At 32.8% G+C, this 72,089-nt stretch overlaps 5 protein-coding genes and 1 non-coding gene across 6 annotated transcripts; 2 read left to right on the top strand and 4 right to left on the bottom strand.

Annotated features, from left to right (window-relative positions):
• Positions 1–5,931: 5,931 nt before the first annotated feature.
• On the bottom strand, positions 5,932–7,406 carry LOC124896098 (transcription factor CYCLOIDEA-like). Its single transcript, XM_047407426.1, has 2 exons — positions 6,340–7,406; positions 5,932–6,265 (listed from the first exon to the last, which is right to left on the bottom strand). Exons 1-2 carry the CDS (start codon positions 7,145–7,147, stop codon positions 6,225–6,227), a joined length of 849 nt encoding a protein of 282 aa, XP_047263382.1. The 5' UTR covers positions 7,148–7,406; the 3' UTR covers positions 5,932–6,224.
• Positions 7,407–24,535: 17,129 nt separating this feature from the next.
• On the bottom strand, positions 24,536–25,147 carry LOC107855480 (small polypeptide DEVIL 4-like). Its single transcript, XM_016700496.2, has one exon. It carries the CDS (start codon positions 24,967–24,969, stop codon positions 24,817–24,819), a length of 153 nt encoding a protein of 50 aa, XP_016555982.1. The 5' UTR covers positions 24,970–25,147; the 3' UTR covers positions 24,536–24,816.
• Positions 25,148–27,211: 2,064 nt separating this feature from the next.
• On the bottom strand, positions 27,212–27,283 carry TRNAD-GUC. Its single transcript has one exon. It is a non-coding gene; the product is annotated as a tRNA-Asp (tRNA).
• Positions 27,284–43,199: 15,916 nt separating this feature from the next.
• LOC107855467 (calcium uniporter protein 2, mitochondrial) lies at positions 43,200–45,715 on the top strand. The gene is made up of 2 exons (XM_016700487.2): positions 43,200–43,884; positions 44,904–45,715. The coding sequence occupies exons 1-2, from the start codon at positions 43,321–43,323 to the stop codon at positions 45,390–45,392; spliced, it is 1,053 nt and encodes a 350-aa protein (XP_016555973.2). The 5' UTR covers positions 43,200–43,320; the 3' UTR covers positions 45,393–45,715.
• Positions 45,716–65,262: 19,547 nt separating this feature from the next.
• On the bottom strand, positions 65,263–66,807 carry LOC107855503 (elongation of fatty acids protein 3-like). The gene has a single exon (XM_016700524.2). The coding sequence runs from the start codon at positions 66,373–66,375 to the stop codon at positions 65,512–65,514; it is 864 nt and encodes a 287-aa protein (XP_016556010.1). The 5' UTR covers positions 66,376–66,807; the 3' UTR covers positions 65,263–65,511.
• Positions 66,808–67,505: 698 nt separating this feature from the next.
• On the top strand, positions 67,506–70,429 carry LOC124896309. The gene is made up of 6 exons (XM_047407866.1): positions 67,506–68,031; positions 68,312–68,677; positions 68,728–68,900; positions 68,997–69,063; positions 69,496–70,008; positions 70,092–70,429. The coding sequence occupies exons 1-6, from the start codon at positions 67,506–67,508 to the stop codon at positions 70,427–70,429; spliced, it is 1,983 nt and encodes a 660-aa protein (XP_047263822.1).
• The last annotated feature ends 1,660 nt before the right edge of the window (positions 70,430–72,089 follow it).

The following is a 72,089-nucleotide window of genomic DNA, read 5'->3' as shown; positions in this document are numbered from 1 at the left end:
AAAATGAAAAAACAAAAATAAAAGATTTTTGAAATAGACTGAGTCAAAATAGATTAAACAATAGATCATAGACTAATTTTTACTTTTATTTTTTCTTTGTTTATTAATAATATTTTAAATATATCTAATAAAACTTGTTTTCGTGATAGCTGTTGGTGTATTTTAATATTGAATTAAAATATTAAAGTGCATACTTTTATCATTTTCTATTTGTGTTGAGTATCTACATTTATGGCGACATTATGCATCATTATTCACATTTCTTTGAGGTAGAATAATTCTTTGATTGTTGGATGAATTTGGTCATCTACATTGTTCTAACTTAAATGACTCACTTATTATTCAATCTCTTTATGTCATGCAACTTATGTAACATCTAAGGATTCATCTTATTCATTTAATATCCATTGCTCCCTCATTTACTAAAGGTCAACTCATTGACAACCTCCTAAACTTGGCACCATCTTTCACTTTAGCACCTCAAGTGGACGTTGTTTACTTTTGACACCTCAAGTAGTTTTTGATACCTTTTGCTGATTCAGCAAAGAAAGTGTATCACACTCACTTTTGAGCGCGTGACAAGAGTATTTTTGTAATTTTTTCATCTTTCTTCTTCACTCTTTCAACCCATTAATTTTTCACCATTTTTTTCCTTTTCTTAACACATGTCTATGTTAATTTTTCCTTGATTGATTGAATTAACAAAGAAAAAAAATGGTTAAACCAAGAAGGAACTTCTTTAACCTCCATTAATGAGCCTTTTTAAGTGACAAATTTGCAGCTATGGTAGTCGTTGGAATTCTTTGGTGTCACCAAAATTTTCGTTTTCTTGAGCTTTATTGACATATTTAAGCCTTAATTTTTTAAAAAACTAGAAAAAAATAATTAACAAAAAAAACATGGATATTGTTGAGATTTTTTAGCCATGGAATGTCCGAAGACAAGTTGTAATGAGTACTTAAGAATTGTTGGTTGTTGTAACGGCCTTATTTGTTTGTCTAATGATTATGATAAGTATAGGGATACTATTGTGTTGTGGAAGCCTATTATCCGTTCACATGTGAAATTGCCACGACCAAATTTGGAGATTTTAACCTCCATTAATGGAGGTTAAGAAGGTTGGGTGGGGAAGGCATTGTTGGAGACTTTTTTGTAATTATTTGATCAAAAAAACATGTGTCATTAATTTATTGGAGATTTTAACCGCCATGTGTTTTAGTTTTTTTTTTTCGAAAAAAAAATAATTATAGGTGCATATAGTAATGTGGCAATTTAAATGAGTTGGCACAAATCAATTGACCGTTTTATCCACGTTGGCAGCGAGTGAGATACACGCACCAGTGCTGATGTCGAAAGCTGTCAAAATGACACATTTTATGGTTACTTGAGGTGTCAAAAGTGAACAATGTCCGCTTGAGGTGTCAAAGTGAAAGATGGTGCCAAGTTTAGGGGGCTGTCAATGGGTTTGACTTTTACTAAATAAAAGAAATACTATACATATATAAAATGTGTTTTCTTCCTCATGTTATGTAGATGAGTTGTAGTATATTTTGAGATATGAGAAAAAAGATAAGTGTGGGAATATTGTAATGTGTAGTAATGAAAGAGAGAGTTGAGACAAAAGAAAATATTTTAAGTATACAACTATATCAATGCAAAGAGCGTAATTATATCAATGGAAGAGAGAATTAAGATAAAAAAAATATTCTAAGTCTCCAACTAAATTCACTATACAAAAAAGAGCAGTTATATTAATAAAAGAGATAATTGAGACAAAAAAAAAATAAATTTTAAGTCTCCAACTATATTCAATATACAAAAAGAGAGTTTTAATATGTTGAAGGAAGGTGTTCTTATGGTAGAGTTTTGGATTCTTCAACTAATTCAGAGTTGTTTGAGTTGTACATCATGTTGAGCTATTGTATTCTGGAGGGGACAAGTCAAGAGCTATACTGTTGGATCGGTGCAGGTTATGCTACAGTAGAGTTGAATCTCCTTAAAGAGAGCGATATATTCGTGACTCAGCCTGAAGAATATTTATTTATTTATTCATTTTTGTTATTTTGTATTTTCAGCTGTAATTTAGTTATTGTGGTATATTAAACCATCCATAACTATATGCTTATAACATCTTGAGAAAAACGAAAATTATTACAAAGTTTTTCATGAGCAATTTTAAATATATGTCTACCCAACTTTTAGATAAAATGAAGTTAAACGAGTCAAAAACAAATTAAGGATAATGTTTTAGGGTGTATTCAGTATGAAGGATAATGTTTTTTGAAAATTTTCTCTTAGAAAATATTTTTTAGAATAATAAGTGTATTTCTTATTTATTTTTTTGTGTTTAAGAAAGCAAATTATATTAAGTATCCTAAAAACTTTTGTTCATAATTTAGACAAATTATGTGGGGGTGGGGGTAAGGGGTAGGCGTGTTGGTGGTGATAACGCAATTGATGTAAAATGCTACTTGTTGATCATGTTTTTACTATTTTTGGAGAGAAGTCATTAACCTTATTTTTAAAGAACTTATTTTTCAAGAGTAAGTATTCTTTATTGAATTTGACCAATCGGATATAAGAAAAGTTAGAAATACAATAATGCAAAGAGCATCTACATCCAATATAGTTTAGCTAGTTTAAACATGTTAGATGGTATCATCTTTATCAAACAAGTGCAAAAATAATCCAAGTCAAAATTGGGTGCACATAGTTATCTGCTAGTCAAAGAAACAACACCATACTTTATGGGAGCCAAATGGTTTGTATTAAAAGCTTGATGTTTATTGGTTATCTGGGAGAGGGTCAATCTTTGTCATCAAAAAGGTTTGCTGGAGTTTCAGTGAAACTGCATAGGATTTTGACACACTTGAGTTAAAAACAGTATTGTTGACTGAGACAACAATAGTAGCTCAATAAGGAGGTATCCCTGAATATGTATGGGTAATAGCATTGTTGTGTGTCTGTAACACCCTAACTTATGATCAGGAGTCTCACATCGACAAAACATAGGAGAGATACTGAGTATATAAGTAAACAGACCTTTCACTTTATATAATGACGCATTTTAAAGTCTTCTGCGCTAGGTTCAGAGTGGACAATATCACTAGTGCCGGGCTGTTATAGTGTCCTCCACTGTGTATATTTTTGGGAGCCTATTTAGACCGATAGGAGTTATGCCAACACCCTCATCATCCTGGTGGAGAGGGGGTTGTAGAAAATTCAACCCATCCATAAGGGGTGCTATAAGGCTCATTAGAATAATTAAGTTTAATATTGTAATTTTTATAAGGTTGATATAGGGGTTGCTCCTACATATCGTGACTACTGACAACCACCATCAACTAGTGATTCCAACCGCGGTTCAATTTCATTGATTAGTTTAGGTTAACATGGTATGTAAACCTTCATTACATATATACCTTTGGGTGAATATATGGTTTTTAATTTATTTTTTTTAAAAGAAAAATAGAATGGTTTTGTAGAAATTCTACTTTTAACACAATTACTCCTATAAGTTATATCAACAGTTAAAATCAAAATGGAGTTTATACAATTATAATTTTTTGAAACTTAACTAAATATGTAATTATAAGCCATTTTCTATAATATGTGTGGTAATTGGTAATCTAGATAAAAGGATTTATATTACAAAATCCATGGAAAATGTAAATGAAATTTTATATAAATAGTGCATGCAATTTAACCTACAGTCACAGATTATTTGTCTTACATTTTAGGTTAATAATTTCAGTAATTCTAGAGTAGCTCTTATTTTTATTTACCCATTAAGGTTACCTGTAGGTTCAAATTTTCAGTTATGTGATCATTGTTAAATCATAAGTATATGCATATCGAAGAGTACTTTTTGATTATAGTTAGTACTATTAAAGAAAGAAAAATCGGTGTACTAAAGCTTCCGATTTTAGAGGGTCCGGAGAAGGGTCGGACCACATAGATCTTTTGTACGTATTACTCCCTATACCCTTTATTTAATTGATCCATGTTGACTACACTTTCTTGAGAAACATTTATTAATGGTGAATTATATTGTAAAGATCTAAATTTGACTATTAATAATTTATCTAATTTTATAAATTAAATAAGTGAATTGAAACAACTATTTTCTATAAGCGGATCAAGTAAATGAATCGGAGGAAGCAGCATTATAAGATAAATGGAGAAAGTTTTTCTTTTCAGAAAAGGAAACAAATTTGGGACACATATCAACACAGAAAGAAGAGTTAACTTGTAAGGGTGTTGGGATAAATCTTGTCAATACTCACTTTCTGATTCTGGCCAGGTGCAGAGTTCCAGATCTAATGCAACATAAACATTGAAAATTGTATATAAGAATTTTAAGATCACAAACTTGTGCAGTATTATTGATTATAAAGATAACTCAGCTCTTATTATTATCCTTTTAGTATTATACATTGTTTGCTTGGAGATTCATAATTACTGACTACTGCCCCTTTAAGCCTTTCTTTTCTCTAACTTTTCTTTTGGAATAATACTCTTCTTCTTTTTTTACTTTTTATCTTAAGTTCGATACACAACTATGTGACTTGGTCCTTGCAAAAGTATGTGATCATCTAGTTTATAATTTTACGCTATTAGAGATAGTACACTTTTATTAAGTACATGATATATATTATATTATAGCACACTCCCTTCATGTATGCACCCCAAGCACACAAAAGTTCTTTTTGACAATAAATAGAGCTGCGAAACTTGAACCTATGACCTCAGCCTGCATGCTTTGGTACCATGCCAAAAGGATGTGAGCTCCAATTCAAAATGTTAGAACAATATTAGTGGTTTTATTAATCATCCAAAGGGGTTTATGATAGTCATGATTGGGCTACTTCAATCATTGTTTTAAGGTTGTCGTTGGATGCTCACACCTTCTGAGCACTCTCAGTGTGTCCTACATGCATCAGCACATAATGTATCTATGTATTGGAATATCAACAAGAACAACCTATCTATACTCATCTAAAGCAGGGACGAAAAAGAGCATCAGAAAAAGGTCAAATTAAAGAAAAATAAAGGAATAAAAATTTGTGCAACTTAACAATGTTTGTTAACCAATTATAAGCCCTGTAACTTGATCAATCATCACAACACAGCAGAATATCTACTAACAATTTTCTTATGACAAAGTGTGCCTTTGAGCAGACAGCTGATATGCTTACTAGGTTAGATGTATATAGCAATACTAATTATTGGAGGCCCCATTTATGTGTCATCGCTTAACTTCGCACAAAATTTAAGAAAGAAAGAAAGACTTTTGAAATTTGCATCTTAAAACACCCCTGCACCGGCCACTTGGAGGTATAAATCATTTCATTAAGGATAAAAGATAGTAAATTTTAAAGTTAAATTATTTTCAATTATAGAAAATTGGCATTCTTTTTGTACGGACTAAAAAGAAAATGTGTACATAAATTGTTTCAAAATTATAAATTCAGTAGCTAGGGTTACTATGCTGTAAGCAATTATAGAACAACACACGAGAGATTGCAGATTTTTTATGGATTCAGAACTCCCCCATCTATACTTATCTCTCAAAAAGTTTCAGTAGAATTAGTATGCAATCACCTTGACCTCTTTTCATGGGTGATAAATGCAAGGTTTACACCTGTAGGAGGAGAGAACACTGACTGAATGACTACAGCCAGTTCTCGCAGGGGTTAATTTTCCTTAATGTGAAGGGTAATTGTTCATGGACGTGAAGAACTCCAGGTGTTTCTCTGATTATTATACACTTAATTTTGATGTGTTACTATATTTCATTGTCAAGTGGAAAAATTACTAGTCCTCCAGCTTAATTAATTTCTACTGATCTAAAGCTGGACCCAATTTTGCCCCATTTTTGGAATACATAAAACTAACAAGTGATGGGTAGAGCTGGGGAAACTCAATTCAGTATATATAGGAGAAAATGAGACTTGGACTTGATTTCAGATCAACTGATGAGCTTTTCATTTACTTCTGATACATTACTTCACAAAAAATTCCAAAACTTATAGTGCATCAGTTGATACATATAGTACACTTACAAGCATAGAAATTAATTAATGTTGAGCAAATATCCATTACCTATTAATTAATCTGAGAGGGATGGATTGCAAAAAAAAAACAAAAAGGGAAGGCAACCATTACAGTAGTACAAATTAAACCGATCGAAAGGAAAGTTTGCTTAGCTTACACTGTCCCCTTTAGAGTGTGTTGCCGTGATATGTATCCCATGCTTTCTGAACTGTAAATTAAGATGAAATAAGTGCTACTGAGTTGACTAAAACTGTTGTACTTTTGTTAGAAGTTTAATTTTACCTTGCGAAGATGAGGTACAACAAATGGTAGCTGCAGCCATGGAGCTCATAATTGTTGGATTAACGTTGTCATGATCCCAATTTCGTGTGCAATTGTTGTAACGAGAAGTTGCAGCCTCTCTATTCGGACCGCTGAGGTTCATTATTTGTTCCATCTTTGTTTGTTCCTTTACTAGTACTGATTTGGCTTCAATTTGGGTCCAGATTTTCTTCATAGTTCTTTCCCTAGCTCTTGCTCTAGCCTTGGCCCTTGACTCTCTCTCTAGCTTTGCTCTTTTCGTTAATTCATCAGCTGGAGCTGCCGGAACAACAACAATGTCCTCATCACATTCTGAATTATTAGTAGGTGAAGGGGTTGCGCTTTTCTTCGCATCAATGAGCTCTTCCATGGCTAATTTGGACTTTGTGAACAGCCAATCAAGGGTTTTACTTGGTTTGTCGAAACCAAGCATGTCTTGCAAATCAAAGAACTTACGAGCAACCCCTATCGACAACCTCACCCTTCGATCCCTATGCCCTTGTGATGTCAAAATCTTACTGTGCCTGTCCTTTTTCACTGCTTTTTTGTTCTTATTTGACTTGTTGCTGCTGATGACATTGTTTGTTGCAAACATCACCGGGCTGTTGTTGTCGATTAAGTGACCGTTTGAGGGTAAGTAAGGGAGATGATGATCTAGGTCGTGTTGATGAAAGAGCATTTGGTTTCCATTGAGGCCAAAAATGGAAGAATTTGAGCTGTGAAATGATGATGGTGGTACTGAACTGTGGAGAGTAGGGTTCCCATTACTACTGTTTCCAAAAGGGAACATTTTCTGTTTTTCTTGAAAAACTTATAAAGTATACTAGATGAAAGATAAGCAGCTAAATACTAGTAGCACATCATTATATTGGCCTTTGGCAAACTTGGTGGGAGCTTTCTAAAATACTGTTAGAGAAATAGTGTTAGAGAAAGCGAGGGAATTAGGATTTAATTGGCTCTGGGACTATGTACTCTACCCTTTTTGTGTTTCTACTTTTCCATGTTTTACTCATAAAGAAAAATCCCCCATTTTAAGAACCTGACTTTTCCATTCATATATCAACATCTAGTAATAATAATCCTTAGACAGTGTATAGTACTGGAAACAAATTAAACGTAGCTCTCATCCACTTTAAGATATGGAAAGTGATTGAGATCCTAAAAACAATTATTGCTAGTGGCTATTGATGAACAGTCAAGGCAAAAACAATATTTATGGACAAACGCAATATAATAATTTTTGATGGAATAACTCAACAAAAGCTTGGTGATTGAAGATATGCATATACTGTTCCTTCGTATAGAGATATAATGTCTAGGGGGGGTCGAGCTTGGAACCTTCAAGTGAATTTTGAATTTCCTCAACCGTAAAATCAACCTCTAATTTTATTGTCAAGCTATTCAAAATTTATATATATACATTTAAAAACACCTTATATATACAATATAGAGTAATTTTTTGTTGTTGGGGTTCGGGCCTGGCAAACCCCTTATATCTGCCCCTAAAGAAATGGTTTTCAACTCCTTCATGAACTTGTTTTAGTTTTATTTTCTTTTTAAAAGAGATCTTTATTTTTATACATAAATGCTAAGAGATCTAAAAAGACCGTTTATCTTCTCTCCATATTGTCGAACTAAAGAGATCTCATATTCTCCTTTTAACTTTCCGGTCTGTACCAAAACAAATAAATTAATTTAAATTGTTTTCTTTTCTTTTCTTTTTTTATTTTATTTTAACAAAAAGATTTATAACCATATAATTCACGTCAAAGTGTAGAGCTGTCAATATGGGTTGACCCAGTCAATTGGGGCTAGCCCACATGAGCTTTGAGTTTGACGGATTAGGCCGGTCTAGCCCATCAAAATGATGGGCCAAAAAACACCAAGCCCGCACCATTACTTTGTAGGCTGCGGGCCTCATGGGTCAGCTCACTTTTTGAAAAATAATATTTTATAATTTAATTTTAAAATGTTAATAAACATAAATAATACCACACAATATTACATAGTGTTAATACTTGTTAATCAAGTCTCCAACACCTCAGAAAAATTATTCCTAATAGAGAAATTAAATAACTTTTGACATGATATCCTTCGAACCAAATAAAAATACTAATAAATAATCTAAATAGTTGCATGTATTTAACTTATGGGCCGGCTCACGAGTTAGCCCAACCCATATTGCTCAAATCCCACGGGCCACGAGATTATCCGGGCAGAGCTAAAAAGTCTTGTTCTTAAATGAGCTGCAATATCATTGAACAAATTTGAAGAAGTCGAATCGAATTTTGAATACGTTTTGTTGGAGCTAGAATGTGGAACTGGCGGTGATATCTAGCCTAGATGAAAACCGTATAAATAGTTCACTTCTTTGGCTAGCTATAGCAACGTGTTATACATTTTATTCAAGGTAGATGTATGTTTATACATGATTATACAACTTTTATTTAAGGTAGATATATTTTTATACAATCTTTTACAAGGCAACTACATTATTTATGTAGATATATAAATATTGTGTCTCTGTGTGTCCGTGTGTGTGTTATTCTATTTTCAATCATTTATATGTAGTATATGTAGCATATCGTATGTAGTTTTCGCCTGCAATTATTTTATAATATACTAGTTTAGGTGTACGCGCCTTGCGCGTGTACCTCACTTTAATGAGTTTAGAAACTACATTAAATAGGATATTTGTTTAAATAATAAAGATGAATATAATAATTAAATTTAATATCTTTTGAGTATGTAAAGATGAAGAATTTATTTATTAAACCTAATTTTTACCAAAAATATTTTTAAAAGTCGATTGACATTCATTTACCATCTGTAAATTGCAACAAAACAATACAATGATAGAGACATCAAAATAATACAATTAAACCCAACATTTACACAAGAAATTCTTCAAAGTCAACCGACATTCATCTACGACATGTAAACTATAAAAAAATATATATATAATAGTGATCACAAACCTTCGATTTTGATCCAACTAATTCTTGTCCGAGCAAAAATTTTGACCCTAAAGAATGATTTTGAATGCATGATAACAAAGAAGATATATATATACACACATGTTGAATTCTATTATGCTAACTAAAACAGTAAAGAAGTTGAGGGTTAGAAAGTCAAGCATACACCATCTAGACATACAATTGAATTAAGTTAGATGAGCATCAATCATATTCTCCGAATAGGCAAATCGGTTTGTTCTGTAGTTTAACGTACATCTCAATATATATAGAAGTATTTTCTTAAAGTCCTATTTTAGAAGTATTTTTCTAATTGAACAGTAGAAAGGAAAATATTAATTAATTTTCCTACCATATATTTTAGGAGTCACATAATTTTTGGAAGTCTAGTAGAAAGGAAAATATTAATTAATTCAGCTACCATATATTTTAGGAGTTTCATATATTTTAGGAAGTCTAGTTAATATAATAAAAAATAATTAAATAATAAATTTAAAAAATAGTAAAAAGACAATTTTCTCCAGAAAATTTAGGATTACCTAATAGTTTAAGGAAAAGTTTGATTACCAAAATTTAGTTGATTTGTCTTCTGTAATAATAAAATAACTTAAAATATAATTATAATTTTATTTAATAGTTATATAACTTTGCTAACGTGACTTTATTTTCTTAGAATTATAACGTGACTTTGCTGTTTTGAAATTTTATTAAATAGTTAATTAATTACAATTTTAAGTTAAAGGAAATTCTAACGTGATGTTGCTATCTTTTTTCCTTATAAATATGATATATTATGTAGTTTTATGGTATATAATTCAAACAAGGAAAGGTTTAAGGACTAAATTTGAATGAATTCAAATAATAAAAGTTTTATGATAAATATATTTAATTAATTTTCAGCTCTTAATTATTAAAAAATTAGTAAAAAGATGATTTTGTCTAAAGTAGAGTCTTTTAATGAAGAATAAAAAGTCCAATTCACTTTTCTAAGGGTTTTTACACTTTTTATATATTATATATAGATATATAGATTATAAATTATAGATTATAGTTATAGATATAAATTATATCTTATTAATCAAAACAAAAAGACACTAATAATAGCAAATATTTCGATATTAATTAATGCTTTCAATTTTTATTTTTTTTTATTTTTTAAAAAAGTATATCATGGTAAGATATTCCAATCAAAAATTTATTTGTTTGAACTTGAACAAAAAAAAAAAGAGAGGTTAGAAGATGTAAATCAGTAATACCATGTCAACTTATCTCATTGAAGAAATGACTGGATTAGAACTGGTGTCCTATCTACTTTAGAAAGCAATGATGAAGAATGTTGAAATCTTTTCCAAGTTCTTTTATTTTGATCAGGGAAAAAACATCGTTTTCATCCCAAATTATATTCGAAAAGTTGAAGCCACACTTAAACTATACTAATGACCTATTACACACCTAAACTATAAAAAAGTGAAACTATTTACACTCTGTCAGGCTACCGCCACTTGCATGTGGTGTAGTGTTTTACACGCGCTGCCACGTCAGCACCACATCAGTAAAAAGTATCTTTTTTTTATAGTTAAGGTGTGTAATAGGTCACTTATATAGTTTATGTGTGGATTCGACTTTTCGACTATAGTTTGGGGTGGAAATGATGTCTTTTCCCTTAATGTTTTTAGCTGTTTACTTTTGTTATTTAATAGGCTGGGTTGCGGGGAGATAATAATATCACTTTTATATAGTTAAAATGTGTAATAGGTCGCTTATATATGACTTAAACTTTTCTTATACAGTATGAGGTGGAAATGATTTCTTTTCCGTTTTGATTATGTTTGTTTAAAATCGAATTAAGCAATGAATGTTTAAGTTTGATGTCAAGGACGGGGTTGAATGGGTCTAAGAGCTTGTTTGGCTAAAAACTCCTCATTTTGAAAATCACTTTTCTCAAAATATATTTTAGGAAATTAGTTTTTTTGAATAAAAATAATTTATATTTGGCTAATTTATTTGAATTTTTTTTTTTTGGATAAATATATTGTGTGTGATTAATCCTATTAAGAAGATGCCTCTGAGAGACAAATTACTCTAAAAAAACAAAATTAGATATCAATGCACTTTTACTAATAATATTATTTCATAGAGAAAAAATATTTTACGTATCTATATAAAAAGTTTAATTACGTCTTTTTTACTTTAATTCAATTAGAAAATATATATCACAAATTTTCAATCAATATTATATAAGACAAATCAAAAGAAACTATTAAATATCCATATAATATTAACATGATGATTTAAATATACTAAAAAAATAAAGTCTAATCAATTTAAAAACCATTCCGCAAATTACAAAAACTTATGCGTAAAATAATATATATAAATGGAGAATTTATTTTTTGTTATCTTTTTGGGAGTCTGTTAGCATTTTCAATGCTTATCCAGTAGAAACGTCAAATAATACATATAAAATAGAAAATAATAATACATAAAATATAAAATAGAATAAAGAGTTTATTGGGTAAAGTGAAATAAAATTATTAAATGGAACTTAACCAAATTTAATAGATATCTTAATTAATTAACAAGAAATATATTGGTAAGTATATATAAAATGGTGGGGATATTTCTGCCTCGAAGAAAATAACTTTCTCCTTATGTTTTTCCTAAGAAACAGAAATTTTTAATTTCTTCCCAACTACAGAAAAATTTATTTCTATTTTCATTTAAAAGTAATTTACTAATTGATCAAACACCTCGATTTTTCCACAAAAATGAACCTCAAAATACTGTATTTTTGGACTTTCAACCGCTTAGCCAAACAAGCTCCAAGTATAATACTAACATGTTTTATATGGACTAGTAAAAGATATTAGATCAACCCAACCCACTACCGGCCCATAGCCACGTAGGACAAATCCATTTTGAAGTAATTAATTCATACTATTTTCAAGAATATTACAGTTTTTTCTTTTAGTGAAAATGGAATTTGTACTATCATCATTTTTCCATTTCAACAAAATAAAGAGGATTTAATTGTATTTGGAATTGGTAGTATATGTGCCTCATAAATTTCATGCTGGGGCCTTTGTACTGTTTGTTGTTTGGAAAGAGTCGTGGAACGAACAGCCGTTATGTTTCTTTTCATAAAAAAGGAAATGTTTATTATGCCTATCCTTCGGAACTCCTTAGAATTATTATATGGTACTAATAATTATCATAAGAGGGGGTCCTTCAATCATTGTGAAACAAATATATATCTAGAAAATCCAATCCCATCGCTATCCTACACTTTTTTTCTACATGTGAAATGTCTCTCCACTCTCTTTCATTTTCCCGTTAGGTTTTGTTTGTTTATATTATTTTTTATTTTAGTTTATTTGAAAAAGAAAAAAATAATCTTTATAATTCTTTATTTTTAAATTTTCACACGATGTGTTCAAGATTGTAGGATTAAAGATTATTTTGATATGCATTTTACATATATTTAATTTAAGATTATATGGTTCCTTTTTACTTTCTTAAATTCTTTGTCAAGTCAAAGTAGACAAACAAATTGAAATTGGGAGAGAGTAACATCTAAAATGTTAGTATTAATTGTATTTCTATCTAAGGACCCGTTTGGATAGGTCGAAGAAAAATGATTTTTAAAAAATTCTTTAAAAGTGCTTTTGAAAGTGCTGAACTTATTTTAAAAATAAGCAATTACGTGTTTGGATAAAAGTACTGAAACTAAAAAAAGTTATTAATGTGTTTGATAAACAAGTGTTGTTAAGCATCTTTTTGGATCAAAATGTCTGAAATACCCTTAAAGATAAAGTTATTAACAATATGTAGAATTAAGTATTATTAATTTTATTTCTAAAATGCCAAAATTGACTTTTTTATGTAATTTTTTAAATTGTCATACACTCCTAAAATCCAAAAACTGACTATTAAGTCATTTTAACCAAATTAATCTAATCCAAACACCCTCTAAATTATGAAATGAAAACAAAATAATCTAATCTCATCATTAAGGCTAGAATTAACATATACTTTACACCTGTCACATGTGTGATTCTGTACGATCCTTAAAATAATCCGTTCTTTTCAGTTTTAATCACATGTCTTGTTTGTGTTTCTTATTATACAACCTGTTCGTTCTTGTTCTTTTATCCTTGTTATTTTTCTTCTTGAAATTGTCTGAATTTTGTTAGTACTTTCTTCGTTTTTAAAAACTTGTCATCCTTGGTAAATTAAAATGTTATATAATATTTGTCATTTTAAAAATTGAATACATGATAAGTTATTTGTTTCTAATTTTATCTTTGGTCATAAATATATATAGATATTAATGTAGTTTAATTAAAAAAATATTAAATTAATAAAAGTAATAAATGAAGATAATTTAATCAAAATATTTTTTATTTATTGTTTTTTTCCTAAGAGGTGTGAAAAAGAAACAAGACAAACAAAGAAAGTAGTACTCCCTCCGTCCCAAATTTTCTAATTTGATTTTTCATTTTACTTGTCATTTTTCATTAATCAAGACAAGATATTTTTTTTCTTTTTTACCCTTAGTATTAATTGTTTTTCTCCAAATTAAAATGTAAACATCATTTAATAGAGACACTATAATAAAATAGTCATGTTTTTTTTTAATCAATGTGCAACATCAAATTGAGACGACTAAAATGGAACGGAGTGACTAGTAATTAGTGATTAAGTGGGGGCAACCATATGAATAGCAGGCAGGGATGTTGCAGGTGAGGTGAGTGTTTTTAATTTTAGCAAATTATATTCAATGGGCTTAAAATAAACGGTCTTGAATTTTTAATTTTTGGATAAAATTAAAAATGTTGTTCATGAGGCGAAACTTAATTAAACTAATGTTTTGTCCATGAGATTATAAGCTGATTAAAAAATTAAAAATCACTCACTTTTAAAGCCGTTTGGTCGGTAATATATAGAGGTACCTAATAGTTTTTATTTATAAATAGAAATCTATATATTGTCAAAGGAAATTGTAACTTTATTACTTTCTGTCATAAGATTTGGAGAGCCAAATAAGAACAATTTTCACCGCGATTTATTCTTACATTCTTAAATATTTTAAATTGTTCATTTTTATGACTTAATAATACTTTTTATATTAAATGTGCAAATTATTTTTCAGAAATCTTCAAGACTGTATATTCCAATGCACAATCACAATAAAAAAATAAAATATATATTATATCGTATCAGAACAAAGGAAGTATTCAATTATACTAGAAATTGGCAATAATGTCATTGTCGGTAAAGAAATGATTCTTAAATCTAACTCAACCTCACAAGTCAGCTCATGAGAAAAAAATTATCCCAAGTTCAAGTACTCTAACGAAATTTTACACTAAATAACAATGCAACAAAAGTCACAATTGAAAAAAAAAAAAAAAAAAAACTTTGATCTCTATTTGTTGTGAAAATTAATCAGAACTCATCATATAATCGATCTACTTATGTATAATCAATATATATTATTCATTTATTGTATATATGTTTTTACACGCTGAATATGCACCAAGAAAACAAAACTATGAGAGTAATAAAATAACTTTACACTAGACAAGTGAATTTTTTTTGACTAAAAATGTTAAAAGATCCCGCTAATAAACGCATAAAGAAGACACGGTAAAAAAGTTACCCAAATAATGCATCAAGTAGGTAGACAAAGGGAAGTGCTCATTAATTTTCTACAATATCTTTTGTTGGTACTACTATTATTGTCTTTGTTTACTTACGAAAAAATCTAGCCCATTTGCACAGCAAGATAAGAGGGAGAAAAGACAACCTGGTACATAATACTATATAGTATTTTGTCCTAACTCATGTAAACACCTTTGTCACTTGTCTTCTATATAACCCCAGTAGGTCTTCTTCAATCAATCAACATGATAGAGGGAATATGTGCGGCAAATCAACTTTTTAAAGTCCAAAGAATGATGTATGTTGTATATTTAATATTATGCCATTGGATAAATTTTGGCGAATAAAAAATAAGCCCAATAGAGAATTAAGCTGATCAAAAAGATATGTCTGATGAGTCAAAATGAGCTAAATAATGGGTCATAACTCAATCAACTCAACTCTTATCGAGTTTTAATTTCTTTGTTAGTTTTTCTTTTATAACTTGCTTAATTACTTAATAACATTATTTATTTATTATGACTATATATAACATGTCAAACAAAAACAACTTTTTTTCTTTCTCAAAATAGTTCTAAAAGGTTTCTCAAGCTAATTTGAGCTACATGTCAATACAACCTTTTAATTTCTGAATTAGATAGACCAAAATTGAGTGAATTAATAAATAAATTGGTCAATAAGCCGCTTAAACTTGGACAGGTTGCATGATCGTATTTATTTCCAAACGTAGCCATTCCAATAGTTATATTTTAATTTGAAGACATTAATAATTTAAATTGTAAAAGCATTTTAGATTGAGTTAATACATAAATACAACCCTAAACTGGACATCAAATTATAACTTTGACCTTAAATTTTAATAGTGCACAAATAGGACCTTTAACTATTCAAAACCTAAACAAATATGACCTCCGATTTTGCAACCCCATGCGTGAGTTTCACTCGCGCCTACGTGGAAAGGTAATCCAATCACACGGTGCCACATCGTTAAAAGGGCTGACTTGGAGGGAGGTCATATTTGTGCAGTTTTGAATAGTTAAAGGTCATATTTGTGCACTATCAAAGTTTTGTTTTTTGTGTTAAAAAGACTTCATTTTTTTAAATTATTATTATTATTATTATTATTATTATTATTATAGCAGCAACACCTAGTTTTTTTTAATTAAAAAATCGAACCCGCGCTGTAGGCTGAAGGAAGCACCCAAGAATAGCAAATAACACCACTGGGCTATCTAAGTGTCTTGTTTCATGTGGTTCAACATTAATATACGTACATAAATATAAATTTTCTACCTTATATATATAACGTAACTTTTTTACCGAAGGGGTTCGGGTGAACCCCATGACAACCACGTGGGTCCGCCCATGCATAAATTTAATAATGTTTTAATAACGTTAATTTAATAACATTGTAATAACGTTAATTTGATATACTATTACTATTCTTAATAACGTTTTAGTAAAACTATAATTTTTTTATAATTAGTATAGTTTCATCTTTAATTTAATATTTAAATAACTTATATTTAGATATATTATATAACTTAAATTCCCCCTCTGCTTTATAATATATATACATATTCACGCTATTTTTTCGTATGAGGCTAACCCATCTAATTAATAAATCTTCAATATTGCTTTTTTTCCGCAATGACAAAAGAAATTAGATGTCATTTTCATCTTTGAGCTGAAAATAATGAAAAAATAATAGTGAAAAGTCATTTAAAGGTCATTTTTGTGCAGTTTTGAATAGTTAAAGGTTATATTTGTGCACTGTCAAAGTTTAAGGTCATATTTATGTATTATGCCCTTAGATTTTAAGTTGGACGCGCCCAATTTTACTTGTTGAACATGCGTTTTGCCACGTAGGATCGAAAGTCATATTTGTGCAGTGTTGAATAGTTAAAAGTCATATTTATGCACTGTCAAAGTTTAAAGTCAAAATTATAATTTGGTGTCAAGTTTAGAATCATATTTATATATTATCTTTTTTAGATTCTTTGTCATGATCACTTGCTATCAATGATGGCGTTCATTGTTCGCCCTACAATTTAGTTGATTGGAGCAAGTAATTAAGACTAATGATATTCCGGGTTGCTACTATTAATTTCAAAGTCAAACAGCCCATTGGGTTGCAAGGCTCTTCAATGAATAGTAATTGGGCAAACAATATAAATTATGACAGTTTGAAGCTCAATTATAAAAATTCTCACAGTTTGCATAATTACTCAAAATTTCAATTTGTGTCTGTCGAGATACATAATTAGCCCCGATACATTTAATGAAGATATATTTTTTTCTTTGCAAAGATACATAATTAGTTTCAGATATATTTTTTTTCCTGATTTTAAGTCTGTCGAGATACATAATACATCTTATGAAGTTACATATTTTCCTTTGTAATAATACATAATTATCTCTCGATATATTCTTTTCGATTTTGGGCGTGTTGAAATTGTTGTAGTTACTTTGTAGGGAGGAAATTTGTGTAAATAAGATAAGTTAAGATGTATGTTTATGTTATTTTTCTACTAATTAACTGATATAGCTGCAACACCATATGGGCCTCTTCTTGGGCCTATAATTTTGAGGCCGCGCAGTAAATTAACTGGGTTGCTCTGATCAGAGCCCTTTCAAAGCCCATTAGTTGATTTCTATTTCATTGGAACGTGATTTAGCTAATTGACTCCCTGAAAATTCATCTGTGTAGATATCACTATCTATCCTTGAATTCGGGACTACTATTCGAAATCTTAGTGATACATTAAATTCTTATTTCATATTTACTTTTCCTGAAAATACTTCGTTTGGATATAATTAAGAGAATAAAAAGTAACAACCAGATTTACATACAATGAGGATGCTAATATGAGTATTATTCAGTCTATTACAACAATTCAACCCCGTACCCCCTTTTTTAAAATTAAATAATCGCTTTGCTGCAATGATATGTTGAAATTTGCTTATAAAAGCTACATAAACTTCAATCCTTTGGAGCTAATTATTCTGTATCCCAATATTTTTTTCAAAATTATTAGAAAAAAATTATTTAGTCTGCATGGTTTCGAATACATCACTTAATTTTACATGGATACATCACGTTCTTTCGAATACATCACTTAATTTTATACTGACATGTCACATTCTTCAGTAATGTATATAAGTTTTTTAAGTAAAATTAGAAATTTACATGATTACTTAAAAAGATGAAATTTTAAATAGTTACGACAAGTTAAGTTCTTAAATGGATAGAGTGGATGCACCATTCTTTGTGCGCTTGATTTCAGGCAATGGATGGGCCCGCAAGAGATTAGCCCAGCATTCTTATCGGGCCAACCACAAAAGCAAGGCCCAATTCTTATGAATTGTAAAAAAACATCATAATTAGATTGAAATGTGGGGGCTGTCGCACGTGGGTGCTGTCGTTGACTATAAATCAAAGATTTTGTAGTGTGCTATCCAGGCATGTGTCTATATGTCTCAATTTATTTTATGTGATTCAGCATCCCTAACACATCAATATCCAAGATTTTTGTTTTGAGAAAATCACCTGTTGGCCAAAATATTAGAATATATATTGGCTATTGTAGACACGTGATTTTTGATTCTCTTCATATTCTAACCTTTTTTTTTATATTTATATTTATACTAATATAATATTATTTAAATTCTTATTTTTATTTTAATAAATTCTTAGTTAAGAAGTAAATAATTAAATTTTAAAGATATTTTATTTCTATTTTATTTATTCTAATTTTTTTAAAAAATATTTGTATATATATTTCTTGTTAAATTTTAAATAAAATAAGTAATTTTAATATTGTCTTAATTATATTTATTTAAGGTTATTTATAATTCTTATTATATTTTTCTTAAAAATATAAAAATTAATTAGTTATGTTTATATTTATTATTATTATTATCATTCTATTATCTTATTTATTTATTCATTTACTTTTATTTATTATTAATAATTTAAAAAATATTTTTTTAAAATTTCAAAATTTCCCCCCTCCCATCATCTCAACTAACTATTTTTCCCCTAAAAATAACTGTTCCCTCAAGTGATCTACATTTAAGGACTCTCCCACCTTAGACAGAAAAAAAAAAAAAGAAGAATACGTACTTTTTACATTAGAGATTAGATACTATTAAAAATCAGTTAAAGTAAAAAAAGGAAAGGGAGAGAGATCTTTAAAGTGATCAAGAGAAAACCATCAAATAAAAGAGGAGAAGAAAGTTGGATTCAAGTTTTCCGATATCAACAATCGAGGTTTTTACTTTGATTCATCATACAAGTTCTTATTCGAACTTAAATCATCTTATGTTATAAAGTTTACAAATGAAAAGTATGAATGAAAATATCAAGTAATTTCATGTATTAAGAATGGTTGATCGACTAAGTGAATCTTTATTACTATATGTTATGTGATTAAAAATTCTGTACGTTGATACTATGTGAGGAGAAAAATATAGGTACTGTTACAATTTCACACGAACACCAACACATATAGTGAATTAAAATAGACAGAAAAGGGGAAAAATCAGTGAAAGATAAAAAAAAAATAAAAAAAAAAAGGAGGGCTAAAAACTTGATCTTCTCGACGACTATGGCGACAAACCAGTTTGAATTTCGTCAAAACATTGTCGGAACAATGTGACGGCAGTCCATTGGAGAAAACAGACCTTATTTGGCCAAATTTACTTCGAAAATGGTCTCCTACCGACTACTGCCGTGGCTATTGCCCCGCAACGCCACCGCCGCCGGCGCCATCCTCCTCCCTTTCACCGGCGATATAGCGAACGTCCCCTCACACGCTTCGACCATCCCCACCTTCCCCTTTCCTCGCTCCTGTCATCCCTCTCCCCTCTACGTGCGACAGCACCCCCCCATTCCCGTCGCTGGCGCCTTCTCCGGCCGATCCTTTACCGGATCTGCGCCCCAGCGCCAGCGACCCATTGCCTTCCCCAATCTCCCCAATGCGCCGCCACCACCATTCTCTCCTTTCTCCTTTTTCCGTCGTCCCATCGGAAACCCACTTATTGCTGGAAAATACCAAAATCTGATCAATAGCGCTTTCTTTTTCTTTAGGCATTAATTTGATGTACTGTGTCTTTAGTTTGCTATAAAAAAAAAATTATTTAATGGATAATTTGGTTTTATGGTATTTTAATTTTTATAGTATTAATTATTAAATATATATAAATTTGGGATTTATCAAAATTAAAAATAATATAGTTAGTTTAGGGTATTATCAGTATTTTTATTATTATTATTATTATTATTTTAATTTATTTGTCATTATTAATAAATGTAGATAATTAATTTCGTAAACTAATTAATCATTTAATTAAATTTTATTTAAGATTAAGTAGTATTTCAAGTAAGCATGCTTTTAAATTCTAGATAAATTTTAGGTATGTTTAAAATATTCATCTCGATTAAGAATGCAGCATACGCATCATTTTCGAGACGTTTAAAATTTAAGGATACTATAATGTACCTTGACAAATGTTTTTTTTTTTCTAAAAATTAATTGTTCATCGGTTTGATACAAAAGTTTTAAATTAGTTTCAGTATATTAAAAGGAGTAACATAATTTATTCAAAATAGTTTAAGTTAAGATAAGTCAATAAAGCGACCGTGCTAAAATCACGGGACTCGAGGGGTGCCTCACACATTTCCATCAGTCAACAAAATTCACTACTTGTTCTTCTACTTTCGCAGACTAACAAAGAGTCATTTTATTTTGATTAGGGAATCAATAAGGCGACTTGGAACATCACAACTCAATTTTAAGTAGCGACTTTGTAAATAAACTAATCTCTATTTAAAATCGTCATTTTAATTGTAAAAATCCTTTGAACTCGAACCTTCGGACGAAAAAGGGGGTGTGACAACTTTGTATATATTATACATAAATATATACTAAATCAAGTATTTACAAGTTTGGTGGTTATTTTGTAACTAGATTATCCAATGATATTGGACTTTAACTATCCCTTATTCTCGACCAAATGTTTAATGCTAAAAAACTTATTATTTCTTCTTACTCTTTCAACTTTTCATTTTAAGTTTAGCTATATGATCTGCACAAAAGAAGATCGTAATATTCTCGACCAAATGTTTAATGCTAAAAAACTTATTATTTCTTCTTACTCTTTCAACTTTTCATTTTAAGTTTAGCTATATGATCTGCACAAAAGAAGATCGTAATAAATTGACCCATGCATCATAGATAGCATTATGGGCATTAATAATGCAGAAAACCCCTACATTTAGCGGTCGTTGGGTAAGAGGGATAATGGATAACTTATTTTGAGATTAATGGAATAACTCATTCCGAAATTAGTTAGTGCGAAATTGTAGTGTTATCTTTAGCTCATTTTGAAGTTGAGATAACTAATCCCGAGATAGCTAATTCCAAAATTAATAATCCTTAAATAACTTGTTTCCCAACCAAACGGCCCTTATAGGTTTGCCTAACTAACATGTGAATCAAATCACCCCTCACTTTTTTAATTGAGGAAAAAGTATGTAGAGAGCATTTTACGATATTTTTTAATTTTACCCCAAAGTGGATACCGACAATTATGAGAAACAAGAGAGAAAAAGCATGCCGACAAATTTAGAAAGATTTGTACTGTTTTAGGTTACAGTAGTAGATAGTACATTCTATATTAACTTTTTACACTGTAGCTCTTTCAGTTTTAGTAGATGGGAATTGGAGATCTTTCTTTTCTGGACCAAAAGAAACAGAAGTGAAACTGTTTGATCTTGACTTATCTCTGAAAAAACAAACAAGCCACACACGTACGTACGTGCAAATTCGAGGAGAAGCTAAGCTAGATTCCATATGGCACAGTAAAATCTACTTTTGCAAAGATATTTGTCAATTGTCACTTTTGTGTTGCCTAAACAATGCCAAAATTTGGATCATATTTCTAAAAGTTGGCCGACTTCAATACCCTATTTTTGTTCTCATAGTAATACCAAATAGTAAGTACTTGATTGTTTTATCGTGTCAAAGAAGATGCATGCCAAGGAGCCCATTTCTCAGAGTCCTCACCTTTCTTTTTTACTTTAACTTAAGGATGTGTTCAACGAAATTGTTTTTTTTTTTTTGTATTTGACGTAAGTAAAAAAATATTATTCTAAAAATATTTATATATAATCTAGATAAATACTATAGGAGTTGGGGCTAGGGGTGTGGGCCGTGGGGTGGTGGAGCTGAGGGTGAAGATCAGATATATTGAAGTATGTAGAGGACACAATTAATGTGAAAGTTTAGCTACTTAGAACTTGTTTTCGTTGCTTTCAAAATTCTTTTTGTAGTTTCAAACGCTCCTATTTCTAGTAGAGTGTGCATGCCTCGTTTTTTCTTTAAAAGAAAAAAATTAAAGTTGATATAAAATGGACAATCCGGAAAAGCTACATCTAACATGTAAGGATGATCCAAAATATTCCAAATTCTGTTCTCATATATAGCCAAAGTGAGTCAACAAAAGTAGCTTAGGAAAGAAATCTGCGTGACTAGGTAGACCAGTGCAACATGAATCAACGAGTCCAAAGGAAAAGACAGATTATTACTACTCCCTTTGTTTTAAAAAAAAAATGAGCTACTTTCTTTTTTAATTTGTTTAAAAAAAATGATCTTTTTTTTTTTTATCATCAATATTTTAATTTCAAATTTTCACATGATATGTTGAGGGCCATAAGATTAAAAGATATTTTTGTACATTTGACACAACTTTAATTTAAGGCCACAAGATTCAAAAGTCTTCTTTATTTTTTTAAACTTTATGCCAAGTCAAAATAGTTCATTCTTTTTTAAACGGAGGAATATTAGATACTCCCTCTGTTTCATGAATTGTTGAATTTTGACACACAGATTAAGGAAAAAGCATTAAAGACATAAATCTAACACAACTTTTCATTTTTAACCCCCAAAAAGAAAAAGTTGACCTTCTAATACCTTTCAAGAGTTAATTGGTTTTCAAATCATAAGGATAAATTTGGAAAAAAAATTCAATGATTCACTTATTTTGAAACACCAATAAATATCCCAACAATTCATTTATTTCGAAATGGAGGGACTATTAGAGATAACATTTCCCGTGTCTTTAATTACAACGTGACTATATATATATACATATATAGTTTAGTAGACCAGTGCCCACATGCCTTTTCCTAACATTATTTTTAACTTTTACTCGTTGACGGTAGCTACTTTAAAGAGCGTACGGCCATGGCGTGCAGCAAGCCATTCTTCTCGTTCCAACATTCTTTTTCTTTTCATCAATCCAGGAAATATTGATTGGAAATACTTGTACATTCATGACAAGTCCAAGAAATTTTTGGTACATTTGTAGAATTAGCTAAAGATGAGAAAAGGTGATACCATTAAAATGTAAGTGTATATGTTAAGAGATAACCAGTTGTTCAGATGAAGGTATTAATGAAGAGATTTGGAAATGTCCCGAACATATAACTCTATCCAATGTAATATAAGGGAGTTCAAGGATCGGAAATTAAAGACATATGTTCCAATATATGACAATCAAGCGGAGTAGATAGTACTTACTACTAAATTTATGTGTCATATGATGAAATTTTGAGGAGAATGATAACGGTATGCATTAGGACAGGCTAGGCCGTTTTATTTCAATGGTAAATATAAATTAAGAAATGTTATATTAAGATTGATGTAAATTTGTATAGGAAAAAATAAAATACTCTACATGATATCTATTGATCTGGAAAATTTAAGTATATATATGTGATACAATGGCAGGAACATTATCTGATTGCTCCTTAAAAATCGCTTCATATCTAATATGGCATAGATATCATAAAGCTTGACGGCTGAATGATTATACAAATGTGTTTAATGTCATTTACATATCTCTCTTGAGCTCGAAGCCTCGAACTTGTTTATCCTATTGTCATGGATTAGTTGAGCAACACAAGATGTCTTATGGTGCATGCCTTATTTGTGGATAATAGTGTGTTATATTGTCAAAGCTTATGCCAAAACTGCTCAATATAGAGTATGCTGATAAAGAGATCACTTAAAGCTTCATATGACAAAGTGCCTAACTAATTTTAGAATCACGTTAGGTCAAAAAAGAAGAAATTGATCACTTTACAGATCATGGTTAAATTCCCTTACATTTACTCGTAGCTAGTTTCTATTTCCCTTCTTGTAACAAGGATGGCTTTACTAATCTAGTTTGGATCAGTACTTTTTGAGCATTGTGGATACTAATTTGGATGGAATGCAACAAATTTGGCATTGTTGATGCTAATTTGTATACACTGCATCGACTGGATTTTCACGTTCAATTACATTGAATTCCAGCTAACAATTACATTGAACGATGATGATCTTATGAATTTCAACTAAACCTAGCTAGTCTGTGCTAATGAATCTCCAATTACCATAGCTATTAGTCTCAGAAAACTCCAATAAGGAAAAGTAAAGCAGAAAGTTTAAGGGAAATTAATTCTAGCATTAAGAAAAAAGAGAGAGAATTAAGACGAAAATATACATCATGATAAAGTAGACGATAAAACTAGCATGCATTAATGACAAATCAAGGTAAGAAACAGTCAGTATCGATACACAATCATTAACATCATATATATACTAGATTAATTCGCCAACTATATTGCTCTAATTTCTAAGACAAGATAGCTTAATATGGTTTCTCTTTTCTATTTACAATTGAAAGGAGAGGATGATAAAAGGGAACACTACTAGTTAGTGTCGATTTCCTTTTTATGTTCCTTTCTCGTATACATATTGAGTGCAATTAATCAATCATGCCAGCAAAGTAGCATAACTACACATCTTCTCATGATGTAAAACCTTCCTCTCTGCTCCTTTAGAAACCTCCCAAGTTTTCCACTTGATATCCTCTTCTTCGACTCTTCCTGCAACTTATTTGCCCCATTGTTGCCCTTCAACATTCTTACTAGTAGTAATAAGTGTGACCAAAATATGATCAATGAGTTAGGAATTCTGGCTAGATTTTCTTGAGGAAAATTGCATAAATATTTCAAGATTTGAAGAATTAATGCACAAGTGGAAGAAGGAAATTAAAGGTGGTCTTATAGTGGAAGAGTACTACTCTTTCTAATGTGGAGTGTGGTCCAACCTGCAATATTCACCAAAGACCAAGCACACATTACCTAAGAGCTGGGACCCTCGTTGTTCCAATCAAGATTTCTGTAGAAGATTTTTCTTATTATAACCTCATATATATATATATATATATATATATATATATATTAATCCTTTTATGATTGTGTAATTTGAAAATTCCACGTTGCTTGTTTCATCTTAAAGGAACAATTCATTCTAATCCTTCAATTATTGGCAATTGGAATCACAATATATAGTTAAAGATCATTCCCTAGCTAGATCAGTCACAAGTTAATTAGCTCTACTAGTACTTTATGGACTATGGTCAACAACAACCAACAGGATCAACTATTCTAATAAAGATAAATTGAATGAAATCATTTGATTCAAATCTTTCAGACAGGCAGGAGACACAAAATTAGGCAAATTCATAATTAAATCCGATGATAACTTTCATTCCAACCAAATTCAGCTTAATAGGAACATGTCACCGTGAAGAGGGAAATTATTATATTATTAAAACATGCATGTTCCCTGTCTTTTGCTACTGTTGATATAACTTTCACTAATTAAACAGCTTCTAGTTCCAATGGCTAGCCTAGTGTTTGTTACCCGCCATTTTGTTTTATTACAACAATTGCAAGGAGTCATTTTATTAATCTAACCACTAACCACCATTGTATAATATGGTTTTTTCCATTGTCTTTCCCGAACAAGAAATATAAAATAATGTCTTTAAGATTAAATAGTTGAAATATCTAGTGAGTATTGTAGACATAGCATCAGTTGGTTAGTTAGTCAAATACAAGTCCATTTCTTATTGTTCTCATGAAGAAGCCTAGATAAAGACTGTTTTGTCATTGGGTCTGTGTCCTTGTATTTTTCCTTTGTTTTTTGAATTCAAATTTGAAACTATTCTTGATACTTAGGTTGAGTGAACAGATCAAATCTCGCTAACTCGTCAAATATCAACCACAAGTTGCCCCCCCTCCTTAATTTTTTTGGTGTTAACAGTTAACACCCAAATACTCAGAGTGCCACAATTATTCCACGAGAGAAACAAATAGTGCACGTAACCATGGTCTAATAGTCTTGACGGACGAATTTATTTCACAAATTTTAAGTTGTACACCCCTTAAAAAAAAAATATTAATCAGATAGTAATCTGAATTCCTTATTTGTTACGCATCTTTATTTAATACTTCTCTTTTTGACGACTAAGGGTAAAGATGACAACAGACAAATAATAATATTTTGATTAGGAGTATGAAATATCTATTTATTAAGGTGACAAGTATTTAGGAGCGGAGGGAGTAGGAGATTAGGAGCAATCATCAACGTTTGAGTGGCCAATATTTTTTGTTAAAATAAGTATGGACCATAACATTGAGAAAAAGGAAGGCAAGGAAAAGGAAACATGTGAGATGAGGAGACAAGGCAGATTAAATAAGATAGTGAAGTCCACACAAGTTCCAATGTGGGCTAGATTTTGGTCCAAAGTGTTCCAATTTAGTTTTGTTATGTACTGTAGAAAGGAGAACATGTTCGCACGTGAGCAGTGACCTTACCCTGAATCGTGATAGACATATTCCATCTTCCATTATTTGAGTAACCTTAACTTTTTGCTCATTAGTGTTAATGGAGGATCACTAAGTAAGAGTTTGCACAAGTTCATGTTATTATTTTTTGAATTACAGCTTTCTTATCACTTGTGTTCCATCAATATCCGAGAAACTTCAACTCTTGGTTTCTTCCATAAATATTTCATAATTTAACCTTCTTGGATCAACAAGAACAGCATATTCAGAGAAACTATACAAGTGACATCTGAGGAAGACTGTGTGTCCACAATCTTACAAGTTACACCTAACCTTGTAAAGGTATCAAAAAATAACATGACAACGCCGTGCTCAAGCTATTACAGGGTACGGTCCCAGCTATCTAGCCCTCATGTCTTCATTCTTCAAGGAAGATAAGTCAAGTGTGTTGGGCTCCATTGGGCCAAAGTCTTTCCGGCCCTTTACTATTTTGAAAAGGGAAGTGAATGAATAAACACACAAAATCAAACGCCGTTGCCGGGGATCGAACCCGGGTCACCCGCGTGACAGGCGGGAATACTTACCACTATACTACAACGACTTTGCTGCTATTTCTCAAATTTATCCGTTTTGACAGTTTATTTTCCAGAATCTAGATTAACTTTAAGATTGGATCCTTATATTCACTTATAACTTAGGCTGAATATCTTGAAAGTTGATGGTCATATAATCATGTTCAGTAGAGAAAATCTCCTGCTTTAGTAATTATTATAGCTGTGCAATCATTGATAAAACTTAACCAAGGCTTCTGCGGGCGACAAGTTATTCTTCTTTTTTAAAGTCGTTTATTTGTTTAGTCCTTGTATTAAATCTTTTGGCTGAAATTGTCCTGCTATATTTCAACTTTAAGAATTCACGGTTGACAACAAAGCTAGACGTCATTAGCAATTATGTTGTTAAGGGAAGTTGAAGATTATCGTTATTTTATAGCTGTGAAATTTTCATTAGAGTAAATCTCCAGTTTTATAATCTTTATTATAGCTCTGCAACCATTCATAAAACTTAACAGCGGGTTGGCGGCAAGTTCTGTTTTTTTTTCGGGGGGGGGGGGGGGGGGGGGGTTAAATTCCTATATTGGTTTAGTATTTCATTAATAATGTATTAAATCTTGAAGATGAAATTGTACTGCTATATATATATTTCAACTTAAGAGTTGACGGCAAAACTAGACGTAATTAACAATATTATTATCGGGAGATTGAAGATTAGCGTGGAATTGATTACGTATTCTAATTCTTTAATCATTTATGACTTTAATTGTTCATATTTCATAGTCCCTGTGTGATCTATTATTCATGCATGTCTGGAGTAATTGAATGAAATTCTTCCATTATACCATACTACACTATAATAGGGGCGGATCTATTCATTGCGGTGGGAATGGCACGCCACCTGCAAACTTTGACGGAAACTCTCTCTCTATATATATCTAATAATATAGTCAAATATTAAATCTGTCACCTATCAAATTAAAATAATATCTAGTGCAAGTGGCAAAACACCACTTTTGTTGCTCTTAGGTCGCAGGTTCGATCCCAAATTGAAGCAATTAAAATTTTAAATGTTAAAACATTGTTTTTATTGATAAAAACGGAGAAACATGCGTGGTAAGCAGTAGTGCAAGTGGCAAAACACCACTTTTGTCGCCCCTAGATCGCAAGTTCGATCCCAGATTGAAGCATTTAAATTTTTATATGTTAAAACATGCGTAGTAAGCAGTAGTAGACTCTAGTTGACTTAAGTTAATACTTAATATTATTTAATGACTTTTTATTTATTTATTTATTTAATTGTTAGAGAAGGTATAATTTAATCTCTTATTTCTCTAATAAAAAAAAAAAACTATTTCCATATATCAAAACATCAACTCTTTTTGTACTTCAACTCTTCAAGTTTGTTGCCTATTGCTGCTTGCTGCCCGATCGATTCTTTATCCTCACTAGCAAAAGGCTCATCGTTGATCGTTTTCAGAATATGAAAATTCGTCGTGAGCAATTGTAATGGATTATGGATATTATGGCATTAGTAATATTATTAAAAGTTTAAATTTGGTCATTTTATTACTATTCTTTTATTATTGATTGATTTTTTAATTTTTCTATAGACTGAAAAAATGAATAATCCGATTAATTTAATCGATAAGTTTACTTGGCACTCGGTGAATTCGGATCCTGGATCCGCCTCTGCACTATAAGCTAGAAAATACGCCACAGAAAATCTAAAACTAAACTAATACAAAATTCGAAGAGGTAAGTCATCTAAACTCAGGGATGCAAGAGCAAATATTTCAGTGAATGTTGCTTAATCATACCTATAGTCTGTTTGACCAAGCTTATTTTTCTTTAAAAGTAATTTTTTTTTTATTTTTCAAAGGTACTTATTTTAAAAAAATGAAATATTTGGTCAAACTAATGAAAAGAATGAGATAAACATTTTTTCATAAGTTAAAAGAAATAGTTTTTCTCTACTAAAGATATATGAAAAGCCATATACTTTCTTCTACTCCATTTATAGATGTGCATAAGAGATTATTTTCCACAATATTTAAGGTATAGATATATAAAAAAATGAGTTGAGAATGCTGTAGATATCTAAAATTTGTAGACTCTTCAATAAGAATTCAAATTCTGTTAGAGTTCTAGAAGGTTACTTTACCCTAAATCTCGCCTATTTAAAGGGTAACATGTTCCCTGAAATAGGCATCTTGAACATCCCATAAGCTAATGGGTATTCGTAAAAAGCTCGGGATCTCTAATATCCCACAAAATCATGGGATATTCATAAAGAGATCATCATATGTCCGAGAATAAGCCATTAACGGCCCTCGAATTACGGAGAAAATCATGTTCGAGAATAAGCCACTAACGACCTCTAATTATAGAGAAAATCAAGAGAGAAGAATCAAGCGAGGAACAGATTTGTAACCACCTAGTTTATTAATAAAAATCTTATTTCTTCATCTTTTTGTTTGTGGTTAAAATTTATTTTCCTTGAATTTAAATTATGTTGCAAACAAATTGACAAGCCCAGTGGGACCATCACCACCAAAGGGCGTTTTGATTGTCTCAAACTAGATTTTGAGGGATTTATTCTCATCAAGGCATCTTGTCTCAATTCAAGTTGGTGATATACAACTTTTAAGATCACAGCGCTTTGATAGGTAACATATTTTCTATTTGTGTTTTTGCTTTCTTTCTTGTTTCTTTTTTTTTTTTTTGGAGAATTGAAACAGATAGCAATATGCAACAATCGGCTTAAGGCGCAAGAGTTTAAACTTCGCCTCCGTCACCTTAAGTCCGACCAATTTTATTTAAAGACGGTGGACATCGACTTAAGGTGCGAGAGTTTAACTTCGCCTCCGTCACCTTAAGTCCGACCAATTTTATTTGAAGATGGTGGACATCGGCTTAAGGTGCGAGAGTTTAACTTCGCCTTTGTCACCTTAAGTCCAACCAATTCTACTTGAAGACGGTGGACATCGGTTTAAGGTGCGAGAGTTTAACTTCTCCTCCGTCAAGTTAAGTTCGACCAATTTTACTTGAAGATGGTGGACATCGGCTTAAGGTGTAAGAGTTTAACTTTGCCTCCGTCACCTTAAGTTCGATCAATTCTACTTAAAGACGGTGGACATCGACTTAAGGTGTGAGAGTTTAACTTCTCCTCCGTCACCTTAAGTCCGACCAATATTACTTGAAGACGGTGCAGTGATTTTCTTTAAGTATGGGCCCTTTTCAATGTTCAGCTTAAGGTGCAAAGGGACAAATTTTGTCCACCTTAAGGCATGAAAATTTCGATATCCTTTTAAGGATAAATCTGCGAGAGGTCAGCTTAAGGTGCAAAAGGACAAATTTTGTCTACCTTAAGGCATGAAAATTTTGAGATCCTTTTAAGGATAAACTCGTTAGAGGCCAGCTTAAGAAGCAAACGGACAACTTTTGTCCACCTTAAGGTATGGAATTTTCGATATCCTTTTAAGGATAAACCTGTTAGAGGCCAGCTTAAGGTGCAAAGGGACAATTTTTGTCCACCTTAAGGTATGGAAGTTTCGATATCCTTTTAAGGATAAACCTGTTAGAGGCCAGCTTAAGGTGCAAAGGGATAATTTTTGTCCACCTTAAGGCATGAAAGTTTCGATGTCCTTTAAGGATAAACCTGTTAGAGGCCAGCTTAAGGTGTAAAGGGATAATGTTTGTCCACCTTAAGGCATGAAAGTTTCGATGTCCTTTAAGGATAAACCTGTTAGAGGCTAGCTTAAGGTGCAAAGGGACAAATTTTGTCCACTTTAAGGCATGAAAATTTTGAGATACTTTTAAGGATAAACCCGTTAGAGGCCATCTTAAGGTATAAAGGGACAACTTTTGTCCACCTTAAGGCATGCAAATTTCGATATCCTTTTAAGGATAAACCCGTTAGAGACCAGCTTAAGGTGCAAAGGGACAACTTTTGTCCACCTTATAGCATGGAAACTTTAGTTATCCTTTTAGTTATAGGCTTGGAGAACTTTAGCATTCCAAATTTAATTGAAGAAACTCTTTTTTTTTTTTGACAGGTTGCCCCCATTGAGTCACAAATATTTAGAGTAAGTCTGTCACGCCTCAAATCCTATTGGGGCGGACTGGCACCCGTAACCGAGGAGGCCCGGGAGAACCATCCCATAACCTTATACTTCTCATGCATACCTCTATGACAATCCGAAATTTGGACAGCATCATGTCGCATATAAAAGGAAATAATCACCTATATAAGCTCAAGCACACATATATATGTATATACAATACTTGGCCGTTGGAGCAATCACGTCTATTGAGAAAACACCACCTTGACTGTACATTAGGTCTACAAAACCTCTAGATAATACATAGAGTTTAACCAAGGTCGGGACACACCCCATCATATAACTAACTTCTATACAATACCAAAAGTGACTGGATATGACACGGAAAACCCTGAAGCAAACTGGAGCTCACCAAAAGCAGTTGGATATCCTGGTTCCTACTTGTGCGGTGTATAAGCTGAGGTATCTGTGCCTGCAGCATGAAATGCAGGTTCCTCGTGGGGGACATCAGTACGGAATATGTACTGAGTATGTAAAGCTGTAGATAATCACATATGATATAGGAGCTCAATAAAAATCAGAAACAAGTGAATAAATCGTAATAGGAGTGAACCACACTTACTAGAACTTGTGACAACCTGTACATTGTATTTATTCAATCACTTTACCTTCGTTCTTATCATTTTTGTAATCATTACTGTACTGTACTGTGACCATTAGGCTGCCTCCAGTACATATCAACTGGGATCGACCCATGATAGGCTTATGCCCCTGGGATACCACCCATAAACACATAAATATGGATTGACCCATGATAGTCTTATGCCCCTGGGATATCACTCGATAAGAGAGAACTTCCATCACTTAGTTTATTTTATCTTTGAGATTGTTATTTCGGTCGCCACCGCATTTTTGATACTTTGAAACAATGATACATCAATAAGAGACATATAAATAGACCATCAATGCAATAACAATAAAGTAAGAACTCATTGGCACATCAATGAAGTGTTTTGGAGTCATCAATGCCATAACAATGAAGTAGGAACTTTTTGGTATATGAATGGAACGTTTTGGAGTCATTAATAGCACATGGATCTTGTTTGAGTAATCGAATACCTTCTGACATTCATTAGTGCAATAAACATGTAAGATTTGGAAGACAAATAAGTATTGGAATGTCTTGACATCTTGTAGGGTGGAAACAAGTTCATTGGTAACGTAGGACATCATACAAAACCATTATGGATCAAATGTTATTAAATAACTTTGGAAACTTTCTTAATAGAACAATTGTTCACTTTCATGCCAAAGATATGGTATAGAGTATGTTTTACATACCTGACTGTCAACCTTCAATACTCATCCCAAATGGACTTCCCGTCTTTTCGAATTACTTATCTACAATGAACATATATAGCAATCTAGTATTAGCAACCAAACGTCACAATTCAATTATTTGAATTCACCAAGCTAGTGGTTAAGTAGTAAGCCTTAATTACACCATAAAGGGTGTCACTTTAACCCTCTTATACTCTAATTACATTCACATGTTATGCATATTCATACAACATCTCCCTTCAAGGATAGTACTTCTTCAAGAACTTTGTATTGATGGGGCCAATCCTCACGCCATCTGCATCAACAAGCTTGTAAGCACCATTTGAATATGCCTCTTGTACGACATATGGTCCATCCCACTTCGAGGTGAATTTTCCCCCAGATTTATGAGAAGTGATAATGGGCCTTCTTACTGCAAGAACTTGATCTCCAACTTAGAAGCACCTCAAGCGAATCCTTTTGTTGAAAGAACGAGATAACTGGGATTGATAGCATTCAAGATTTTGTTGAGCCTCCATCCTCTTCTCATCAAGATCTTCTAACTCCGCAAGACGCAACTAAGCATTTTCTTCATCGGTGTGCCCTTCTTGAATAGCCATTTTCAAAGAAGGTATTTGACGCTCAAGTAGCAGGGCTGCTTCAACTCCAAAAGAAAGTGAGTATGGGGTTGCTTGTGTTGGTGTACGGTAAGTTGTCCTATACGCCCATAAAGCTTCTTACATTCGCTCATGCCAGTCTCGTTTGGATTTGGAGACAACTTTTTTCAACAAGTTGCATAAAGTCTTATTGAAGGCTTCAGCTAGACCATTGGCGGCAACATGATACATTGAAGAGTTGCGCTGCTTGAAGCCAAAGAGGTCACAGATCTTGTTCATCAACTTGTTATCAAATGGCTTGCCATTGTCAGTTATTATATATTGAGGGATTCCAAAGTGGTAGACGATATTCACTCGGATGAAGTTCGCAACATTTTCTTTCTTTACTTCCTTGAGAGCAACAACTTCGGCCCATTTTGAGAAGTAATCTATCGCAGCCAAGATGTATAAATGTCCACCAGAAGACTTTGGTAGTGGACCTACAACATCCATTCCGCAAGCATTGAATGGCCAAGACGCTACAGTTAGATGTAGAACCTCTGGAGGTTAATGTATGAAATTTGCATGGAATTGGCAAGCTTTGCATCTTCTTCCATAGTCCAAGAAATCTTTCACCATCGTTGGCCAATAATATTTCATCCTTTTAATGTGAAAATGGACCTTCGGTCCAGACTGATGTGATCCACAAACTCCCGAGTGCGCTTCTTGCAAAGCTTGAATTGCTTCTTCCTCTCCCAAATACCGTAAGAGTACTCCTTCAAATGATCTTCTGTACAGTGTGTCTTTGTAGTAAAGGAAGCGAGGTGCATGACGGCGAATGTCAGTCTTTCTCCTTGGATCTTCTAAAAGTATCCCATAACATAAGTAATCAATAATAGGTTATCGTCAATCTTCTTTTACAGCTTTAGACACGGCAACGAGGTATTCAACCTTGTTTTCCACATCCTCATATGACGGTGGTACTACCCATTCTTGGCGGAAAGTAACTTGGGTTTGATTTAGAAGAGTTAGGGTTGCGGTCAGAGCAACTAGGGCATCAGCTTGCTTATTTTCTCATCTTGGCACATATTGGAGGGTTACTCCTCCAAGCCACCCCATCAACTTCTCTGCATAATCATGGTATGGTCGCAACTCAAACTTTTTGACTTCATAGCTTCCCAAAAGCTATTTGATCACCAATTGGGAGTCACCAAAGACTTGTAATTACAGTTGCTTCATGTCCACTGTCATCTCGAGTCCAAGTATTAAAGCTTGATATTCAACAACATTATTAGAGCAACGATTTATTGGGGTAAAAGAGTATGGGATGACCTCTTCTTGTGGAGTGACGACTACCACCCCAGCACCAGCTCCATCTCGATGTGCGGCACCATTAAAGTACATCTTTCATGGGGGTCTAGCTTCAATGACCGTTGCATCTTCATCAAGAAGTTCATTGCTCAGTTCCGAATCATCAGGTATCGGGTGGTCTGCTAAGAAGTCAACCAATGCTTGTCCCTTTATGGACTTTTGGGGAATATACACAATCTCAAACTGTTGAAATTAAAGGTACCATCTTGCAAGTCGATCACTAAGGACAGGTTTCGATATTACAAACTCGATGGAATTTGCCCTAGACACGAAACGAACCACATGAGCTTGAAAGTAGTGTTTCATCTTTTGAATTGAGAAGGCCAATGCCAAACATAACTTTTCAATTGGAGAATACTTTAGCTCATTTGGTGTCATCATTCTGCTCAGATAGTAAAGAGAGTTTTCTCTGCCTTCACAATTTTCTTGAGCCAGTAGTGCTCCAACTGACCTTTCTTGTGCCTCGACGTAGAGTATCAACGACTTTCCAGGTATGGGTGCCGCAAGAACTGGAGGTTTCATTAAGTACGATTTGATACTCTCAAAGGCATTACTACAAGCTTGGTCCCATTCGAAGGGAGTGTCCTTCTTCATAAGACGACTAAATGGTTGACATTTTCCAGCCAGGTTTGAGATGAACCTCCTTAAATATGCTAGCCTTCCTTGAAGGCTTTTTAACTCATGAATATCCCGAGGCTCGGGCATCTTCAAAATTGCATCAATCTTAGCTTGATAAATTTTAATTCCTCGGTGTCGCACAATGAAGCCAAGAAATTTTCCGAAAGTAACTCCAAAGGCACACTTCAATGGATTCATCTTAAGTTGATATCCTCGAAGTAACTCGAATACCATTCTTAGGTCTTTTAAGTGGTCGTCTCTCTTTCTTGACTTCACCACTAGATCATCCACATGACATTCAACATTTTTATGGAGCAAGCCGTCAAAGATGTTCTGCATAGCCCTTTGATAAGTGGCGCCAGCGTTCTTCAAACCAAAAGGCATCACCTTGTAGCAATAAATACCTTTAGGTGTACGAAATGCAGTGAGTTCTTCATCCTTTGGCGCTATACGGATTTGATTGTAGCCGGATGAACCATCCATGAAGGACATTGGCTCATAACCAATGGTGGCATCAATCATTAACTCCGGTATGGGGATTGGAAAATCATCCTTAAGGCATGCGTCGTTGAGATCTCGAAAGTCGACACAAACTCGAATTTGGCCATTCTTCTTCCGTACTGGAACAATACTTGAAATCCATGTGGGATATTTGACTTCACGAATAAAGACAACTTCAATAAGTTTGTTAACTTCATTTTCGATCAGTGGAACCAACTCTGGCCTAAAGCGTCTTTGGGCTTGCTTAACAGGATGGACACCAGTCTTGACTGCCAACTGATGGACCGCTACTTTTGAATCTAAGCCAGACATTTCTTAAAGGTAACGTGTTCCCTGAAACAGACATGTTGAATATCCCATAAGCTGATGGGTATTTCGTGTTCCCTGAAACAGACATCTTGAATATCCCATAAGCTGATGGGTATTTCGAGATCTTCAGACTTTATTTGCAACATATTCATGGAAAATAAATTTTAACCACAAATAAAAATATGAAGAAACAACAATTTTATTGATAAACAATTGTGGTTACAAATCTGTTCCTCCCTTGATTCTTCTCTCTTGATTTTCTCTGTAATTCGAGGGTCGTTAGTGGCTTATTCTCGAATATAGGATGATATTTTTATGAATATCCCATGTTTTTTTGTGGGATATTGGAGATCCCGATCTTTTTACGAATACCCATCAGCTTATGAGATATTCAAGATGTCTGTTTCAGGGAACATGTTACCTTTAAATAGGCGAGATTTAGGGTAAAATAGCCTTCTAAAACTCTAACGGAATTTGAATTCTTATTGAAGAGTCTACAGATGTCTACAAATGCCTCTCAAGTCTTCAATTACCATAATAGCTAGTACTATAAAACAATAAAACTTCAATTGTCAAAGGTATAAAAAAAAAAAAAAACATAAGAAATCATGCGTCGTCACAATCAAACCCGTGCGAGACAAACAAAAAAGGATTAAAAGGAATAGGAAGTTAGGAACTACAGTATAATAATTTTGTCCATAGGATTGTATTAATGGGAATATATGCCTTGTATAATAGGCTAAGGTTCTATCGAACTAACCTAGGAATAAGGAAAACATGTAAGACAGTAAGACACAGGCCATTCAATCTTTGTTTTAATGGTGCGAAATCCTAACTAACTCATTTTTGAGATCTTAGATGCTGTATGTTCCCAGACATATCAGTTTGCAAATCGACCTCTCTTTCCCGTAGATAGATTCAAAATATAAAGTTTATTAGAAGTAGTTTAAAAGGAATCAAACATCCATATTAGAGTCCTTCATTATTGCGGGTCGCTGGACCAGTTGACTTTTTTATCACTTGTTTCTCAGCAAATATAATATTTCTTATATCTATATCTATAATTTATAATCTATAATTTATTCTATAATCTATAATATATTAAAAGTATTAAAAGACTCTTCTTTAGATAAAATTATCTTTTCACTATTTTAAAAATTTATTATTTAATTATTTTTATTATTTTAACTAAACTTCTTAAAATATATGAGACTACTAAAATATATGGTAGAAAAATTAATTAATATTTTTCTTTCTATTAGACTTCCTAAAATATATGAAATTCCTAAAATATATGGGTAAGAGAATTAATTAATATTTTATTTTCTACTGTTCAATTAAAAAAATACTCCTAAAATAGAACTTTATTAAGAAAATACTTCTATAAATATTGAGATGTATGTTAAACTAGAGTACAAATTGATTTAATATTTATTAAATTAAGAACTTTTAAATTTTATGAAAAAAAATTCAGAACTCCTAAAATAGACAAAACTGCCATTTAATTTATAAAATATTAATTTGATTACTGTCCTCACGTTTGGAAAAACAAAAGTTACCTACTCAAAAAAAATTCCAATATAAATTACCTACTATAAATAAAATTGCTGTCAAACAATAATTGCTTATGATGAAAAAATTCCCAACTAAAATTGCCTACCATAAAAGATATTTGCCGCAAGAATCTAAAGTATAAACCCTAACTAAATCCTAACAGAGATCGTATAGGAGTTTATTTAATTTATAAATCCACTCTTTCTATCAGTTTTAAAAATTCTATAAAAAGAATTAAGGAGCCTTACGAACTTGCACCTCCACTCTTCTCCTTCAACCCTCTTAGATATCAATTTTATTTTATCCGTTTTTTGATTACTATCATTGTTAATTTATCTCAAAATAAAAATTAACATCTTTACGTTGGTTAATAACATATATATACAGGAAGCTGAAGATACTTGTAGACGCAGTTATGTTCCAAACAACCTGATTTTAAAACGATTCTGAGGCATGTGTTTCTTTCTAAGTACACATTGAGAGAATATGATTGATACTCATCTAACTTGATTCAATTGCATGTCTAGATTGATGTATGCTTGATTTTCTAACTATCTTCTTCATTGTTTTGGTCAACATAATAGAATTCAACATGTGTTTATATATATCTTTTTTGTTTTCATTCAAAAATATTTTTAGGGTCAAAATTTTTGCTCAGACAAGAATTAATTGGATCATAATCAAAGCTTTGTAATCATTATTATTTTTTTTTTTATAGTTTACAAGTCGTAGATGAATGTCGGTTGACTTTGAAAAATTGATTGCATAAAGGTTAGGTTTAATTATAATATTTTGATATTTTATTATCTTATTATTTTATTTTAATTTACAGATGCTAGATGAATGATGGTCGTTTTTTTTTTTTTAGGTAAATGTTAGGTTTAATTGTATTATCATAATATCTCTATTAGTTTTGTTATTTTGTGGTAGTTGATGAATCTCGATCGACTTTGAGAAATTTTTGTGTATAAAATTTAAGTTTAATTATATTGTTTTGATATCACTTTTATCGTATTATTTTGTTGCAGTTTACAGGTGATAGATAAATGTTGGTCGGCTTTGAGAAATTTTTTTTATGTAAACGTTAGATTTAGTTGTATTATTTTGATATTTCTATTATCGTATTATTTTATTATTGTTTACGGGTGGTAGATGAGTGACAGACCGCTTTGAGAAATTTTTTGTGTCTAAATATTAAATTTAATTGTATTATTTTGATGTCTCGATCATTGTATTATTTTGTTGCAATTTATAGATGGTAGATATGTCGATCGACTTTTAAAAATATTTTTGGTAAAGAGTAGGTTTAATACATAAATTCTCTATCTTTACATACTCAAAAAATATTAAATTTAATTATTATATTTATCTTTATTATTTAAATAAATATTTTATTTAATGTAATATTTGAACTCATTAAAGTGAGTACATGCGCAAAACGCGTACACCTAAACTAGTATATTAATAAATTCCCCTATATAATTACAAAATTTCAAACATGACGTATATATGTATCCTCCCTTTGAGAATTTTGATCTTTCTATTTTAATTGTCCTTTTGGTAAACCATATTTACAGACTATATATTTGAATGGGCTAACTCAGTCCCCCATCTCGGCCCAACTAGTCAAAACCACACCACAAATTCCTCTCGTTTACTTTGGGTATTATTTTAATTGATTTTCTATAAAAAGAAATATTGCTAAAATAATATTTGTAAAAGTTATAAATCAAATATGCCACTAGTATTTTGAGAAACATGTTAGATCATATTTTTCTTTATTCAAACCGTCATCAATTAAACCAGTACACATGAAACATTGTACACCACCAAAGGATGTGGTGTAGCTGATGGGGTTGCTCCTCCTTTAACCAAAGGTCTCGGGTTCGACCCTGGGTATGGAAAAATCCTTGGTAGGGAGCGCTTTCCCTCGAATGGGGCCCTACACGGCACGAATCCAGATTAGTCGAACTTCTATGCGGATAACGGACATCGAATGGAAACCAAAAAAGAGAAACATTGTACTAAGCACATTTGGTAAAACACACAGGTCATTTAAATGATAATTATTTTAGAGGAAACAATTAATCGTGGTTAAGATTAAAATCTTTCAATCGTAATTAGTTTAAACTTTAAAATAAGTCAGTAAAAGAGATCGTTCATATCTCAAATTCGGTGATACAAAATTACAGATAGAAAAAAAATAAGGAATATATGGGAAAAGAATTTAGCAGAAAAATAGCTTGTCACAATCAAATCAATGAAAGGGAAATATACTGATCAATTTTAGAGAAATGAAAACTATAATAGTATAATATCGTCCATACTCGGCAGCAATATATTCATAGGAATATATGCAATTTTGCAATTTTTGGGTTTTAATTAATGGTGCACAAGCACTCTATTCATGGGAATATATTCATATTTGCTTGAAATTGATCTATATCCTAACTTTCTAATCCTAATACTGGAAGCACGATTTCAAACGAAACATGTAGTTGGGCAAAAACTTGTCTGTATCTTTTATTCCTTTAAGTTTTGGGACTTTTTGTGTACTAAACCATTAATCATCCAACTTTTAATTTAACAATCAAATTTGTTAGTTTAACATATATATTGCGTTATATGGCCAGGTAAATTTCAACTTTGTTCTAGTTATTTTTGTCTTTCAATTTTCTTTCTGGTGATAATGGACCAATGTTTAATTAATTAAAAAGAATATTTCATGTCAATCTCTACGAGGAACAAGTTCTGCGTCATTCCTCTCCCACCATCCCTCTATCCTCATATCATCATTAATATTAATATTCTCTTCGAATTAATATCCTCATCCTTTATAATTTCCAACGTCCTCTAACTAGCTAATCTTCCCATCTTTAATTATATTTCTGCATTATCTCTAATGAGCTGCCTAGTTATCACATTGTATACTTTATTCTATCCTTAGTCTATTATAATCTTACTTAATTAATATTAAGGATTTCTCTGCCATGAGTTAGAATGTCGTGACTCACGATCTCAAATATATGAGTCATTCACATCTACTTAGAAAGTTTTCCAAAGCAATAATTAGACTATCCAATTCAAATATAGCTTTGTACATCGTGTTTCGTGAGCATGCATAAATAAATCTATTGTTAACATTATGTTGACAATCGATCACATAATTTTGTTGTTAACTACTCGTGTATTTCGCTGGCAATCTATCTTTAACTTGAGATATGAACCTATGTAGTCTCCACGTGTATCTCGATAATCTAGGGGAACTTACGAAAATGTGATGATTGATAGAAAATTAGTCAAAATTATAAAACTGATAATTGATGCTTTAGTGTTTAAAAGTTGGTCCAAAATAGCACAGTTTTTGCAGCTCACTTAAGAACAAAGTTTTTTAAGGATATCATGCAATTATGTAATGTGGGTTGCGCTAACCCGTGGGCCGGTCTGTAAGTCAAATACATGCAACTATTTAGATTGTTTATTAGTATTTTTATTTGGTTTGAAGAATATCATGTCAAGAGTTATTTAATTTTGCTATTAGGAGTATTTTTTAAGGTGTTGGAAACTTGATTAACAAGTATTAACACTATATAATATTGTCTAGTAATATTTGTATTTATTAACATTTTAAAATTAAATTATAAAATATTATTTTTTAAAAAGTGGTCCGTGAGGTCCGCAGCTCACGAAGTAATGATATGGGCTTGATGTTTTTTGCCCCATCATTTTGATGAGCCGGCCCGACCTGACCCGTCAAACTCAAAACCCGTATGAGTTAATCCAAATGGACTCGGCCGATCTATATTGACAACTCTAATTATTCTATCTCCATGTGAATTGTTCAATTCATTTGTTTAAGCCTAAAATAACAATTATTTTGTATTGGAAAAGTAGTAACTCAACTTATATAATTTGGCGGGTGTATTTTGTGACTACTACAAATTATTCTAACTTTTCTTCGAAACCGTGAAATCAAAAAATATTTTAATGTGTTCTAGTATATACATCTTTGATTTGAGATCAAAATTTTTTCTTTTGCTCTATTGAATTTCTTATTGAATCAGTACGAAATAATAAATAAATTAAAATGGAGTGAAGATATTTTGATAATTTTTCATTGTTTACCCCATCCACGAGAAAAGCAGAAAAGCAAGGCTAAGTAGTATCGTCTTTGTGGCTGATTAAGCATTTAAATGACATGGGCTCACCTTATGAATAGGCCAGACTTGGTGTAGGTTAAAACTAATTAAATTTTCTTTCTTCTAAGGACTACTATTTTCAAGTTCCAATACTTCCTGACTTTTCGCAACTAACACAATTAATCCCCCCACCTCCTGCCACGTCGGCATTTATGCGGCAACACGTCTATGCGTTTGCCATTACCTCAACTTTTTTATCCTTACCGTTTCAATTTATGTCATCATATTTTCAAAGAATAAAATATATTTTAATTATTTCTAAAAATTTATGATTTAAAATGAATATCGAACATTTTGTATAGTTGCCATAAATTAACTTATTAATTATGAAATGATAAATTATTTCTAAACTAATTTTGGGTAATATTGACACATCACTTGCCAAAACTTTGTCAATGTACACCAGGCCAACAATTAAGTACGTGCCCAAGCATAAGATTGGCTGTTAACATGTGTTCACAATGAACTATCTGGTCCTCATTTTCAATGTCACCGGCCCCCTCAGCTTTATTTTATTATATACTATATACTTCAATAATCGTCCAAGCATTTCTAACCAGCCACATGTATGGTGATTAGATCACCATTATGATATTTCCCCTCGTGAAATAGTTAATTGGAACTTTCATGATTAATTGGGACTAATTTTGAACATAAGAATAAGTGATCTTTAAAATTTTTGAAAGAACCAAAAATATTTCTCTCATAGTGTTTGGTTGACAATTAGTACTTTATGAAAGCAAATTTTAGCTAGAAATACAATAAACTACAAGAAATTGCTAGTAAATGTGTTTGAATTGAATAAGTAGGATTGTAATTCTTTACGTAAACAATATATAGAAGTGATAAAGAGTACATCTTGAATCTAATTCAGTTTGCAAAATTTAACTAACGAGTATAGAATTATGTAAAATAATACAAAGAAATCATATATTTATCCACTACGATTCATCATGATATCACAATATGAGATTCAGATAACCCTTTATAGTTTGAATAAGATAAAATAACGGTGTACAATTTCTAGTACGCTATTTCATAAAATTCCTATATGTAAAAAATAAATTTTTTACGTAGGAGAATATAAGAATTAAACCAAACACTAAACAAGTTAAACGAAATGGATTATGCTATGACCTTCTCAAAAACGACATATTTGCTACGTCACACCTTGTTTTTTCTCCAAACACATTTTTTTTTTTAATTTGTTTTTTCTCCAAACACCGTTTGAACTATTTAGGGTAATCAAAAGTTGAACCATCCACGATATGATATTTTGACAAAACATCCCACTGTATATATTAAGTGGCTTATATTTTTGGGAATATTCATTTTCTCGCCTTTGCTTAATCCTTTATGACGATATATCGTAACGAGTTATTCAACTCGCGTGGAAGGATAAAATAACCCTAACGCCGTTTATTAACCCATAAAATAAACTAGCGTTTCTTCAACGGCAAAAAAGGACTATAAATTCATGGCGATTACAACACAATAACCTGCAATTTATTTTACCATTACCATAACATAAGCTTCCTAGTTTTTCTTATCAACAATGGCGTTTAAAAAAATTGTAGCTCAACGTCTTTTCAGTGCATACAAAATTACTCGTCCTTCGTTAACAACTTGCCGTATTTGTTCATCGACAATGACCAAATCGATTGCTGGTTCGAATCCCGATAAGATAGCTCCAGATCCCGGAGAAGGTGGATACTTCCGTCGGTCTCTCCACCGGAGTTCTGTGTTTCAATCGCCGGAGCTCCGGTCGATTCCAATCGGTGAAAAGCTTCTCCAGAAGCTGAGAGGAATGGACATTGCTAAAGATAGGATTAGGCTAGACGGACTCATCCCGCCTCCGGAGATGAGCGCGAATCTCGAGGAGGAGGAGGAGAAATTCTCGGTTGAGGATGCAAAGAAGGTGCTGAGGTTGGCACAGCTTGAGGCTGTGAAATCGAGGATAAGGCAGTTGGAGAAGGACTGGATTACGTATCCGGAGTTTATTCAGATCTGTAATGGCGCTTGTTCAAACACTGATCAAGCCATTGAATTTGCAAAGATGCTTGATCAATCGGGAATTGTAATTGTTTTGGGAAACGCCGTGTTCCTTAAGCCTGACAAGGTTAGGTTCTCAATTTTCTTCGCTTAATTTTCATTTTTGGATTTTCCTTATCCATAACTTTCCATTGAATCAGATTATACCAGATGTCTATGTGCATTACTCTACTGCTCAGATGTATTGATGCTCAAAGAATGTTATTGAGTTATTACTAAATTAGTCTCTTTTTTTAATTTCTTGGATTACAAGTTGTACCGAAAACTGATAGAATTTTCATCTATTCTCTATGTTTTCTTCGACAGGAAAGCGAAACAAAGTTATTCCAGATCTCTAAAACGAGATGGTGACTTTTATAAGGGACTGCAACAGTTGGGACTATATTTTCAATGACCCAAAATTGTTCACCATTGAACACCACCTTCCCTGTTTTAAACTTCCAAACTTTTTGGGAATAATATGATGTTTGCCCCAAACATCTTTTTAAAGATTCTTTTTGCAATTTTTAGTTCTTAAAAATTGATTTTTTTAATTACTAAAGCTGTTTTCCACAAACACAAAGAAGCCTTTTATGCTCTTTCAATTTTGGTAAAAGTTTGGTGGGGATGGCTTAAGAGTAATGAAAAGGACATCCAAGGATTAGTAGAGTCCAAAAAGATTTAGTAAATCCTCCACCAGAAACAAACAAAATACAGCTATTTCCTCTTACACTTTTTAGCTACCCCACTTGTCTTTTTTAATGCTTGACGCAAGTGACTTGTAGAAAATTAGAAAATCAGGACGGTGAGAATTTGTTATAGGAATAGGCCCAAGGTAGGGGTAAGGTGTCAGTGTACACTTTATCCTCTCGAGACCCACTCGTGAGATGTTACGTTGTGTGTGTGATTGTTTAACTATATAGGGGTATAATTCTAGAGAAAGGAAAGTTATATAGGAGTAAGAATATGGATAAATGAATTCAATGCAGATCTGAATGCTTGCAAATAGGAAAATCTTTCTCATATTGATATATAGAAATGAGGTGTGTGAAGTGGAGTTCAATTGTTTTACACAAGCATTTTTGGTCCCTTGTTTTGTTCCTACAGGTGGTGAAAGCCATGGAAGGCTTAATGCCACTGCCCTTGGCCCAGCCAAAAGATCCACAATTGATGAGGGAGATTCAACAAATGGAGGAGAAGAAATCAGCTATCGACAAGAAGGCGGAACAGTTGGTGCAGAGAGAGTTGTGGTGTGGGCTAGGATTTTTTGTGATTCAGACTGCAGCTTTCATGAGGCTCACTTTCTGGGAGCTAACATGGGATGTAATGGAGCCCATTTGCTTCTATGTTACATCCTTTTACTGCATGGCTGGTTATGCTTTCTTCCTTAGGACCTCCAAAGAGCCTACTTATGAAGGCTTCTTCCACAGCCGGTTTATCGCAAAACAAAAGAAGCTCATGAAGCTTCACAATTTTGATCTTCAGAGATACAATGAACTCCGCAAAGTTTGTGATCCACACTCATCGATTCCTGCTGGAAACAACACTGCTAACACCATAACATTTCATTCATCACCCGTGATGTCCACAGCATAGAATGTGGCGATTTTACATGACTATTTTGTGAGTAACATTCGATATTATTTAGGAATACCGGAAGAAAGAGGAACCTAAAATTGGAAAAGAAAGATGATACATTTTGCTTTTTCTTGTTACTTGTTTTACTTAAAGTCGGTATCAAATGGATCTGAAAGATACATAGAGCTGATCCCAATTGATTTGGGGCTGAGGCGTTTGTTGTTGTTGTTGTTTACGTTTTACTTTTAACCTAGACTAACATTTGAGTTTCTACATCACGGCTAATGTATACTAAGTGATGAGGGTTCAGGTAATTAATGGAAATTCACTGAAATTTCTAACTTGGTTGATGCTTTGCTCAACGAGCTCAAAGTTTGCGCATTATCTTTGATTTGCACATTAGGGATTACAAGAAAACAAAACGCCAAAATCATGGATTCTCATTAACTGCGTGATTAAAATATAAGATTAGAATAAAGTTGATGTCCACATATACATGTCCTGTGTATTTGGTTCAAAGGATTTGCCAAGATTAATAAAAACAGAGGTGTCAGAGTCATTGTTTTCCCATTCAACTTCCCGATTTGTTGGAGAATCTAATTAGACAAACTTCAAATTGCACCCCAACAACTAAATGCATAGTATGGAGACTTCCTTTCATATACTTTTTAGGTAAGAGATGTTGTTTCTCAGATACAAAATATGTATTTACAATATTGAATTTCAACATCAAGTTTAAAAACAACAAAGAAGTTCAAACTTTTTTTTTCTTCTGAAAAATAGTAAAATCAACGTTTAAAAAAGAGATAAAAATAGAAAGAATCAAGTCCACTATATTGATGGTGTGTCTTTATGAAATTTATTCTCCTCAAGTACTTGAGGTTATTGGAATATATCCTTTCGGGATAAAATGATTCACTTCATCAAATGGTAGTACCTCAAATTTGTCGAACTACGAATCACTCCACAATTGTAAATCACACTTGAATTTTTCAAGAAAAAGAGAATAGTATTACTTCATTTTGTGCTTTTGTCTAATGAAAAAAATAGGTATTTATAACTAAAAGGTGGTACTTCAGAAAGAAAGCAACGGTTCATGAAAAATTGCATTGTTTCAATGGAAAAAAGTTTTGTATCGAAGTTTTGTATTAATTTTCAAGTGTCAAATAAATTTTGTTCGAAAAGTAATCTTTAGATCAATCCTGACCTAAAATAAGGAGCTAAGCAAGCAACGATAACCCAAGGATTATCTTTTCTTTTGCTTCATTTTTCATATGAAGAAATACTTCTTAATTTTAATCGTAAAAAAGTTCTTTTCTCATCATCAATATGGAAGAATACTTCTTTCTTATAATAATAACTCACATTTTCACTTTTCTCTCCATTTTAATTTCCTAAATTTTCATTTACTATCACCGCAAACCCAACAACAGATTCCTATTGTCCCAAACACTATACTCCACCTTAATTGAAGAGCGCCTAGGAATCAAATGTTATTTGAATTACATTAAGACGATTTTACGAATTGCATTGAGAAATTTTTTTATTTTTTTTTTGAAATATCTGACACGAATGTGACCACTTGTTTGGAAAGTATGCGCGACATAGGTCCCAATTGGTTGGCTACTGCAAGTTGACAGTACTTCCGAGTAAGGTGGAGGCAGAGGAAGCTATGCCTAGTCCAACGATGGTGGGGCTGGCCTATTTGTTTGCTTAATATGAAGAGACCTCTTGGGAGAGTTCTTACTGGCTGCTAAAGAGGTGGAACGGAGGAGGGTATTTTCTAGGTAGGCAGGTTCAGATTAAATGGCTTTAGACTTTGCTTGCTTCAGCAAATCAATAACAAGGTCATAAGATGTATTTGTAAGTCCAAGGTCCCATGTCCACATTACTACATTTTATAGTATCCCAATGTTTGACTTATCTTGCCCACAAACAAAGGTAGGCGCTCCCAAGTTGTCAGAGTTTGAAAATCAGAGTTTTTTTTTTTTTGATGATAACTTATTTTGAGATTATAATGTTATTTTTGCTTCACGTTGAGAGGATTGAATAATAATTTTGAATAACTAATTATGGAATAAATTGTTTTCCAATCAGATGAGCCGTAATAATTTAGTACTAATATAGTTACATCTCCATCTCTCATATGCATGTATTTCTTCTAAATCAATATCAATCTGAATCATCTCTTCTTTCTCTCGCTGCTCACCATAAATAACAATTTTGGTATTGTGGAAAATTTGAGTTATTTGCGAAACTCGAATTTTATTGACTTTTTATATTTTAAAGGAAATTTTGTCACAGCATCTATAACTGAAAGACTTTGATTCCTTAAAGATAGTGATTATACATTACAATCAAAGCCACTTTAGTAAATTTTAAAGGAAATTCTGCCACCATCCTGCAACAACTAATAAGCCCCCATTTGGGCATAAGAACTTTTTACCTTTTTCCAAATATTTTTTTAATTTATTTCAAAAAGTGTTTCACCGTAAGAATTTCAAATACAACTTGAAGTTGTAATTGAAAACACACTCCAATTTCTCCCACAAAAAATTCAAAAACGACTACAATTTATACTCATGGTCAAACACAACTCTAACTTTAAAAAGTTTGATTTTCATGGTCAAACGCCTACCAAGTAAAAGAGTATATAAATTTCTTTAAAATAATGATTTGTCTGTCAAAGCCAATTTATTCATTTCCTATTTCTACAATCTATTTTCTAAAACCTCCCAATACCCATTCCCATGCCATAACAAAACAAACGGGAATTACTATTTACTACATCATGATAGTGCACTTCTGTAGTATTTATTTGTATATTTAACTATTTATTGTTTGTCCTGTACCAAATGGTGCATTCACTCCTCAAATTATACAGAAAGCAATAGCACTACTACGTTACAAACGTATAGAAAGGGACAATGCATGCATGACCAAACATTTCTTTTCATATGTCTGCATGATCCACCTCTTGTGGAAAACTCTCTTTTTCAATCAACTTCATCAATATAAAAAGGCAACTTAATTTGCATGCATTATTTGTTAAATTAAAGGCATTTAATTTGCATTTAGTTATTAATTAGTACTACTATGTTTTGATATGATCAAAGTTAATTTGATTTTAAAATATTGGATTGGTACGATATTAATAATAATGTTCATCTATTATATTTTGGACTGTTACAAGTATTTCGAAGACTTACGAAACGCAGCTAAAAAAAATGTCTTTTACTAGGCTGAACTCTTGACAACAACATTATTCATGATGAGTTTAACTTATTTCCAGTGAAAACTTCTTTTTATTAATTTTAATAGGTAATAGATAATCAAAATATTAATTTCATAAAATCATTTTCTTAATTACTTGGTTTTCTCTCTCGCTATTCCTTAATTTTAGAACTTGCTAATTCCTCTTATACATGTTTTTTCCTTAAATTTTTTACTAATCAGAAAAAAATAATTGTTGTACCCTTTTTTGTCTCAAAAATTTCTCTCGTAATTTTACAATGATTTAGAATTATGCTTATAAAATTTTTTAGTCCCAATTTATTTATTGATATTTAAATTTTGAGAGTTAAACGAGTTGACTTTTTATTATAATTCATTTTACAAGTCTGTTAAAAAGTGATATATTTTACCATCAAAATTAAATTAGTTTACTTTTTATTATAACTTTTATAGTCCTAATTGTGTGGTCAATATTAAAAAATTTGAATCTCAAAAAGTGAAAAAGTCTCATAAAAATTAGGTCATTGAGACTATTATATAATAGAATAGTGATAAATTGCTTATGTTTATTTTGGTGATTGCTTTGAAGGTTGATGCTACTAATTGATCCAAATTAGATGGTGTTGAATAACAATAAAGTAGAAATTGACGATCAATGAAAAAAACGCGATTGATCCTTTGTAATTTTAATAACAACGTCATGATAGTGCTATATAAAAAAAAAATGGTCGAGTGAATATAACCCAAATTGCCTTTTATAACAATTTTCCTTACTTATAATATAAAGATTAAAAAATTAAAATAATTAAAATTTATCTATAACAGGTTTTAAAGTACTAAAAAATATTTTCCACCGACGATGGATACTAGTTAAACTCTCATTCATGATATATGTGCTAGGTTTTCAGGTCTTCAGGTCAATCATGCAAGCCATGTGATCTCAATTAGCATTATATGAAATTATCTAAGGTACTTTGATCAAAACATTCAAGAACTCTTTTTTTTTTTTTTCAAATTTAGATTAGGCATGTTTCTGGCAGTGTAGCAAATTTAGAGACATGACATATGAATTACGAAGAATCTACTCAATTGTAATTATTAATACACCGACTAATTATCATATATCAGTATGATAAGAATGCCATTCAGCACTGATTAGACTGCCAATAACGGATCAGGGATTCTCTTTCATTATTATTTTGTTTCTCAATAATTAGTATGATCCACATTCTGACGTACATCAAATATAAAATAAAATTATTTAAGCAATTTATAAAAATTATCATATTCAATTAGTTGTTAGAGCTTGCTCATTGGGAATTTTTAAGTGAGGAATATTGCACGAAGGAATCAATCTTGTCGTATTCGTGGTTACAAATTCATAGATGTTCACATGTGCATACATATAATAAAAAATATCATATGCATGAAATATGAATTTCCTTTTTGTTGATTTACTTAATATTGGAAATTGTAGTAATTATCCGATTAAAGATTTAAGACTTTCTTTCCTAGAATTTTTACATAAATAAGGTTTTTTAAGGGTATTATTAATCTAAATGCTATTATTTTTATTTTATTACATATTATGGTATATTTTCACCTTTAACAACTTTCCTCATTCTCTAAGGTTTCTCCTTTAAAATTACAGCAGAGGAGGAGGAAAGCTATTAAAGATCCATGATCATCATATCATATTAAAATTGCGAATGACTTTTATTAAAAATCTTGTAGTAGACAAAAATATCTTTTCATTTTTTACCCAAATTTTTATTGAATATTAAAAAGATACTTCTTGGTACAAAAGTTGTATCTACCAAAATTCTAAGAAAAAAACGTGTAAAATGTTTTTTTTTTTTTTTTTTACAAAAGCTACAATCTACCAAAATTCTAAGAAAAAAAATGAAAAAAAAAATGTGTGGAAAAGGTTATAGGAAAACCTATCATATGTTTAGGATTTGGACTTTCATATTTAGGAGTTTCCTAAGATATTTATACTTTTTGAATTTTGTAGGTATGGGTGGGCGTTCGGTATTTGATTTGATATTTTTAAAATTTGGATTTGATAATTTGATAATCGGTATTTGAACGTAAATACTACATATCATACTTATAAATATCGGTTCGGTAACTTGGTAATTAGTAAATTAAACTTCGATTCGGTACAGTATTTGGTAATACCATATTAAAGTAGAGGATGTGTAAATGTATGTTTACACTTCAAAGAGTATACTTAATAGAAACCCTATTTAGTGTTTTTTTGGGTTGCTTTTTACGAATATATTACCAACATCCAAGAGATTCTTTGGGATAACTAATACTATTGCCTATTGGGTTGGTTAGACATCGTATTATATATATAGATATATTGGTAAATACAGAACATCAAATGAATATCTTGTATCAAACTCAATCCCAAATATCGAAATATTGACATTTTACTCCCAAATATCATACCAAATACCGAATTATCGAATAATAATTACCAATTTTTTTTATTCGATTCAGTAATTTGATTTTCGGTAATTTATACCCGACCCTATTTGTAGGTGGAGAAAAGTCAGAATTATTTTAAAAAAAGAAAAAGAAAAACTTGTAGAAGCAGAAAAATTTACCATATATTTAGGAGTTTGACTTAAAAAAAAAAAAAAGAAACAAAACAAGTCAAAATTGTAGGGGGGAAACACACACGCAAAAAAAAAACGAAAAAGTCAAAATTGCAGGAAAGAAAAAAAAGAAGAAAAACGTGTAGAAATTGAAACATTTATTCGTGAAATATTGATAATGCTTATGATTGAAGATAGAATTTACGTGTGATTTAAGGTAAGTTATTTATAAAATTTTTAGTATGTTCTCACTACTAGGTGAAGTCAAACTTCTAAATATATGGTAAATTTTTAGAGGTTAGCGTTAGATGGCTTCAAGAGAAGGAGAGGTAGGCCGAAGAAGTACTGGAGGAAAGTGATTAGACATGATATGGAGCAGCTTCTGCTTACTGAGGACATGACCCTAGATAGGAAGGTGTGGAGGTCGCGGATAAGGGTAGAAGGTTAGGTTGTGTGTGTGGATTTAGTAAGTAGTTAGAAGAGCTCAGGTTGAGTCGGGCTAGTAACTCTAGGATTGGGTCCAAAGATAGGAGCCCGATCAGGCGGGCTTGAGTCTCTTTTTCCTATTGCGTTTATTTATTTTATTTCTTATTGCTCTGAGTTTTATTTTTATTGTGTCTTATTCCTTTTCATGTTATATATGCCATCCATCTTGCTTCTTTTTTAGTTACGCTTTGGTCTACTTTTCTCTATCTCGAGCCGGAAATCTATCAAAAATAGTATCTCTACTTCTCTGGAGGTAGCGGTATGGACTGCGTACATTCCACCCTCCCCATACCCCACTTGGTAGTAATATACTGAGTTTGTTGTTGTTGTTGTTGTTCTTAATTAGAGGTGGAGTCAGGATTTTAACTAAAGGGGTTCAATATTTGAAAAAAAACTTAGTCGAAGAGGGTCCAACGCCTACTATAGATACATAAAAAATCATGTATAGATAGTATATTTTTTCATCGAAGGGGGCTCGAACGAAACCTCCTAGCCAAAGACTGGCTCCACTCCTGCTCTTGATGTTTACAATAATAAATTATCATGTATCTTTAATAGATAATTGTTAATTGAGAAGGTTTTTTGTATGTGTATGTGATTTTTCGTATGTTCTTGAAATTTGCATAATAATTTATCATGTATGTTTTATGGACAATCAAACTTTAGTATATTCTTAAAGTATACAAATACTAAATTATCATGTTCTCAATAAACAATTGCTAATTGAGAATTTGTTAATTTTGGATAAAAGTCTTAATAATATTTTTGATTGACGAGATAACTTTTTTTGTAATTTGAGGTAATTTTTTTTAAATGTTTAATATGCTCTTGATGTTTACATCAATAATAAATTATCATATATTTTTGATAGCTAACTACAAATTGAGAAATTTTTTTTTTTGTGATTTTAGTATATTTTTGAAGTTTAGAATAATAAATTATCATCTGCTTTTGATTGACAACTGGTAATTGAGAAATTTTTTTTTTTGTGATTTTTATTATTTCTTGAAGTTTAGATTACTTTGGAATAATAAATTATCATTTATTTTTCGATAGATTATTGTTAATTGAAAAGTTTTTAATTTAAACTAGTTTAAGTATAAATTTTCTTATCAATTGAAATTTTGTGGTAGCAGTGATTTAAAAGATGAATTTATTTATGATCTAAAGATGAATTTATTTATAATCTACGATAAGTTTTCTAAAATTTTAGTGTATTTTGGGAGTTTATAAGAAAAAGTTATATTATATTCTTGATAGTCAATTGTTAATTGAGAAGTTTTTTTATTATATTGTGAAATAGTATCTGTGATTGGAGAGATAAATTTATTTCTGATGTGAGATAAGTTTTCTAAAATTTCATTCTTGATGTTTACAGTAATAAATTAGCATATATTCATCATAAATAATTGTTAAATGATTTTTTTTCTTTTTTTAGTATGTTACTTGATGTTTGGAATAATAATTATCATTTATTCTTAATTGATAATTTCTACTTGCTGAGTTTTTTAGTGTAAAACAGGTTTAGGTATACAACTTATTAGCAATTTTGATAATATCTATGATAATAGAAATAAATTTGCTTGTGATTTGAGGTAACTTTTCTAAATTTTTGGTATCTTTTTGAAATTTACATAATAAATTTGTCTATTTAATCATAGATACTATCACGATATTTTTGGTAACTTTTCTAATTTTTTTTTTGAAAAATCGTGATAGTATCTATGATTAAAGAGACAAATTTATTTGTGATTTAAGGTAAATTTTAAAAATTTATTATATTTTTGATTATAGTAATAAATTACCATATATTCTTGATAGACAATTGGTAATTAATTTTTTTTTTTGAATTTTAAAATAATAAATTATTATTAATTCTTGATACACAATTGCCAATTGAGAAGTTCTAATAGTATCTATGATGAAAGAGATAAATTTCCCTGTGATTTGAGGTAAGTTGTCCAAAATATTTAGTATGTTTTTGAAATTTACAACAATAAATTATCATATATTGTTGGTAGATAATTGCGAATAGAGAAGTTTTTTTTTTCTTTTTTCTTTTTTGTGAAATCTTGATCTTATCTATGATTGAAAAAATGAATTTACTTTCTATAGTCCTAAACTAATATTTGTTCTTAATAGATCGCTTCAAAATTCCAGATTGGTAGTTGTTTTTGAAGTAGGATATGATTCCTAAATTTAAAATTATATAATTTCACAAATAACTATTGACTTCACATACTTAATTTAAGAGAAAATAAATACTGACTTCACATACTTAATTTAAGAGACAAATTTATTTCCTAAAAGGAAAGAGTTTGATGAGGACTTAAGAAGTCATGGATGCTTGCTGAAACTAATTTGTCGAGTCTCTTTAATGATGTTATAAAAACTAATAAAATTTTAATTCGAAAATTCTATTTTACATAGTATAGCAAATGCTTCTTCTACTGTGGTGTTTATTCATCTATGCAATTCGTGGATTTATATAGCAATTCTCATATTGTGGTTGTTTTTATTAGAAATCAATATCTTTAAACCAGTAAAAATAGTACCATTTAGAGTCATAATATTTTTAAAAGACATTATTTAGGTAAAAATTCCCTTCATAATTTCTTTCTTATTTTTTGGGGCGATTAGCTCTCAAGCTTTGCCGAACAAGTGAAAATAGACATTACAAAGGATGCCTATTGAGTCAAAAAAAAATAGTTGAGAATTTCTTCTTGTGGCAATATGAAATGTATATGATCTATTGTTAGAACTACATTATATGAGTTCGTAATGAAACCAACTTCTTATGTTTTTGGTAGTTTGGTGGTTCATCTTGGGTTGCTTTCTAAACTAAAGAATTATGGTCCATTTAAGATTGAAATGATCAAGTAGAAGCCCAGATAGAAATGTATAAGTATAAATAACATAAATATCAACCCTTTTGGAAGTAATTATACACTCTCTTATTTTTTTAATTACTTTACTTTCTCTCCTTATTAATATACATAACATAGCCGATATATACATAGCATTCTGTGTATATGTTGGGATTTTTGTAATATGTTTAGGGAGTTGGGATATTTTGTAATATTGAAAACATAAGTTGTGTATTTATGTAATTTTTAGAATATAAACAAGAAAAAAACTAGTTACAAAGCCCACTGGACTTGGTGGGAAATTCTTGATCCATAGATCTAAAAACAATTTGATGTCATCTATTAGAATTACCTTCAAACAATTGGGATAAGTTTATGGAAAACCCCATAAATTTCGATAGTTTGAAGTTCAATTATAAAAAATTTTAATATTTTATATAATTAGTGAAAATCCCAATTTTGATTTTTTTGAGATATATAATTAGCTCCCGATACATCCAACGAAGATACATTTTTCCCCTGTAAAGACACACAATTAGCTATCGATACATTTTTTTCGATTTTGGATCTGTCGAGATATATAATTAGCTCTCTGATTCAATGAAAATAAATAATTAATTGAATTTTTGTAATTACTTTATAAGGACGGAAATTTATATAAATATAATAAGTTAAAGAGTATGTTATAGCTTACACCTGAATATATCATTTCTATATTTTCTATTTCCTTTGAAGGAAAATTGGTCGATGTATAGAGCTGGCCTATGAATATTGAAAGAGAGGAATGTGTGTAACAGAGGAAAGGGGTTCAGCACACACCTAACTTATTACTTTCACCATTTACGAATAAAGGTGTCTAATACATATCAATTTAGGAAGAAATTAAGTTCTACTAATGCGAACGAGCGACGTTAAATGCAATGAATAGACCTATTTTCAGAAATTCTTACCAAATTTTCTATAATCTATTGTTAAAAATCCTTAAAAATTAGTAAATGACTTTCCTAAGTAGAAAAAACAAGTTGTACAAGTGACATTTTACATTGATTGTGTCTTCCACATCCTACTAGACTCCATCCACACCACTTCACACCCCTATCCATCCCAACATTTATCCTAATATGTTTGTATAGATTATATATAAATAGTTTTACGTAGAGAACATACAAAAAAATAAAAAAAAAAAACTCTTAAATTCTCTCCCACCGAACACATACACCCAAAAAAATCTTAAGAGGATCGATTTGATAATGACCTAAAGTTGCAAGTAGCCATGTGTATCTTTATCATCAAATGTGCCATAATTTTTAGCAATTTAACTACTCATATTATAGTATCTAAATCTCGATTTAAAGATCATATTCCCTGCAAGTAAAAATCAAATAATCATGGATTTGACTGCACTTTTCTCAATAGTGAATATAATGGTAGCACGCTAAAAACTTACCCCCACCCTAGCACGTTAAAGTTCATTTCCAATAATTATGCTGCCTTATGAGACTTCCAAGTTCACCGAATTTATTCACTATCCTTATCATTTACTTAATAATATATATTTTTACTTAAATTTTTAACCCTTGAAAAGTATATTCTTAGTTCGATGTAAGAACTTTATACGAACAATTAGTATTTGCCTCATCATGCATATATACATCTATCGAAGTGTCATAATTGATGCTCCCCTCCGTCACATTTTAGTTGCCTACCTTGATAAAAATAATTGTCCTATATATTAATTGTTGTCTATCTTACTGTAATTATACAAGATAGCAGTAAGCTTCTTGTTTATTCAACAATGTAGGAAGTACAGAGTTTGATAGTGTTTGTAGAAGAAGGGAAAGAAGAGAACTGAGAGAAGAAGAAGATGAGAGAGAAGAGTAAATGCTTGTATTGAATGAATAGAACAATGTACATTTTTTATGTATATATACTAGCTTGTGATATGCCTAACTAACTCAACTAGCCGTTAACAACTTTGTAACTAACTATTAGAACAGTTATAACTGAAAGCTGGAACCAAGTCTACTTTGTTTTCTGTTTGAGTTCACTACTTCTTCAATGTCTTCAACACTTCCCCTCAAGCTAGGAAGGTGTGAAGATGTCACAGATTCCTAGCTTGGTATTGAGATGAGTTTGTTGAGCTCTTGTCAGTTCTTTAGTCAGCATGTCTGCAGGTTGATCTTGAGTAGCAATGTAGTGTGTCTGGATCATTCCTTGGACTATTTTTTCCCTTATAAAGAAACAATCAATATTAATATGCTTTGTCCTCTCATGATATATTGGATTAGCAGCTATTCGTAGTGCAGACTTGCTATCACTGAACACATCCACAGGTAGTATTGCTTCACTTCCAATTTCCTTCATCAGACCTAGAATCCATACCAATTCAGCTGTCACTACTGCAAGACTTCTGAACTCTGCCTCAGCTAAGCTCTTAGAGACAATGTTTTGTTTCTTTGATTTCCAGGATACTACTGACTTTCCAATCTTCACAAAGTAACCAGTTACAGAACTTCTAGTTTGAGGACAAGCTACCCAGTCTGCATCACAATAGGCACTCACTTTATTATTTGAACCACTAGACAACAAAACATCTTGACCCAGTTGTCCTTTCACATACTTTACTACTCTAAGTGCTGCCTCTATGTGTGATCTTTTAGGATCTTGAAGAAACTGACTGAGTGTTTGAACATAAAAGGCTATGTCTGGCCTTGTCATAGTTAGGTACAACAACTTTCCAATCAATTTTTTATAAGCACCTTGGTTTGCTGGTGGATCCTCAGTAGTCTGTCCATGCTTAACATGCTCATCAAACTGTCTAGATGTTAGCTTGGTGTTGTAGTCCAAAGGTGTAGCTGCAGGCTTGGCTGCTGTTAATCCTAGCTCAGATAGTAACTCTAAAGCATATTTTTTCTGATGCATCAGTATTCCTTTGTCAGACTTGCAAATTCTATTCCTAGGAAGTATCTCAGCTCACCTAGATCCTTCATCTTGAAGTTTTGGTGTAAAATGGTCTTGGTCTCTTCTATCAGCTTTACACTATCTCCTATGATCAACATATCATCAACATATACTAGTATAAGAATGATGCCTTCTGTTGTCTTCCTAATATACAAGGATGGATCATACTGACTCTGAATGAAGTGAGATCTTACCAAAACCTCTGATAGCTTGGTGTTTCATTGCCTTGGTGCTTGTTTAAGACCATATAAGGATTTGAGTAGTCTACATACTGTATTCTCCCCCTGAATAGCAAATCCTTGAGGTAGATCCATGTACACTTCATCATAAAGATCACCATTTAGGAAAGCATTGTAGACATCCATTTGTTGGACACACCAGTGATTTCTAGCTGCTGCTGTAAGTACAGTTCTTACTGTCTTCATCTTTACTACTGGAGAAAATGTTTCTTGGTAATCAATGACTTCTCTTTGTCCATAACCCTTTGCTACTAGTCTTGCTTTAAACCTCTCAACTTCACCTGAGGCCTTATATTTCACTTTATATATCCATCTGCAACCAATGGCCTTCTTTCCTTCAGGCAAGGTAACAACCTTCCAGGTGTTGTTAGAATTCAATGCTTCTATTTCATTCTTCATTGCTTCCACCCATCTAGGGTCTTTGCAGGCTTCAGAGTAGCTTGTAGGTTCAGTAACACATGAAGTGTTCATCACATAGCTCTTGTATGATTGAGAAAGTCTATCATAAGACACATAATTTGCAAGAGCATGAGGTACCTTCTTTGTGTTTTTAGAAACAAAGTCATTCATCCATGCAAGTGACTTTCTTTCTCTTATTGACTTTCTTTGATCCTGAGATGCAACTGGTTGAGATACAGCTTGTATAGTGGTAAGAATGCTTTGGAGTTGTTGCTCTTGTTGAGTAGCCCCTTGACTTCTACTTGACCTCCTTTGTATACCTTTGTTATAGACTGTCTGAGAGTAGGTTCCTTTGGTGGTAACTGCTCTTGCTGACTGTCTGAGGTAATAGTCCTTTGGGATGAGACCTGTATAGGAATCTGCATGACCTCAGTAGTTACTGGATACTGATCTTCTAAAGAGAACACATGTTGAAGTGCCTGAAGCTGCTTCTTGAGTTCCTTTAAAGAAAATATATCTTCCCTGAATAACACATCTCTACATACAGAAAAAATGTTAGTAGATAAATCATATAAAACATATCCCTTCTGAGTACTAGAGTACCCCATCATGATGCATGTCCTTGTTCTAGACATGAGCTTATCATGTTCATTTAGTACTTTGGCATAGCACAGGCATCCTATTACTCTGAGATGATCACAATTTGGTTGCTTACCATATAATTTTTCATAAGGACTCACAAGCTGAATGACTGGACTAGGCAACCTATTGATGATATATACTACAGTTAGAACATAATAACCCCAGAACCTTATTGGAATTTTAGCTTGAAATCTGATAGCTCTTGTCACTTCTAGTATGCGTCTGTGTTTTCTCTCAGCAACACCATTTTGCTGAGGAGAATATGGACATGTAGTTTGATGAACTATGCCATGTTCCTGGAACAACTCTTTACATATTGAGTTGACAAACTCAGTAACATTATCAGTCCTCACTACTTTGATAACCTTGTCAAACTGAGTTTTGACATATACTAGAAAGTGTTGAATCTGAACACACACATCAGACTTAAGTTTTAACAGAAATATCCAAGTGTACCTTGAAAAATCATCAACCACTGTTAGAAAATATCTATTTCTATTCATAGTTGGTACTTTCTAAGGTCCCCAAACATCCATGTGTACAAAATCAAAACAACATGTACTTTGACTTTTAGTAGACAGAAAAGGCAACCTAGTTTGTTTAGCACTAGGACAAATACTACATTGCTTTATTCTGTCTTCTATTACTTGAACTTCTTGAGATATAACTCTTTTCAACACACTTGTTGATGCATGTCCCAACCTTTGATGCCATGGATCTACTTTAGTTTGAGTTCTTTCCACAGCTGGTTTACTAGATGCTTTAGTTGCTATTGCAACCTCTTTCCTTGACTGATCTCTAAGCACATATAGTTCTCCATCAAGCTTACCAATCCCCCTCACCTTTCCAGTACAAAGATCCTGGAAAATACAGAAATTAGGAAAGAAATTCACTGAGCAATTCCACTCCTTAGTTACTTGTGATACTGATAAAAGGCTACATGTAAACTGTGGAATGTGATAGACATCTGTGATGTTATTTCCTTCTGACAGGCAACTAGTTCCCACTTGAGTGACCATTGTAGTGTCACCATTTGGTAGATATACCTTCTTTGGTTTTTCCAACTCTGTAACACTCTTCTTAAGTAACAGGTCTGAGTTTCCAACCATATGGTTAGTAGCAGCAGTATCTATAATCCATATCTGAGAATCAAAAGAGGCTAGACAAGCAGAAATACTTGCACTTGTTACATTTGTAGACTCGCAAGGTGTGTTGACAGAGTTGTTTTGTTGATCATTTGCAAGATTTGACCATATTGTTCCTTGGTGAATACAACATTTCCCATCTGAATCAACTGCTCCAACTGGCTATCAGACACTAGAAACTGTCCTGCATCCTTATTAGACCGCTTCTGCATAGAATGAGAGCCACCCTGATCCATTGAAGACACATTTTAAGCTGTGTTATTCCCTTTATGTTTGAACTTCTTCTTGGCCTCGTAATCTTGAGGATAGCCTACTATCTTCCAGCAGTTTTTCTTAGTGTGCACCTTTAGTTTGCAGAAATCATATTGCAGATTAAATTTTTTCTTGAACTTCTGATTGTTGTTTTCACCTAGACCATTTCTTGCATACATGGCTATCTCAAGGTTCTTGGCATTAACTAAAAGATTCATTCCCAAGATTCCAGCCTGACTTGTAACAGATTTTTGACTTTCATCACTTATGATCATTGCATAGGCTTGGTTCACATTTGGGAGAGGGGTCATAAGCAAGATTTGACTTTTTGCTTGTGTGTAGGTCTCATTCAGACCGATAAGAAACTGAAACAGTTTCAGTTTCTGCAGATGTAGTACATATTCTTTTGATTTCTCACATTCACACCCAGGTGCAGGCACAAGAGCCTCAAATTCTTCCCACAAATCCTTTAGTTTCGAGAAATACATAGACACTGAGGCAGTTCCTTGAGACAATGTGGCTATATCTTTGTGCAGATTAAAGGTTCTTGCCTCATCAACTTTGTTAAACCTTTCAGATAGCTCATTCCAAACTGCACTAGCTACAGATGCATACATGATTCCACCAAGTAACTCTTTAGAAACTGAATTCATGATCCAAGAAAGTACAATTGCATTGACTCTTTCCCAGTGACTACTCAACTCATTTGAGAACTTATCTTTAGAGCATGTTCTATCTACCATGCCCAACGTATTTCTCCCTAGTAAGGCTAACACATGGATCTAAACCAGGCTGAAAAATTCTCAATTCCTATCAATTGAAAAGAGATGATTTGTATGCCACTTACATTAGAAGGGCTGAGAAAGAGGGGATGATTGTAATCCAATGAATTGGGAGTAGCTCTGCTTGTTTTAACCATATTCACAGGAACAATTTGATTATCCATTGAAGTAGCTCTACAATTCTTGATTGCAGACTTCTTGATCTTGATTCAATCTACTGGAATCGACCTTGCTCTACTAGTATTCCAGTGAGTAGTGGCTTTGATACCATGTAATTATACAAGATAGCAGTAAGCTTCTTGTTTATTCAACAATGGAGGAAGTACAGAGTTTGATAGTATTTGTAGAAGAAGGGAAAAAAGAGAAATGAGAGAAGAAGAAGAAGATGAGAGAGAAGAGTAAATGTTTCTATTGAATGAATAGAACAATGTACATTTTTATGTATATATACTAGCTTGTGATATGCCTAACTAACTCAACTAGCCATTAACTATTTTGTAACTAACTATTAGAACAGTTATAACTGAAAGCTGGAACCAAGTCTACTTTATTTTCTGTTTGAGTTCACTACTTCTTCAATGTCTTCAACACTTACTAAATTAAGAGAGAATTAATTAATTTATTCTCATATTATCATACGATTAATTTTTTTGAAAAGGCGAGCACTTACTTATAAAACTAACTTCTTATTTATGATTTCTCAGTATGCATCTAAAAGGAAAAGTGGCAACTAAAATAAGATGGAGGGATTATTTTTAATTAAGTTCATTGGAAAACTCTCCAAAATATATCCTGAAAGTTACAGAAAAAATTTGATCACTGCACAGCATCTGGTAACAATATTAGGGAGCTGACAAGAAATAACTCCACTGAGTTTCAAGTTATTGAGAGATGGGAAAGCATGTCGGCACATACTTGAATTAAGATTGGGATAAGACTCGAATTCAATGAGCTTAGCACTATCGATCTGCAAATATATAATACCTAGAGATGGACAAAGTAGAGCTCTGCATATAATGACATTAAAAAATTAACCCCTTCCATTTTGTTGGTTTCCCATCAATGCTCCATATATGATTTGAAGCCCCTACTAACTCAATTCGGATATATATATACATATATATATATCGTGTAAATCCTATTAAAGTAAATAGCAATTTTTATATTTTAATTTTTTTTTCATTCTAGACTCGAATCTGAAATCTTTAACTAAAATGCAAAAGATAATCTTCTACTGATCACATCATAATTCATAACTCTCGGCGGTCCTCCAATGTCAATGAGTTTTACCTAGCACGGACGAAATTCAGATAAAAGATAAGATCGATTTGTGATCATTTTTCATTATAAAAATACTGTAATAACATCATGAATAGTCTAAAATAGAGAAAATTAGTCAACCCCAACTAGTTCAAATATTGCTGGTATGAATGCTTACTGTACCACTTTTGGTATTGACAACAATATAAATAGCGCGTTACATATCAATAAAAGAGACATTACCCATCTAGTTCAAATATTGCTGCTATGAATGCTTGCTTGACAACTTTTGGTTTTGACAACAATATAATAACGGGTTAGGTGTCAATATATCAATATAGTAATTTGGAATACTAGCGATGCTCAACGCGTGTATAATATTAATACTTAAAACTACTGCATTATCAATATAGTTTACAAATTGCAAAAGAAGTTAAAAGTCAACTATTTTTAGTGCCTGTTTGGTCATAAATAATTTTTATTTTATTCCAAATATAACTTTAAATTGGTATTTGACCATGAAATTTCAAAATACAACTTAAATTTAAATTCAAAAAATAAAATAATTTAAAAATAAATTTAAATTGTATTTATGATCAACATCAACTCCAACTCTAATCCCAAAAGAACTTTAATTTTTATGGGCAAACACATACAATAGTCTTTGAAAAATATGATTAAAAAAAAGATCTGAAAGTATGAGATCATATATGTTATCCCATTGGAGAATGCACTGCACTAAAACTTTCAGATTAAGTTACAATAGACTTCAATGGTTCAATTAGACAAATATTGTGATAAATGGATAACCTTGATCGTCCAACGCAATATCTGCATTTCTGCCACCTTCAATTTTTGGATGTAAGAATTTTTGACTGGCCAACACTCCGCTCCATATAACATGGCCGGACGAACTGCCACCCTGTAGAATTTGCCATTAAGCTTGGGCGGCACCTTCCTATCACACAACACCCATGAGGCGAGCTTCCACTTCATCCATCCCGCCCCAATACGGTGGGAGACATCCTCTTCAATCTCACCATTTTCCTGAATCATGGACCCGAGATACTTGAAACTACCCCTCTTGCACACCGCTTGGGAATCTAACCTTACTACCATGTCGTCCTTCTGCCGTAAGTCATTAAACCTGCATTCCAAATACTCTGTTTCGGTCCTACTCAACCTGAACCCTTTAGACTCAAGGATCTGTCGCCACACCTCTAGTTTATTATTCACACACCCCCGCGTCTCATCAATCAAAACTACATCGTAACTCCTACCTTAGCCTCCTTCCTTGCTATATTGTACTCCTTCCTATTGGCCCGCTTCTCTTCTTCATCCTTACTCTCAACCAACTTAGCATACGCCTCCTTCTTCACCTCCACTCTCTTCTTAACTTCTTCATTCCACCATCAATCCCCCTGACGGTGGCCCGCCCGGCCCCTAGAAATACCCAACACCTCACTAGCAGTCTCCTTGATGCACCTAGCCACCCTATCCCACATATCATCCACATCTCCCCTACACTTCCACACCCCCATACCCACCACCTTCTCTTCTATTACCCGCGCAGTCGCCGGCGTTAAACCGCCCCACTTAATTCTAGGTCTACCCTCCTCACGCCTTCTCTTCTTATCTCGCTTTATACCCAAGTCCATTACCAAAAGCCTATGTTAAGTCGAAAGATTCTCACCCGGAATGACTTTACAATCCTTATACAACACCCTATCCTCTTTCCTAAGCAGCAAAAAGTCAATTTGGGTCTTGGTTATCGCGCTTTGGAAGGTAATCAGGTGATCGTCCTTCTTTGGAAAGCTCGAATTCACCACTACCAACCCAAAAGACCTCGCAAAATCCAATAGAGCAGCTCCTTCGTCATTCCTCTCTCCAAAACCAAAACCACCATGCACATCATCAAAGCCTCCCGGTAACGACCCAATGTGCCCATTGAAGTCCCCCGCTACAACAATCTTCTCAGAATTAGGCACTCTTCTCACCACCTCATCCAAAGCCTCCCAAAACCGCAACTTCTCCCCCCCCCCCCATCCAAGCCCACCTGCGGCGCATAAACACTACACACATTCAGGGTAAACCACCCAATAACCAACTTAACAGTCATCAACCTATCGTTGATCCTCTTAACCTCCACTACCTGCCCTCTAAGCTCTTCATCCACTAAGATGCCATTTAAGCTCTTCATCTACTAAGATGCCAACTCCATTCTTACGCCTCTCGCTACCAGAGTACCATAACTTATAACCATCTACATCCCTTGCCTTAAACCCTACCCACCTAGTCTCCTGCACACACGCAATATTGATCCTCCTTTTTCTAGGAATCTTCACCAGCTCTATAGACTTACCCTGAAGAGTCCCTATATTCCAAGACCCAACCCTCAGCCTATCAACTCCAGCAACACGCCTTCCTTTACCACCCCTAACGCTAGACCTTGCCCCCACTCCCCCGCCCGCCCTCCCCTCCTTCCCCACCCCCAAAACAGCCCCCCCTCCCTCCCCCTCGGACCCCCTCAGACACACACACATATATATATATATATATGTCCTCAACATTAATAATAAAAAAGAAAGACCCTCAAGTTGCCCATCCTAAAATGACTCTCGAATCATCACAGAAATTAGCTAGAAGTTAATAGGAGAGTAATCTAGTGAGCAAAGTTTTCATCCATATTGGTATATGTTAAGTACTATAAATATCATTAGACAGTGAATCACGGAAAAATCATGTACAAATTAATAGTAGCTAGTTTGATAACGTTTTCAACTTTTTTTTTTAGTATTTTTTTTGGTTTTAAGGGGTTGTTTGGTGCTAGAACTAAATTATACTGAAATTATAATTCCTACACTAATTTATCTCACCTATGATATGGCCAGGATAAAATAATTTTAAATGATCCTAAGATATCTGAGGTACCAAACGAAGCATTTTGACATAAGAGAGATCAGAAAAATTACTTTTGGATTTGTGGTTCCGAGAACTTGGTCAAACTAAAGAATATAACCAAAAGGGCATCAATTGATCACCATGCGTGAAATGACGTTGTCATGATTCAGCCGTCTGGATATCACTACTTCAATCATTGACTGTGAATTCTGATAAGCTGTATCAATTACAGTGTTATACGTATTCATAACTGTAAAGTATAAATTACTCCATTCCTTTAGCGGAATTTACAATCCAAACTCACAAAACTTCAATGCAAGATTTGGTTAAGAAAAGAAGTAGACAAGCTGGCTTGACTTCAAATTAAATGTCCTTGTTCATCGCGGAGTCTAAATTTTCAGTCTCTTCAACCTTCCTACTCCTCAGATGCACCTTCACATAAAAGTTGAGAAACAAGAAAAGTATAGCAGCATTCAGCACAGAATTGAAAACCCATGCCCCAATTCCGTTACACCCACCTTTCATGAAATGAAGCAACAGCACCCCAACATGGCACACAACGTTACACCCCAGTAGCAAAATCCGACAGCTCACTACAAACGGGAAGCACGCGCTTCGCAATCCAATCGCCGTCCAAAATCTGTAGCCATAAACAACAGAATACAACAACGTTGTAAATAGTATTGCGAGCACCTGAAACGACTGAGAAAATTCCAGCCATAGGAAGGACATAAATATGAGAATGGAATGGTTGAAGAGTTGAAAGAAGGAGAGCTTTCGACGATTGAAAATAGTGAAGAAAGTACGCAGTATGTTGAGGAAGCGAGAGAGGTAGAAGACATAGGACCAAAAGAACACGCGTCCAGAAGGACGCGTGCCGAGAGGGAAACAGAGGAGCCATTGGAAAGTGGTGGTTTTGCTCCGCCGCCAGAACCAACGAGTTTCCCGGATTTCAGCGGCGGCGGAGAGGAGGATTCCGGTGAATATGGTGAGGGAGATGAGGGCCATGGAGAGGGAGTGGACGGCGGGGATAGGGCCGAGAGGGAGAGGACGGCGGTGGCGGAAGAGGAGGAGGAGGAGGAAATGGAGGAAGACGGAGAAGAAGACGTAGGCAGTTATGGAGGTGAAGAGGAAGGACCACGTGTTGCCCCATGATTGGCTATGACTCCAACGAAAATTAACGACGGAAGGGTGCTCGGAGAGGTAATAACGTACGTTCTGAATCATCGGAAAAATATATGCGATCAGAAGCCAGAGAGTTGATATGGATGAATGAATGATATATCAGCAACTATTGTGAATATGAATTAATGTGATTTGCATAAGGTAGTTCCACTGCTAAACTTTGTTGTATACTGCTAGGCACTAGCTCCGTTATGTTGCAGCAAAAGAAATAGCTACGCAGTTGAATTTTAGTGAAAGGTTTGATTGAAAATGACTGGTTGGTATGAAATTTTGTGCTGTTTATATTGAAAAAAACAACTGAAGAAGCAACCTAGAACCGACATATATAGGTTGGAAACCAAGGCCCTTTCCCCCCAACTCCTTTATCGCCATTTTAGACTCATTTAAAATGTGGTTTTACTCCTCATAATAATAATACATTATATTTGTAGATATCGTCCCTTTAATCTTCTAATAATCATAGCCAATACTCTTATTACTTCAAGATATTATTTTTCGGGTGGATATATGTTGATCTTATTTATTTCATGTTTTTTTTAAATGTAACTACTGTTACTCTAAATTATTTATGTATTCAAACAAATACGCCAATAGATTAAATTAAAGCTTAGGCAAAGAGTTTTTAGTTACATGTTATTACCTTCTATATGTCTATGTGACTCAGTGGTGTAAATATTTGTACTTCTATAACGCATTAAACTTGAACTCTTATAAAATATATAGACTTCACTTTTAATGGCACAATCTAAGGATTCATTTAGACACGTTTTAAAACTTTGATGCTTCACAATTTCTACCAAATTCACTTGTTAGTGCTCCACTAGATTATTAAAGTGAGTTGGATAGTGAGATGATTAGTTAGTTAATTAGAAACCAATGATTAGAGTCAGTTAGTTTAGGCTGATAATAAACCAATGCTGAGCTGTACACAGCTGTGATATGCAGCTACTCCTTTATAAGTAGGGATGGTTGTATTCATTGTAACCAACTAAGTGATAAATGAAAATATCTTCTTCTCCTTCTATCCTTAGCTAAAATTTCAGATTCAGCCATTGTAGTAGCTTGAATTCATAGAAAATAACATGGTATCAGAGCGGTTACGAGCAAAGTGACTGGGATCACACACTTGAAAACTCAATTAAAGTTGTTTTTTGTCAAATTGCGGTACCTGAATGGCATCGGAATTACGATCTACCTCAACTTCCTTCGAGGAATTACCTTCCATATCAACAGAAAAGGTGAGCAATACTCATCCTATGTATATTCATCCATCTGATACACCAGGATCGGTACTGATTCCGGTCAAATTAACTGGGTCAAAAAATTCTGGCTTGTGGCGGCGATCGATGACAATCGCATTGCAAGCAAAAAGGAAATTGGGATTTGTTATAGGTACTTGCAGAAAGGAGCAGTTCAGTACTGAATTGCACGAAGATTGGGAGACTTGCAACGCGATTGTACTTTCGTGGATCATGAATACAGTCTCTGCGAGCCTCCTTAGTGGGATTGTGTACTCATCGAGTACACATCTGGTATGGGAAGACTTGAAGGAGCATTTTGATAAAGTTAACCGAGTTCGTATTTTCCAGTTGCATCGTGAAATTGTCATAATTTCTCAAGGTACAGATTTAATAGCAACATACTTCACTCGATTGAGGGAGCTCTGGGATGAGTATGATGATTTGGTCCCCACACCAGGTTGTGATTGTGTAAAATCAAAGGAGTACATTGAGCATTTGAAGAGACAAAAATTAATGCAATTTCTTAGTGAATGAATCCTATGAACAAGTTCGAAGACAATTATTGTTGAAAACAATAGAGCCTTCACTAAATCTTGCTTATGCTCTGCTTAGTGAAGATGAGAGTCAAAGATCTTGTCCCTTTCCAACACTAGGAGGGAAAGGAGAACCTCTGGCTATATAATTCACTCGTGGTCAATCCTATAAAGGTAAGAAAACCTTTTATTAAGTGTGATCAGGCAGAGGAGGCCATGTCAAGGAAGATTGTTATTGGTTGGTTGGGCATCCTGGACAGTCTGATGATCACAAGAAGGTTCATGATGATGACTCCAAAAGAAAAGATTACGCTGGGAATCCTGAGAGAAAGCCATACAATCCACACTATGATAGAAAATCATATAACCCTCATTTCGATAGAAAAGGAACCTTTGCAGCAAACAATGTTATGATCAAAGTTAGAAGGTCTTATGTCACTGAGCATGGTGCTTCAAATAACCCTAGTTCTAGTACAGGTGTGCAGACCTTCACAGATGAGCAGTATAGACAGCTCCAAGAGATGAAGAATGATAAGAAGCAGCAGCATGATAATCACACTAATCTGGCAGGTACTATTACATCACTGTTGGCCAATTTTTGTTCAATGAGTGGATTATAGACTCCGGTGCTACACAGCATGTGGCATCCAATCTTAATCTACTAGAGAACATAGTTGAGACAAAGTATTCAGCTTATCAACATATACATTTACTGAATGAAAACACATCTAACATCACACATGTAGGAGCTGCTGAGTTCATAAACAATATGAGAGTGGATAATGTTTTGCATGTGCCAGATTTCAAGTATAACTTGATCTCAGTTTCAAAACCAACCAAGAGCCTATCTTGCTCTGTCACTTTCTTTGTTGATTTCTGTATTTTTCAGGATCTTTACAGTGGCAGGGTGATGGGGATTGGTAGGGAGGAAGGAAGTTTGTACATAGTGAAGTCAGGTTCCAATGATGACTGCTTCACCAATACTATCTTACAATCTACTGCACAACCAAGACAAACAATAACTACTGAGATATGACATCCAAGATTAGGACATCCACCAGTACAAGTCATGCACAAGCTTGGTGTGGTCCAGAAAAATGTACCTAATGCATCTGCAGCTGTTGATTGTCCCATTTTCCCATTAGCTAAATAGAGCAGGTTAACCTTTCCTACTAGCACATCTAGAAGTAATAGACCCCTAGAAATGATTCATCTTGATGTTTGGGGTCCTTACAAAATTACCACTCATGCTAGAAAGAGTTTATTCCTCACTAATGTTGATGATTTCACTAGATACACTTGGGTTTATCTGCTGCAAATGAAAAGTGATGTTATGACAATATTGAAATCTTTTTTGTGCTTAATAAGAACTCAGTTTGATGTTTTAGTAAAAATTGTCAGATCAGATAATGGTACTGAATTCTTCAATGTGCAGTGTCAGAATCTTTTTGACTCTTATGGTATTATTCATCAGAGTAGTTGTGTCTATACTCTTCAACAAAATGACATTGTTGAACGAAAGCATAGACACATTTTGAATATTGCTAGAGCATTAAAATTTCAGGCTCATATCCCTGCCAGATACTGGGGTGAATGTATTGAAGGTTCTGTATATCTACTAAATAGATTACCCAGTGAGGTTCTGCAAGGTCAATCACCTTATGTGTTGCTGCATCATAAGGTGCCTTCCCTTGATCATTTAAAGGTTTTTGGATGTTTGTGCTACGCTACAAATTTGGTGCCATCTGATAAATTTGATTTGAGAGCAAAAACTGTTGTCATGATGGGATATTCTACCACCCAAAAGGGATACAAGCAATTTGATTGTGCTACAAAAACTTTTTTTGTTAGCAGGGATGTATTCAAGAAGCATATGTTTTCTTTCTCTACTTCTTTTACTGGTGTTTTTCCTTCTACGCAATCTCTTGACAGGGGGCAACACCACTTGATTAAGAAGAAAGTGTAGAAGAGACATATGCAATAGGAGGTGATACTGGTCAAGAAGGTGTAGAACCATATACAACAGAAGATGATGCTAGTCAAGAAGAAACTGTAGAAGACCCATATGCAGCAGCAGGTGATACTAATATAACTGGTGATGATGATGATGAACATCATGAAATTGCTGGTGGCAATGTTAACAATGAAGATACTGGAGAAAACATAGTCCAAGAACAGGAACATGAACATGTTCTTCATAAAAACCATAGTACATCTCCAAGAAGGTCCGAAAGAGCTATTAAACCACCATTATGGCATGAGGATTATGTCACCACAAAGGGAAGAGAGAAATCATCCTACCCCATATCAAATTATGTGTAATATCACATGCTGACTGCTAGCTGCAGAAAAGTACTAGCAAATTTTTCAACAACAGTGGATCCACACAGTTTCTATGAAGCATCCAAGGATGAAAATTGGGTGGAAGCAATGAAACAGGAAATCAAATCCTTGGAAGATAATCACACTTGGGAAATAGTTGAACTTCTAAAAGGAAAAATTGCCATTGGCTCCAAGTGGGTATACAAAATAAAGTACAAAGCAAATGTAGAGGTAGAAATATACAGGGCTAGATTGGTTGCAAAAGGATATAGTCAAAGGGAAGGACTTGATTATCATGAAACATTCTCCCCTGTGACTAAGATGGTGATGGTAAGATCTATTATAGCCTTGGAATCATCAAGAGGATGGGATTTATATCAAATGGATGTATATAATGCTTTCTTGCAAGGTGATTTGGATGAGGAAGTTTACATGGCACTCCCTCAAGGTTTTGGGAGACAGGGGAAGACCAAGGTGTGCAAGTTAAGGAAATCATTGTATGGTTTAAAACAAGCATCAAGGCAATGGAATATAAAATTGACAGAAGCTTTGGTTGAAGCAGGGTACTGTCAGAGCAAATATGATTATTCTATGTTCACAAAGAAGAAGAAAAATGATATTGTGATAGTGTTGGTATATGTAGATGACATATTGATCACAGACAGCAACAAAGAGCTCATACAAGAAACAAAACAAGCCCTGCATAGGAGGTTCAAGGTTAAAGACTTAGGAGAAATGAAGTTTTTCTTAGGAATTGAAGTTTTGAGATCAAAGAAAGGGATTTTGTTGAATCAAAGGAAGTATGTTCTTGAAGTCATATTTGATTTGGGGCTTGGAGGTGCAAACCTAGTTAACACCCCTATAGATGTGAATCAGAAGTTTACCAGTGTAGCTTATGATGAGTATGCTGGAAATAAAGATGACCCGCTATTGGAGGATGTAACAGGCTATCAAAGGTTGATTGGGAAGCTGTTGTATTTGACTATGACCAGACCTGATATTAGTTTTGTTGTACAGACTCTTAGTCAATTCATACAAGTTCTTAAGAGGTCACATTGGGATGCAGCAATAAGGGTGATGAAGTACTTGAAACAGGAACCAGGTTTAGAAATCCTAATGAGCAGTTCATCTACTGATTTCTTGAGTTGTTTTTGTGATGCCGATTGGGCCTCATGTCCCAATACCAGAAGGTTGATCTCAGGTTTTGTCATCAAATTTGGAAGCTCTTTAATATCTTGGAAATCCAAGACGCAACACACGGTCTCCAGGAGTTTTGCTGAAGCAGAATATAGGAGCTTAGCAACAGCAGCAGCTGAAATTGTTTGGCTACTGGGACTATTTAATGAGCTTGGAGTAAAGGTTAATGTACCAATTGATGTATTTTGTGATAGTAAAGCTGCTTTACAGATTGCAGCTAATCCAATATTTCATGAACGTACCAAGCATATAGAGATTGATTGCCATTTTGTGAGAAAAAAAAATCAAAGAAGGAGCAGTGCAAACACATTACATTGGCACTAGAGAACAACAGGCAGACATACTAACAAAAGGACTTGGTAGAGGTCAACATGTGTATCTGTTAAACAAGCTTGGAGTGCTTAACTTGATGCAACCTCCAGCTTGAGGGGGGTATTAAAGTGAGCTGGATAGTGAGATGATT

This window comes from Capsicum annuum, chromosome 2, assembly GCF_002878395.1.
Source record: "Capsicum annuum cultivar UCD-10X-F1 chromosome 2, UCD10Xv1.1, whole genome shotgun sequence".
In the NCBI taxonomy this organism is placed as follows: domain Eukaryota; kingdom Viridiplantae; phylum Streptophyta; class Magnoliopsida; order Solanales; family Solanaceae; genus Capsicum; species Capsicum annuum.
Note: the sequence above shows the minus strand (reverse complement) of the source record. Positions and strands in the feature narration are given on the sequence as shown.

Excerpts from the sequence above, each read along its gene's own strand:
- LOC124896098 (XM_047407426.1), bottom strand. The coding sequence starts at position 7,147 with ATGTTCCCTTTTGGAAACAGTAGTAATGGGAACCCTACTCTCCACAGT. Across the intron at positions 6,266-6,339 it reads TTGTACCTCATCTTCGCAAG|TTCAGAAAGCATGGGATACA; the intron begins GTAAAATTAAAC and ends CTTAATTTACAG.
- LOC107855480 (XM_016700496.2), bottom strand. The coding sequence starts at position 24,969 with ATGTTGAAGGGCAACAATGGGGCAAATAAGTTGCAGGAAGAGTCGAAG.
- LOC107855467 (XM_016700487.2), top strand. The coding sequence starts at position 43,321 with ATGGCGTTTAAAAAAATTGTAGCTCAACGTCTTTTCAGTGCATACAAA. Across the intron at positions 43,885-44,903 it reads TGTTCCTTAAGCCTGACAAG|GTGGTGAAAGCCATGGAAGG; the intron begins GTTAGGTTCTCA and ends TTGTTCCTACAG.
- LOC107855503 (XM_016700524.2), bottom strand. The coding sequence starts at position 66,375 with ATGATTCAGAACGTACGTTATTACCTCTCCGAGCACCCTTCCGTCGTT.
- LOC124896309 (XM_047407866.1), top strand. The coding sequence starts at position 67,506 with ATGGCATCGGAATTACGATCTACCTCAACTTCCTTCGAGGAATTACCT. Across the intron at positions 68,901-68,996 it reads GAGTGGATAATGTTTTGCAT|GATCTTTACAGTGGCAGGGT; the intron begins GTGCCAGATTTC and ends TGTATTTTTCAG. Across the intron at positions 70,009-70,091 it reads TTTCTCTACTTCTTTTACTG|GAGGTGATACTGGTCAAGAA; the intron begins GTGTTTTTCCTT and ends CATATGCAATAG.